The sequence below is a fragment of the Cyprinodon tularosa genome, unplaced genomic scaffold (genome assembly GCF_016077235.1).
Source record: "Cyprinodon tularosa strain WSP-4 unplaced genomic scaffold, ASM1607723v1 ctg779, whole genome shotgun sequence".
In the NCBI taxonomy this organism is placed as follows: Eukaryota; Metazoa; Chordata; class Actinopteri; order Cyprinodontiformes; family Cyprinodontidae; genus Cyprinodon; species Cyprinodon tularosa.
Window position 1 is genome coordinate 1 of NW_024039539.1, and position 72,089 is coordinate 72,089.

The 72,089-nt window shown below is 39.2% G+C and overlaps 3 protein-coding genes across 5 annotated transcripts; all 3 read left to right on the forward strand.

Moving 5' to 3' along the window:
• Positions 1-4,863: 4,863 nt before the first annotated feature.
• On the forward strand, positions 4,864-13,608 carry mob3c (MOB kinase activator 3C). Of its 3 annotated transcripts, none has more exons than XM_038270793.1 (4): positions 4,864-5,200; positions 7,720-8,324; positions 9,886-10,136; positions 11,741-12,479. In XM_038270793.1, the coding sequence occupies exons 2-4, from the start codon at positions 7,907-7,909 to the stop codon at positions 11,834-11,836; spliced, it is 765 nt and encodes a 254-aa protein (XP_038126721.1). In that variant the 5' UTR covers positions 4,864-5,200; positions 7,720-7,906; the 3' UTR covers positions 11,837-12,479. The 3 variants fall into 3 exon arrangements, with proteins under 3 accessions (XP_038126721.1, XP_038126723.1, XP_038126722.1); XM_038270794.1 differs by lacking the exon at positions 11,741-12,479 and adding an exon at positions 13,218-13,608 and having other exon boundaries at positions 4,872-5,200; positions 9,886-10,088; XM_038270795.1 differs by lacking the exon at positions 11,741-12,479 and having other exon boundaries at positions 4,866-5,200; positions 7,720-8,320; positions 9,886-10,078.
• Positions 13,609-18,461: 4,853 nt separating this feature from the next.
• Positions 18,462-25,784, forward strand: mknk1 (MAPK interacting serine/threonine kinase 1). The gene is made up of 14 exons (XM_038270811.1): positions 18,462-18,608; positions 19,169-19,228; positions 19,657-19,759; positions 19,866-19,964; positions 20,063-20,160; positions 20,272-20,351; positions 20,439-20,512; positions 21,755-21,859; positions 21,939-21,994; positions 22,079-22,174; positions 22,256-22,450; positions 23,273-23,437; positions 23,515-23,558; positions 23,650-25,784. The coding sequence occupies exons 2-14, from the start codon at positions 19,178-19,180 to the stop codon at positions 23,867-23,869; spliced, it is 1,386 nt and encodes a 461-aa protein (XP_038126739.1). The 5' UTR covers positions 18,462-18,608; positions 19,169-19,177; the 3' UTR covers positions 23,870-25,784.
• Positions 25,785-25,929: 145 nt separating this feature from the next.
• On the forward strand, positions 25,930-27,675 carry LOC119773693 (transmembrane protein 275-like). Its single transcript, XM_038270812.1, has 2 exons — positions 25,930-26,329; positions 26,712-27,675. The coding sequence occupies exon 2, from the start codon at positions 26,744-26,746 to the stop codon at positions 27,350-27,352; it is 609 nt and encodes a 202-aa protein (XP_038126740.1). The 5' UTR covers positions 25,930-26,329; positions 26,712-26,743; the 3' UTR covers positions 27,353-27,675.
• Positions 27,676-72,089: the final 44,414 nt, after the last annotated feature.

Consider the following 72,089-nt stretch of genomic DNA (forward strand, 5'->3'; position numbering starts at 1 on the left):
ATTACAATCACAATTACATTAAACTACTGGAAGATGTAGATATTAGTGGGATGCTTGAGCTCTTGCTGATTGGATGACGGCGACGTTTGGCTTTTAAACCTGAAGTCATTCTGCTTTTGCTCACTCATTTATAAAGAAAAGGCAGAATATGTTGTCCATTTTCTGAATATGTTTTTGTGGGTTTTTTTTATTTGTATTTTTTTTTCCCCAAGTTAATATAATTGTATGTTTTAAGCTGTTGCTGAGTTTTTGGATATGTTATTATAGTTTAAAAAATCTTTCTGTGTTTTTTAATTTGTAGGTTTGTTTAAAGATTTGTTGATGCGGTTTGCACTTCAGGGCGACTGTTACATATCTAACAGTATTTTCCAAACAATAAAAAATAATCTTGCCAAAACTCATGTTGCAAATGTATTATTCTAGTAGCCTGGCTGACATCTAGTGGGTATCTGATGTTACTACACACATATGACAACGATATCTGACATATGTGACACTGCCCACTACCCTGAGACTTCTGAAACTGATGTATAACCAGATGGGAGAGAAATGTACATTATTCCATTAGCAAATAAGGAGATTACAAATTTTCGAAAAATCTAACTTTAATAGAAACAAATTCGACTCCATTGTTTTTCTAAATCCATAGGGCTATTTAACCACTAAAAGTTACTTAAAGGGCTTAAAAAAACTCTTATTTGTAATCCACTGCCTTTTCTTTTTCTGTGTTATAACTACAATACGGAAGTCCATTCCTTAAAGTAAACTCTTTGGTTGGAAAGGGAAAAGCATTGAAACTGCAACCTCAGACAGACACATGATAAGCCCCTTATGACTCTATAGCAACCATAAGATTGCATCCTTTCACCTGATTGTTTAAGAATGATGCCAGGCAGATGCAAAAAAGTAAACAAGAATAATGAGAATAATAGATTTATGCATCAACTACTCCTTTAACTATAATCAAAGTTTAACCACGTGATCTCCAACTTAAGCATCAGATGCCAAATTTACAGACTAATAACTGCTCACATTGTCCACAGTGGGGAGTCTACTCCCTTGTAACTGATTATAAAAATGAGCAAAAATAAACATGATTGGGATATAACTATAGAAAACTTTATTTCTGTCAAGAATTTATGCTGCCCACTGATACACTGGTCCCCTGGGCAATATGCCACATTACCTGTATCGACAATCATAAACTGTCCCTCATATACCATTGTTATTTATTTTATTTGTATTTATTTTATATACTCTAATAATTCCAGAGGGAAATTACTTCTCTGCATTTAAACCATCCCCTTGGGGATTTTGCAGCGCCCGGGGGGTAGTGCGGGGTTAAGGGTCTTGCTCAGGGACCCAGAGTGGCAGTCTGTGGGAGTGGGGGATTGAACTCTCAACCTCAGGATTCAAAGCCTTATGCCCTAACCTCAATGGCCACCACTCCCCAAGTTAGTGTCACAAGCTACCCACGGCCATATTTTGCCTGAGCGTACCCACCAAAAGTGGGTACCTACTCTTTGACTGGATTCACAGGGCCTTTTTTATAAATATATATGAAAGCACAGGGCTGCACCAAAAGGGGAGTGCAGATAAAAATTTTAATTTATCATTCCCTTGCATCCTGAATTTTGTTTTTTGATTCATATATGTGTCTTCAACAGTATAAATAGACACACCTGCTTACTGTTAAAAATAATGAAACAAAATTATTGAATGTTATCACAATGCAAAATCTCTGCATTTTAATTAGTTGGGGTATAGCCCCGAACGACAAGTGCACTGCGGACAAGAAGAAAACAACAATAAAAAATAAATAACTCTAAGAAAAATACCTCACATGCTTTTATTCTGAAAGCGCAATGCAGCATCATGTCACTGGGCCACCCCCACCCTAAGCTACTCTAAGGCTGAATCCCAAACCGCGCCCTAACCACTAACCCTTAACTAATACGTTTCCCTCGCAATAAAGTCACGCTCACAGATGTGGAAGGTGCCCGGATTGTACGTGGGGGGTATAAACGTGAAAAGGACTGCCTCTTCCCTCCAATGGAAATGGAAAGCAGTCGTTTCTATGTCAACACAGAGACGCTGCATGTGTGTGGTTGTAGCTCAGTGGCGCAGGTTAGCATAACATCAAATATTTGCCATTTTCTCTAAAATTAATATATCCATTCAAATCAAACTATTTCAAAGATGACTTTCCATTTAGGGATTAATGTAATCTTTTTTTATTTTTCCTAAATTGTGATTTTCTGTCAGTGTGATGAAGATTCAGCAAACCAGCGGAACTTACATTTAAATGCACATTCACCAATTTGTCACTAGTTTGCCGTTACACCCACTGCCAAATTCCAGCGAGCCTGCACTGATGCAGACTCACTATTTAAGGCCTGAATGGTCCACTCACCCTAAACAATACGAGGTTTGGGATGGCCCTTAATGTGGCAGACCCTCCGCGAGATCCCGCAAACAGAGGGTTACTGCAAAAATGAAGATCTATAATTACAGTTATGACTAGTAGAAATGTACTTTTGACAAAGAACAATCCTATTTTAGCAATCTACAAAAGAACGACAGGAGAGCAGGCTTTGCCTAATACAGCCTGACATAGCCTGCGCTGTCAGAAACACTCTAGTTTAGAGATCTTTTTTTTTTTTTTGATTTTTGCTGCACTAGTGGCATGTTATTGTGCAGTAATCTGACAGGAAAGTGGATAAGGGAGAGGGAGAGGCATGTGACAAAGGAACACAGGCTGGATTCGAACCAAGCTGGGCCACGTTGAGGACTAATAGGCTTCCGTACATAGGTTGTGCACGCTAACCACTGTGCCTATGAGGTAAAACTGTCTGTTGGCAATGTTTTTATGAATATGGCTGGTTTAAAACAGCTTGTTGTTAGTTAACATTTGTATTTAGAAACCCCATTGTTTGAGCTCATCTTAATCCTGGGATGGACACTCGTCCATTATTGAGCTGCTAACAGAGAAATGCTTCCCGTATAATAAACTATGGATCACAAATGATCTGAAGCAATTACTCAACAAGAAAAAACAAGCCTTTAAGAGGAGTGACATGGAATTAAAAAGGAGAATACAGAAGCAACTTTAAGATAGAGATGAGAGAAAGCAAGGAGGCATACAGGAACAGGCTGGAAAACAAACTCCAGTAGAACAATATCAGAGATGTGTGGTCAGGGAAGAAGAAGATCACAGTGTTCAAACAGGAAGACAATCAGACAGATGGAAGTCTGGACAGAGTCACTGAACTGAATACATTCTTCAACAGGTTCAGTTAAGGAACTAGTTCAGCATCTTTCTCTCCTGCCCATAGTCACATGGACATCTCGCCCTCCTCTGCCATTGATTCTTCTGCTATTAGTTTGTAATCAGCCACATCAGAAGAGGGTGCTGCTCCCTCTAACTTTGACCTGTCTATCTCTAGAAGTCAAGCAAAGAGGCAACTGGAGACACTGAATCATAATAAGTCACCAGGTCCTGATGGTGTCAGCCCCAGAGTCCCGAAAGCCTGTGCAGAGCAGATCTGTGGGATTTTACAGCATCTCTTCAATCTTAATCTGACCCTGGAAGCAGTTCCAGTGACGTGGAAGACCTCCTGTCTTGTGAAGAAAATTATGAACAACAATGAGTTTGCTCTTCAGAAGATTTTTAAACAACAACAGAGTGTCTTCAGTTTGGCTGGCATCTTCAGATCGGGTGCAAGACAGACGGATACAGAAGATCCTTCCTGCCTACAGCTCTTAACACCTGTTAAAAAAAATGTATAAGTTACTGCAACATTTAATTTCCCTTTGGGATTAATAAAGTAATTTTTTTGTGTCATTTGTTGAAAATATTTTTGTATCAGAAAAGCCTGCTGCTTTTTATATATTTTGTCAGCCAAATCCCAATACTGTATATAAGCATAACGTCCTGTTGTGATATTATTCAGTAACATTGAGGGTTTGAGGCAAAGACAGGAGCTGACCAACAGGTAAGAAAGAGTAACACATATCAAGAGATAGGGTTGCAAAGAAAAGGTTCGTTATTAAAAAAGATTCTCCATGCCACTATTTAAGCTGATCCTGGATAGAAAGCAGTGTTGATATAAAAACATAATTTACAAATGTTGGACAGTTGGACATAAAATCTTCAAAGTATAAGTTTAGATTATTTGTTAAAGCTTGCTTCTAAGATGAAACTAATCAGGGAGCAGTCTTTGTCTACAAGTCGTTGGTTTCAAAAGTCGGCTGGGCCACCCAGGATCACTTGATGGTTTTGCAAACATAAAAAAAACACCGTCCATCTGGATGGATGGATGGAAAAAAACAAAACACTGAAACACTAGATGTTATCTCATCACATAGCCCACTAGTATACAAATTCTTTTATCCCTTCCAATCTTGAGGACAAGCGGCAACAATGAATCCAGACTTGGCTTCTTTTACAGGGTCGGATTTCACTAGAAACAGAAACTCTCCATAGTGATACTCAAACAGGAGGGTCAACTATCATAATCATAGAAGCAACTAAAGGATGTCTTAGAATTTGAATACTATGCATGGTGTTGTAAAGAGAGTTGTGCTGTACATTTAGCTCAAGTATATCTATAAGGAAAATAATTTTAATAGGAAGTTATTGAGACTTTAAAAACACAAAAAGGCGAGCAGACTGGAAGGCATCAGGAAAAGTTTGTGGGACCTCTGCCTCTGTCTTGTATTAGGATCTTCACAAGGGGGTTGTTGTTTTAGCACTTTAACCAGAGGGCTGGGCGTGGGTGAAGTCAGTTGGTTGGCTGCTCGTCTTACTGAATGTCAAAAAAAGGAAAACAAAAAAAAAAGGCTAAGAAAGGGGGCAGGGTTATGGGTTGAGAAACCTCTTCTTTTCAACTTAATACGTTCTCTACAAACACACCCGCATGTGGACACACAAAACAGATAACAGAGCCCAGCACACAAAGTCAGGATGTGACATCATTCACAGGAAGAGAAACCAAACACTATTTTAACTCTTTTCTACGTTGTCCACACTGCTGAGCAAAGTCAAAGCCCTTCTCGGACTGCTGATCGACCATCAGAGTGGAAAAGATTCAGAAGAGAGGGAACAGCTGACTCTGACTCTCACAGCAAGTTTAATCCTCTCTGAACCTTCAACAGCTTTCCACTACATTCCAGCCACCCGCTGTAGGATTTCAGTGAGGTACAGTACAAAGAGAGCTTGATTATAATATAATCTCAGACTGTCTACTAAATCTATTTTATATGTGAGTATTTGTCTTTTTTTCTGAGCACCTGTACTCCAGAAAGGTATGCATGAGTATCTGTTTTTCCCACAGCATGATCAGACATGCTTTCATTGTTTAGACATGCAGAGTGATCAAACTTCACGTCATTTCACTGTTCATCATGTTTGTGGTTGCTGATGTGTTTTGAAACTAGATTGGTGTGTTTCTTTTTTGTGCCTTTGGCTGAAAATGTGTCTCTCAGACTCAAAAAACTCTGGAAATGTGACCCCCCTCCACACATACACCCCTTTCTTTCTTTTATTAGCACATCAGCTGCTGCCCCATGATCATGTATACACTCTGACCCTATAGAAAACTAGGAGCAATCCCGGTTTATGTGCTGTTTCATATAGCAAACCGGTCTCTTTTTGCATGTTTATGTCTTTCAGTATCATATTACAGCTTTACAACTTTACTGAAATAAACTATTTCAACAAAAGGTCCCACATCTGGGTTTGCAATGTGTAGATGAATTATAGTGAGGTGACAGACGTTTCTGCTTTTCAAAAGTCATACTGGCTTCAGAGGGGAAAAAAGCAACAGGAAATGGTAAGGTCTGCAGTTAAACATGGGACTCGGGACACAAATGCGGATATACAGTAGTGTCGTATTGCAAGCTCACTCTTGAACGTGACTGGGTGTTTTATATGTGGCTACTACATGTGCGTTTGTTGCTCAAGAATCAAAGAAAATGTGTTTAATTAAACAAGATCAAATAGTCAAAACAGCTTTCTTTAACAATCTATATTTCTTTAAAAAATATGGTCCTTGTGACTAAAATTTAACTCATAGAAACTAACTTTGTTTTCCATTCACAGTGGATTTTGTATTACGTCTGTAGAGTTTGTTTACTAAAAGAAAAAGGCTTTCTGTCATAATGCCCCATTTGACCAATAAGATCACTGCACTGGGGACATTTAATCTACAGGGAGTCACAGTGTGGCATTTATTTTCTCAATTAGACTTGACTCGAGTGGCCTGACTCTTGTTCCAGAAAATTGCTGCTATTTTTATTCGCAAGCGCTGCAGAAAGCCAACTGAAAAGGTCATTTTACTCACAGACCTCAAAAGGATGATAAAACCAAAGCTTGGCTGCAGATAGAGGATATTATTCTATTAGTGATGGATTGTCTAGTTTCTAACCATAAGTAGTAAATTAGTTTAATTGCCTAAAAAATGTGGTCCATCGTTGGACAGTAAAGGGAAAATGTGTTTGTTTTTCTAAATTGTTTTACTACTAAAAAATATGAAAAGCAAGTTAATTTGTATTTAGGTAATGCTCTGCAGACCCTTTGCTACACTTGCCGCTCAATGAGTTGGGGTATGTGTCTAATAGCTTTGCTGTCTAGAGACAGACATTTCAGTTTATTTCTCTCACCTAATTACCTCAGGTGCAGTTGGACTAGAAGGAGAGCATCTTTGAATCTTCCCATAGATTCTGAAATCAGAGATGGCAAAAGTACTCACTTTCCGTACTTAAGTAAAAGTACAGATACTTGTGTTAAAAAATACTCTGGTAAAAGTGGAAATACTGATTAAACTTCTTTACTCAAGTAAAAGTAACAAAGTACAGGCTTGTAAATTTACTTAAAGTATAAAAGTAAAAGTAGAAACCACTTTTTTCATGCCGTTGCCTACATTTTAAATGGATGTCTGCCAATAGGACTAGATCTCCGTTGTGTTCATTTTCAATCATCTCGTCGTCCATACTACTATGCTAACGCCACCGCCACCAAGCTGCAATGATTTGCCGCCAATGAATACCGCCGAATCTGTCGATTCATCTTGTAGTGGTGCGTCAAATGCAACGTAGATTCCCATCCAATTAGATTGAATTTGGTATTGATGACGTCAAAAATAATAACGGTAACTCCATTGAAATGATTCAAAACTAAAGTAACGAGCCAATTTTTTAAAATGTAAGGAGTAGAAAGTACAGATATTTGTGTAAAAATGTAAAGAGTAGAAGTAAAAAGTCGCCATAAAAATAAGTAGTAAAGTAAAGTAAAAATATCAGAAAAATCTACTTGAGTCCAGTAACGAAGTATTTGTACTTCGTTACTTCCCATCTCTGTCTGAAATGAATCTAGGCATGGACTGTGAGACCTAAATAAGCCTCTTTATTTATTGAATGGATACTTTCTTTTGTAGCCTCTAACAACTTTCTGTCTAGCATTGCGTTTTATTTAGCTTATTCCAGTCAGCTGTGACCACCTTCCCTGTCACTGCTGATGAGAAGCATTTTCACAACATGATACTGCCACCACCATGTTTTACTGTGGTGGAAGATGATGTGCAATGTTAGCTTTCCATCCCAAAAAGCATTCTGCATGTAGACCATAATATTTTGTCTTGGCTGCAACAGAAGAAAAACCAGTTGATGGACAAGAAAGTGATACAGTACATCTAACACATCTGTTATTGCTCTTTACAGAAAAGTCACATCTGGAAACAAGGGCTCCCAGAAATCTTCACATGACAGACACTGAGACCTGCTGACCTGATTTCACCCAGGCTGTTCCCTCTAATTCGCTCAGGAAGCTCAGTTTTATCAAACTCCGACTTATTCTTCATTGTGGAGACCCTAATCTCCCCTTATCTTGGGGGAAGCGGCTGAGTCAATGGCGCTGTGTCTTGGACAAGTGTTCAGCAAAGCCAAAACATTCAGGCCAAGGAAGCACTTTGAGCCTGGCACTCAGCGCTTCGAACTCTACAAGAAGGCCCAGGCCTCTCTCAAGTCAGGCCTGGACCTGAAGAAGGTGGTCCAGCTGCCCGAGGGGGAGAACCTCAATGACTGGATTGCAGTTCACGTGGTGGATTTCTTTAACAGGATTAACCTGATCTACGGCACAGTCAGCGAATATTGCAGCGAGCGCACATGCCCTATCATGTCTGGGGGTCTGAAGTACGAGTACAGATGGCAGGATGGTGACGACTACAGGAAACCCACCAAGCTGCCTGCTATCAAGTATATGAACCTGCTGATGGACTGGATAGAGTCCCTTATCAACAATGAAGACATCTTCCCCACCAGAGTAGGTGTGTGTGAGAGCTTTAAAAATGAAGGCCATCATCATTGTTTAAACTGAATAAGGACGGTGTGCTTTGTGGAGTGATAAATTAGTGTTTGGTTGTCGGCCTGCTCTGCAGCCTCATTACGCTTTCATACAAGCACACACAGTTCAATATGAGGTTAATTAGAAAGTAATATTGGCATTTAGAAGAGAATAGATAATAGAGGCAATATTTTTTTTCACAAGACAAGTTAAATACTTTTCAAAATAATAACAGTGGAGGATTCCCTGCAAATATATTGAGTAGACAGATAGATAGCCCAGCAAACGGATCCTCTTTATAACAATCGGGGGACTTGTTTGATATTGTTCTGCAAAGAAAGTGTGAAAATAATGGAAAAAACTCTTTAAAAGCCAACATATATTATTAGTATGTGAACATCTTGTAGGTTTTCCATCACTCTGCTCCTCATTGACCAGAAGATAGAATCACTTGTAATTTTTATGAATAACAAGTTAATATTTGCACCATGACTTGTTTACACTTTTTGTGTTAATCTGGGTTAAGTACTCTTGTTAGGATATTTCTCATCAAGCCTAAGTTTTGTTTTAACTAGGGTGAAAATGAACATAAAATACAGGTGTGTAATCAGTGAAATTATTCTACTAGAACTTCTTTTTGTTGAAATAATGGACCTATATAATCCCAATGCATCTTGTTAAGTCCAACAGTTCATAATGTAAAAAAAAAGACACATTTGTCCTTGCAGTCAAAGCAGCACAAATATGTACGACACTCAGCATAGAACAAAAGCAGATCAGGATGCTGTGCTTCATCAAAACAGGTTTAAAGGAAGGTGGTCCTAGCTAACATCATTGAGACCTACCTGGTTAGAGTAAAAGCAACTATAACTTTCATATATATATATATATATATATATATATATATATATATATATATATATATATATATATATATATATATATATATATATATATATATATATATATATATATATATATATAGTTCAATAACCACTACGCTGATAAACCTGTGTGTTCAATCTTCAACTAATATATATATTTCAAGCAGAAAACACCATATCAAAGATGGCATCTGATTTAGAGCTTTTAGTTGTGTGGATAAATCAATGAACAAACTTCAAAATAAAATACGATGTAGCATGCTATTAAGAAACTGAGAAGACCATTTAAAAGTATGTTTATTTGAATAGTCATTTATTTCAATAGTCATTTATTTGAATAGTCATTTATTTTATTACTTTTGAATCAGCTAATTGTTGCTCAGAGGTTTTAGCGTATTCGCCTGACAGCATTGGAAAGTTGAGATAAAGTGGGTTTACATTCCTAATATGAGTCTTTCACACTCATCTTTAACACAACCAGTATAAATATAAGTAATTATATCTATATATGAATGTACTCCTACCCTTTTATTTCTAACCTATTTTAAGGAGTCAGAATTGTCGATTAGGGGTCGAACCATGATGGAAGTTAAAAGTAAAATGAGACCTACATGCTTTCAATAAAGTAATCATTTTTTGTTTCTTGCTTCTTCCATTTAGGTGTGCCTTTTCCAAAGAACTTCCAGCAGGTGTGCAAGAAGATCCTGAGCCGTCTCTTCAGAGTCTTTGTGCACGTTTACATCCATCACTTTGACAGCATCTGCAGCATGGGTGCCGAGGCCCACATCAATACCTGCTACAAACACTACTACTACTTCATCTCAGAGTTCAGTCTCATTGATAACTCGGAGCTGGAACCACTGGTGAGCCGCAGTTTTAACACCAGTCTGTGTATTGTCGGGTCGCCATCTTGTACAGGTGCTGGTCATAAAATTAGAATATCATGAAAAAGTAGATTGATTTCAGTAATTCCATTTAAAAAGTGAAACTTGTATATTATATTCATACATTACATACAAACTCATATATTTCAGATGTTTATTTTGTTTAATTTTGATGATTACAAATGACAACAAATGAAAATCTCAAATTCATCATATCAGAAAATTAGAATATTACTGAAGACCAATAAAAACAAAGGATTTATAGAAATGTTGGCCAACTGAAAAGTATGAACATGAAAAGTATGAGCATGTACAGCACTCAGTATTTAGTTGGGCCTCCTTTGGCCTGTATTACTGCAGCAATGCGGCGTGGCAGGGAGTCGATCAGTCTGTGGCACTGCTCAGGTGTTATGATAGCCCAGGTTGCTCTAATAGTGGCTTTTAGCTCTTCTGAATTGTTGGGTCTGGTGTATTGCATCTTCTTCTTCACAATACCCCATAGATTTTCTATGGGGTTAAGGTCAGGAGAGTTTGCTGGCCAATTAAGAACAGGGATACCATGGTCCTTCAACCAGGTACTGGTAGCTTTGGCACTGTGTGCAGGTGCCAAGTCCTGTTGGAAAATGAAATCTGCATCTCCAAAAAGTTGGTCAGCTGCAGGAAGCATGAAGTGCTCTAAAACTTCCTGGTATGTGGCTGCGTTGACCCTGGACCTCAGAAAACACAATGGACCAACACCAGCAGATGACATGGCACCCCAAACCATCACTGACTGTGGAAACTTTACACTGGACTTCAAGCAACGTGGATGAAGTGCCTCTCTTCTTTTCCTCCAGACTCTGGGACCTTGATTTCCAAAGGAAATGCAAAATTTACTTTCATCAGAGAACATGACTTTGGACCACTCACCAGCAGTCCAGTCTTGTTTCTCTTTAGACGCTTCTGACGCTGTCTGTGGTTCAAGAGTGGCTTGACACAAGGAATGCGACAGCAGAAACCCATGTCTTTCATACGTCTGTGTGTGGTGGTTCTTGAAGCACTCACTCCAGCTGCAGTCCACTCTTTGTGAATCTCCCCCACATTTTTGAAGGGGTTTTGTTTCACAATCCTCTCCAGGGTGCGGTTATCTCTCTTGCTTGTACACTTTTTTCGACCACATCTTTTCCTTCCCTTCGCCTCTCTATTAATGTGCTTGGACACTGAGCTCTGTGAACAGCCAGCCTCTTTAGCGATGACCTTTTGTGTCTTGCCCTCCTTGTGCAAGGTGTCGATGGTCGTCTTTTGGACAACTGTCAAGTCAGCAGTCTTCCCCATGATTGTGTAGCCTATAGAACTAGACTGAAAGACCATTTAAAGGCTTTTGCAGGTGGTTTGAGTTAATTAGCTGATTAGAGTGTGGCACCAGGGGCCATCAATTTTGAACCTTTTCACAATATTCTAATTTTCTGATATGATGAATTTGAGATTTTCATTTGTTGTCATTTGTAATCATCAAAATTAAACAAAATAAACATCTGAAATATATGAGTTTGTATGTAATGTATGAATATAATATACAAGTTTCACTTTTTAAATGGAATTACTGAAATCAATCTACTTTTTCATGATATTCTAATTTTATGACCAGCACCTGTAGCTGCCTATCATGTCTTTCGTGGATGCTAGGTGGAGTAAAAACAGAAAAGAATGAATATATGCCAGTAAAAACTCTGGATATGCTGCTGTGAGAGCAAATGCTGCACTCCACAAATCTATTTTCTATGGATGAGTGGAGAAAAAGAGGCATTTTGAAGGATAATAACTGGAAGTCAGGTCTGCACTTTGCTATTAGCCATATAGGGGATGGTCAGAAGGCCAGAATTTAATTATTTTAGATCTTGGTGTAAAATTTAGCAGATTACAAGTAATGGCACATACCATCCAAAAGGGGAAACATCACAGAGGAAGCTTTATGATGCAGGAATAGATTCTTCCATCCTAACAAGAAGACTGGTAAATACTTATTGTGGTAGAGGAAAGTACTTGATTCATGGTTGAAAAATTGTGATGAAATAACCAGTGCTTAAATCCAGACTTCGAATTTGTCAGGTTTGGTGGAAGTTAGTTGAGGACCCAAAGGCAGAGATGAGGAGGCAACGATGAGTTTTGGTGACAGAGGCAACATCCAAGAACCGAAATACAGGAAACCAAAAACAAGAAGACATCAGGGGAAAACACACATTGGGAGCCAAGTAACAACAAGACACCAGTAATGATTATCTGCAGAGGAGGTGTATATATGGGGGACAGAACAAAGAATGGGCTAATGAGCTGATATGGAGCAGGTGTGGACAGAAGTAACTAGAAGGGAGCTTGGGGAAAGGAGACAGGAACAAGGGGGCAACAGGGAGTAACTCAAAAAATGCAACACAAAATGGAAAAGAATCCAAAAATAAAAAAAAGAGAAGGACGTAGGTTACTGAAAACTCAAAACGATACTCAAGTAGAGGTCCAAAAGGGGAGAACCATCACAGATTTTTAGGATTAAGGGGTGGGAATACTAATGCAAGTCACTTTGACACATCAACTGTGTTTTCCCCTTGACAACAATTTTCCATCCAGTTATTGATGGTAACGGAATGAGTGCTCTTTCGATTTGAGTTTCCATCTCCAAAGGGGACTCTGAGCTTCTTTGAAGCAGTTAGTTTGAAATATTATACCAACCCTTTGCAGTCATGTAATGAGAAAAGAATGCATCAATTATTTGCTTTTTCCAACAGAGACTTCTATCACTTTGGAACAGATGGAGTATAATGCTCCCCTTGCCAATGAAAGGTTCCAATTAGCATTGTTATGATGCCTAAATGGTGAAAATATCTGGAAAAAAAAAGAAATAAAGAAAGATGAGATAATTATATCAGCTTAAGCAGAAACAATGAATCACCAGTGCTGATCTTTTTTTTTTCAGTACTTTTATGCTTCCTCTTTACTGGTCTTTGAGGAACAAAAGCATGATTTTTGACACAAAGAAATTAGTTTCCTTTTGACACTCCTGTTAATTACTCTCAGTCTCGTTCATATATTTTATGAGCTAACCTGTCCCTTTTTTCCTTTGATTTTTTTTTGCAGAGAGAGATGACTGAGAGAATTTGCACTTAATGAGAAAAACATGGATATAGAAGTTTACATTATGACGTAATCTGAGCCCCAGGAGAGAACACCATCTGTAAAACATTCCAGACTTTGGACATTATCATGGATTTCAAAGCATGCTGTTGGAGGTCATTCAACTTTCCACTATCCTCTGGATGGTGGCGCTGTATCTTCTAAACTGCACACTTTTTGTGGTGCTACATCTTTATACTTCTCTGTGTCGGCCTCTGTGAAAATGCTGCTTTTTTTCTTTTCTTTTCCACTTGTATTTTATATGATTTTGCTTCTTATCTGTTTTTATGTGCTGTGCCTAACATATAACGTTTTGGTTATAAATGGTTTTTCATTAAACTCATCACAAAATGTCTTTTTTTTGTTTTGTTTTTGCAATATTAAAAAAGCAATTATCTCATTGAAAATTGCAGAACAAGAGCAAAGACATAAAGTTTAAAAGTTCCTTTGATGGAAATAGATGGACATTGTATTTTACATTTATTTTTATGTTCATTTAATTTATGTAAGAGCAATTCACAACAAAACATTTAAAGAAGTTAATTCTATCATTTAGACAGGTTCCGATTGAGGTACACACATTCCATTATAAACATAAAAGTAGCAAAACAAAGCTGATACAGGAGCATTTACTGCATGTGAAAGAAAAATGAAGCTACTAGAATATTTAGTGGCTTAATCTAAAACAAAAATACAGCTGAGCATAAAATCTCTGAGCCAGTTTCAGACTATTAGATGAGAGAGAGAGTGCATAGTTAGTTGCAGTGAAAGCTCAGCCAAATGCAGTGTATAGGAAAAAGAAAGATTAGCAGTTTTTGAGCTTTTCTGTTTTGGAAGAAGTGATTTGTTCATTTTTTAATAATACATAAATACCCTAAATATGTGATTTTTACACTCAAAGTTATAATAGCATAAAATCTAATAACAGGCCATGCCTAAAAATAAACAGTCATTAAAATTAAAGAAAAGGGCAGAGAAATGTAAGTTGAAGTACTCCATGCATTATACTTAATATAGGTATTACTGATTTGTATGGAGGACTTCTCAATTTAACAATACTGAGGAATTTTAAGTATTTTTCTTAATTTAGGTGGTTTAGAAAAATTAAATTTTGCATTAAGGCAGTTTCTGTTTTTCTTCTATATAAACAGGCATGAAATAGCGGAAGACTCACAGTTCCATTGATCCACAAATAAAATTTATGACTTTAAATTAAAAAAATATATAAAAAATTTAGTAAGTTCACAAGAAATGCAAGTTTAAATAACACATATTTCTTTAATCTAAAGGAGAATACGAGTTTTTAACGTTAAAACTTGTTTGTTTTGGTCTTCATTTAAAACCTGATGGAAAGGCTGGATTTCTTTTTTATTTTTTGTTAAACATTGAAATGAAAACCTACAAAAGCTTGCTCCTTGCAAAAAGGGATTTTGGTCTTCCTCCTGTATTACCATCATTCAGGGAATTTGTGCTAACCTAGCCCAACATGCTATCACCACCCACTCCTGTTTGGGTTCCACCAAAAGAAATGATTTTAACAATCAGGTATTCACCTGCGGGTAGTTGTTGTTGCTGCAGGTGTATCTTTTACCTATTTTATCTATTGTGTAAAAGACTGTAAAACGATTGTAAACGAACCTGGCAAACCATATTATGAATGTTGGGGTTGCCATGTGTTGTGTCCCATATTGAACCAATAGACATGATTTGTTCCGTATTGTTATACAGTTTGGACACGCGCCTGTATCAGTAATAGAGCTAACAATAATTAACAAGATAAAACACCGTAAATATTAAATCCTGTAAAATTGTGGTGAAGCAATCTAAGCAGAACCTGATCAGCTCTGCCTAAGCTGCTGTCACTGTTGCCTAGAGATAGACCAACGCACCAGTGCTACGCTTTTTCACCCGAATTACACTGAAAAATCCCACACCCTCAGATGGAAACAACTGCAAAAATACAGACGTGAGCAGGAAGATGCAAGTCCTTAACTGAATGGCGTTAGTTTGATGAATATGAAGAAAATTATATGATGTGTTGGGCTGTCGGCAAGAGCTTACAGTGACACCCAGCAGTGGCACCCAGCAGGCTGTGCATGGCTCAGGACAGAAATGCTTAAAACACCTGCATCAGTCCTTTATCCTCCAACTGTTTCCTGAGACTAAAATAATGGGGAATATGATGATTATTGTGGTTCTACAAATTTGTACAATAATAACAATTAGACAATAACTAAGTTTTGTGCAAATGAAGGATTTTAATCCTTCATTGTGTTTTGTTTTGTTGATGTTGGCACTGAACAAACACATGAACAAAAAACAATGAGGTTATTCATCTTTTGAAATATTAAGAGATCTGCATAATCAAGGAGCCGATTGTGGCTACAGAGGAGAGTTAAAGCAGATAAAAAAAGTAGGCGTGCCATAATTCCCTTAATTTTAGGAGATCAGTAGGTCTAACAATAAGCTATTATTAGTGCTCCAAACTTTTCATTTATATTTGAGACCATTATCTAGTGCAGTTAAAACAAGTTTTCGATTGTTTCACATGGATTGCTGTTTTTTTCCAGTAAGATAAGATGGACTAGATGGAAACATAATGCTTTATTTTGATGGTTATAAAAAAAATATTGGTATGGGTCAAATTTGGAATTAGCATGTCAGGCTTTTTAAACATTGGTTACCCACCAAAAAAAGAAATTTGTGCAAACCTAAAATGAGGATCTGGTCTCAACATAACTGAAGCTAAAAGTGAAACACCTTAATTTTATGAGTGATTGCTGCAATAAATGTGTGAAGGTAAAAATATAAAACAGATTCGAGGAGCCTGGTGGATTCTGTCTAAATGCATATGTTAACAAGAAATTTATTTAATATTAAGTATTTAGTACAGGGACATTTACTGGGGCCAGAACCTACAGGGGCACTGGTGGATCCTGCTGGCCCCTTTAAATAACTGCCCATGTTTTGTCTGGAGTAGGAGCCCGAAACAGAAGCAGAAGCTGGAAGGGATCCAATAAAATCCTTTGAGCTGATTTCACAATCTGCTGGATGCATACCTGTTATAATACCTGTTGCTTGTTTTATTTATTTAGTGCAATGTGAGATTTCTAAGCCTCCATAGACAAGATGCAATAACATAGAATATTAATATTACCGGTAGAATTTTTTTTAATTACTATTAATTTCCGGCAATTACATGCATTGGAACACACAAGTCAATATCAGTTCATCAATTTAAACTTATGAGTCATAGTAACAAGTTACTCATTCATAGTTAACATATATATTTCTAGCTATTTTTGTTCTCTTTCTGTCTTTCTTTTTAAATGGCAACTAGAGCACAAAATTGTATGAGCAAAAGGAGTATGAAAAAAATTATAATAATTATGTTTTCGGTACTGAGAACAAATACCGGTAAGCAAAATCACAATTGTGTTACCCGAGCAGATGATTAACTTTATAGTATCTTTTTGTTTTCTATCATATCTGCAATAATTAATACCCAGAGTGGTAATAGTTTACACAATATCAAAAATAGCAAAGAAACACACCAACAATGGTAATAGACAAACACCAGTAATAGTAAAAAGAACTAGAAGCACACATTGACATACACTAATATACATTTTAGACCCTCTCTGAACATACTGTGACCAAATCAACTGTTTGAATAAGATTTTAAATCTGTGAATATTTTTGCATTTTTTATGTTGTGAATGCAGACTTCTGAGTTTCATTCCACATGAAACTCTGGAGACAACTCAACACAGAAAAACTTTTCTGAGTTGTTCGTACTCTGGGTCATGTGAACTCACCATTATGACAGGCCGTATTGACATTTGTTAGAAACTCTATCCTCCCTATTGTTCCATTTCTGGACCTCTAAAATAAGATTCTTGCTTGTCAAAACTACATTCCTACTAGCTAGAAATGTACATATATATGTCCTAAATTACATTTTTCCTGGCAAAAAGTTTATTTCATATAATTTAACAAATATAATTGTACTAGTAAGAATAAACTTTAAAATACCTAGAAATCTTTACAAATTTTAAGTGGCCCTTTTGACATTTATTAGCTTGAGTGAATATATATTTCAGATTTATTTTTGATATCTGAAATAATAATTTTGCCTAGTAGTTGCTCTATTATGCAGTTAATCCTAGTCACAATTCATTTTAGATAGGAAGAATGTTTATTTTAGATAGGAAGAATGTTACTGTAGATATCTGGAAGTAAAAGCCCAAAACACATGAATGGGAAACGTGAGGTCATTTGTACTAGTAAAAATTACATTTCAGATATCTGAAATGTAATTTTTAGATAGGAAGAATGTTATTTTAGATATCTGAAATGTTCATTTTGACTAGGAAGAAATGCATTTGAAACACCTGGAATCAAGCTAATAATAAAATAAAATAAAAAATAGCCTGCCATATCACCATGACCTCTCAAATTTTGAGCTCTCTCTCGAACTTCAAATTAGTTTTGTAAATTTGCTGGCAGCCATTTGTTAAATGCTATGTATGGGATACTAAGTATAATATTTGACAAGATTCAATTTCGAGCAACTTTGACTGAAGAATCGCTATCAGCAATAGTAAGCGATGTTATTTAAAAAGTAATGATCATGATAAGGACATAGGCATGGCTTGAGCCATTCTTCCACTTGGTGCTGAACTGTCAACGTAGTGAAAGGCCAACATTAGACTCTATGGCAAATATAAACCAACGTCAGGCACTAGAATTTCCCTCTACGTGGATTGAGGCGTGGAGCCACCCATTCACGTAACGCAAGCCACCTTATTCTTCACCAATAGAAAAGCTGAAATACCAATAGGGCGGGGTTAAGGCAGGTTAAGTATGGCAAGCCGTTTAAACGAAATTTCGGTTGTACTGCCTTTACAGTCAAGATTTCTCAAATTGTTTTATGACAAGACGTTTTTAGCGATTTAAGTTATGTCTAATTATATTTTGAATAGTCAAAATCCCTATTCGAGATATCTCTAATTACATTCTAGTCGAAATGACATGAGATTGACCATTAACTTGTATGGATACGTCAATTTAAGATATCTAGAATAAATTACTGACTATCTGAAATACACATTTCATATATCTACAATTAAACTACGACTAGTTATAAAGTATTTTCAAGATATATATAGTTTTGACTAGTCAAACTAAAATGGTCAGACCAAACTGAATTATTTTAAAACAGCTTGCCATTGTTACGTGTTTTCGCGCCCTTTACGTCACCGGCTGGGTGAATGATTTCAGTTAGCAATGGAGGCTTACATCAGCTGGTGGCGGAGCTTTTGACAGGAAGGATTTGGCTGCTCTGGGGTCCAGGTGAGACTGTTTATTTTATTGCATTTATGGCGTACTTCAATCCTTCTCTGGCCAGCGTCCGGATGCTATCGAACTAATAGGTATGAATAGCCAGAAGAAGTTAGCCTAGCCAGTTAGCAAGCTTTAGCTCCACTGGCTAGCTAGTAGTGATAAAAACAAAACAATGGGCTGGGTTCTTCAAACAGGACAGTGTATTCCCGCTTTCGATAGAAAATATTACATTTTTAAGGTAACCAGGTTGTCACTTGTAATAAAATACAACCATCACCACTTAAAAAGAAATATTGATTTATTTGTATTAACCTTAAGATGGTAAATATTTCTGCATATGTACTTCGCTAACTATCTGGGTCTTATGAACCTCTTATTGCTTAAAACAAAATTGAAAAAGACACTCAGGAATTTCTGTAGAAGCTACACGATTATATAATCCGTGGAATTTAGGTTTCTCTGTAATATTCTTCTAACTTCCTCCACATTCCTTACATGCACTAACCTGTTATTACATATTACTGGATCTGTGTCTGTGCGTCTGACTGAATGTGTTTGTAATTGTTCAGATAGCAGATATGGTGAGGCACAGCACCATGTCGGAACTGCAAACCATCCAGCACCCTCAGGTTTGAGCTGCTCTTATCTTTTATTATCTCTGATTGCACTTCCTGTAAATGTGTTTCATCATGTTGAGCTGACTGGAAGTAATTCTCACTCTGATTTGGTTTGTCTGATCCAGTAAAAAACGTATTAATTCGCTCTAAACGTTGGTGTGAATATTTTTGGTTTAAGATAAGACTATTTTTTTTCATCAGGCTAGAATTGTGTCCACAAATGGGTAGAAATACACTTGTAAATTTGTGTGTGTTTTTTAAGAATAGTTAATTACTGCTCATGCAAACAAGCAAAACATGTTTAAATTATTAAGCATGAGTGGAAATGTTTTTTGATTGTATTTTCCTGTTGATCACCACCTGATCTCTTTGTGGGCTCTCGGTCTTTCCTTTCCAACCCTCCCTGCCCGTCCTGTGTGGCCTGCTTCTCTCTGATACAGGGTAACCCCCTGGCCGCGAGCCAAGTAGGACAGAACTGTACGAGAATCCAGGACAATGGGAAAGACACAGAAGAACCCCAGGCCCTCTCGCTAGGTCCAGCAGGTATACGGCACTTATTATACCTGTAGCAAGGCTGTCCATATTAAAATGATTAAAATACTGTTTTGTTTTGTTTTTTTTCTTTGGTTTTTGCACACATATTCTTCAGAGATTGAAAAAAGTCAGCCAGTAAACATCCCAGATTTTGTTAAGAGGAAAAAGAAGAAACGGACCAGAGCAACAGACAGCTTCACAGGCACCTTCCATGGTAAGTAAGCTGGAATTTTAATGGAAAACAGTTGATATTTGCCAAACACAGGCAGTATCTTCCAACAATAGTTTCACGGCTCACTTTCTCTCACACAGATCTCTACAAGCTGACCGATGAGGTACTAGGCCAGGGGGCATATGCTAAAGTTCAAGGATGTATCAGCCTACAAAATGAAAAGGAGTTTGCTGTAAAAGTAAGTAATGCTTTTTCTTAGATTGGTGAGAAAACTTTTTTTTTTTTTTTTTTTTTTTTTTTTTTTTTTTTTTTTAGTACACTTAAGCATGTTTTATGTGATGTGTTGCAGATCATAGAAAAGGCTGCAGGGCACAGCCGCAGCAGAGTATTTAGAGAAGTGGAGACTTTATATCAGTGTCAAGGAAACAAGTGAGCGTCATCTGTTTATTGTATCATTAAAATGAAACCAGTTTTTAATGTGAATGGTTCTAATTTGCGTTAAATACATTTGTTTAGGAACATTCTGGAACTGATCCAGTTCTTTGAAGATAGCTCCTACTTCTATCTGGTGTTTGAAAAGCTGCGCGGAGGTGAGTATACATACTTTATAAAAGTACTTTATAAAACTATTTATACCCTGATTACAACTAGAAAATGCATTGTGTTGTATTAAAGCGTTACATGTTGAGCCAGAAACAACACAGCTGAAACTTACGAAGACTTGACAAACGGCACAAACAGCACGCAGAAACATTGTCCAGCTCGTGAAGTAAAACACTGAAAAAAGAGAGCACAGGTTGCGGTGCAGAAGTTTTCAGAGTTGAGCGCGAGCCACAGAAATCCAAACGTCCCCATAACCGTTCTGAATATGAGAAGAATGCGAAACGGAACAGGAAAATGACAGAACATGCCCACTCCGTGTTTGAAAAGGCAAAAAGGTTTCCTGGTATTTCTGCTAAAGTAAAGGGCATAACCAAAAGATGTCAGTGGTAAATAAATATTATAGTACTTTTGTTATTGAATAATTTATTAAACTGCCTCGAGTGGAAAAAAAAAAGTGTTTATTTATTTATTTTTTATTAATAGGCTTAGTACACATCATAGCCAAAATGCTATGACTTTAATATTTCACATGATATTTTGTTTCAGTTTTCAGCCTTGGTTTCCTGATTTAATGCTTTCGGTTTCGGCCAAGAATTTTCGATTCAGTGCGTCCCTACTTTTAATGCCTTTAATAGGTTTTCTTCCACAACTGGCTCCACTTGACTTGACATGCTCTAAACTGCAAAAAAAAAAAAAAAAAAAATTAAACATTGTCTTTTTTCTTAAAAAAAGTGCATTTTTTTATTGAATTGAGGAGGCAAGTGAGATACTTTGCCAATGGAACAAGACAAATTACATTTAAAATAAGAAAAAACAAATGCATTGTCTTATTTCATGTGCATTTTATCTAATTATTTTCATTTCAGAGGAAAAAATACTAATTCGACGGGCAAATAATCGTATTTACCTGCTCAAGTCAAGGCTAAATATACTTAATTTAAGAAATTTTACTTATTTCTAGATCGTTTTTGCTGTGTAATCTAACATGCTCCCAAAACCTCTTTTCAGAACAGCTGTATTTATACTGAGAACATAGGTAGACTCTATAATCCATTACTTTCCTTTAGGGGTTTAAGGGTAAAAGGAACTTAATATGAAAATGTTACATACTTCTCCGATTTTTGAATTTGTAAACGATGTAAAAAAATTGATCCTGTTAAAAATGAGAGTAAATACTTTTACAAGGTGCTTTAAACAGAGATGCAAGTAATCCTGATGTGTTCCTGCAGGCTCCATTCTTACACACATCCAGAGCCAAAAGCACTTTAATGAACTGGAGGCCAGCAAGGTAGTCAGGGACATCGCCATAGCTTTGGACTTTCTACACACAAAGGGTACGCTTATTTCCAACTATCATACCAAAGTCTAATATTAAAAAGGTGAGAATATTTTTTGGCTGATGTTGTTTCTTAGGCATTGCCCATAGAGACCTCAAGCTGGAAAACATCCTCTGTGAATACACCGACCGGGTGAGTTTATTTTGATTTTAAAAAGACAGTTATCCCTGTAGATGTCTGTTACGGCAGTATTAAATGCGTCCTGTTGTCTCTCAGGTGTCGCCAGTAAAAATCTGCGACTTTGATCTGGGGAGTGGAGTGAAGCTCAGCAGTGCCTGCACTCCCATAACTACGCCAGAGCTCACCACACCAGTGCGGCTCCATAATATTTTTACTCTAAACTCTGATTAAAACACCAGTGAGACTTTTAACATGTACCTTTCTCATTGTTAGTGTGGCTCGGCTGAGTATATGGCTCCAGAAGTAGTGGAGGCGTTCACGGATGAAGACTCCTTCTACGACAAGCGCTGTGACCTTTGGAGCCTTGGGGTCATCCTCTACATCCTGCTGAGTGGAAGCCCCCCCTTCACGGGTCACTGTGGCACTGACTGTGGCTGGGACCGTGGAGAAGCATGCAGAGCGTGCCAGGTATGCTTCCCTTTACACATCCCGTCTGTGCATTCTTACTTCAGTGTTCCAGCTCCATACATGGTAATTCATTTCCCTTTGATACCACTCTGAACTTCCTACAGTGAATAGGTGGTTTATTTTATTTAATACCCACTGTATTTCATTAGGAGTGAAAGACCAACACAATGTACATTGTAACTAATAATGGAAAAGAAAAGGACATAAATATCTGGAGAGGTGAAAAATCAAAAGGCTACAACTGTAAAGCGACCACCATTGGTGTAAAGTAAAAGGACTTTATAGAAGAATAAGAAGAAGCTATCATTGAACAAAGAGCTCCCATTTTTAGACGTGCATTAGATACACAGCCAGAGCTGATGGACCAGTTTAAGTTAAAGCTTACTCTTTTGTTAGAATAGCCCAGCTAAAGCCCACAGATAAATCTGCTTGGGAATCCTTTGAAACACTAAGTGCTTTTGTCAGATGCTATCCTTTCTGATTGGTGAGCTATAAGAAGAAATGAAAACAATTCTTTTTTGTTCTTCCCTTTTTTCTATTCAACACAATTAACTGTTATTTAAATGCTGAAAAAGAAAAGATGTATAAAAAAATGCAAGGTTTAATTTTTAACTCATCATTTTCCAAACATTTTCTCCTAGTGGTGATGAATTTCAGTAACTAAAATGGGAGAAATTGTATAGATATTAGATCAAATTATTTCAGCTTTAACTGTTTCAACTCCCCTTTACTATCAAAACTTGAAATTGAAGGTGGTACGTGTATGACTAAAATGTCATCTGATTCTCTTAAAATGAGCACTTATTGTTCTGTTTTCCTCAGAGCTGTCTGTTTGAGAGCATCCAGGAGGGCAAGTACGAGTTTCCAGACAAGGACTGGGCACACATCACAGAAGAAGCCAAGGATCTCATATCCAAGCTGCTGGTTCGGGACTCCACTCTGCGCCTCAGTGCTGCTCAGGTGTTACAGCATCCTTGGGTCCAAGGGGTCAGTATTATTTGTTTATGTACCTTTAGCACGTTTTGATTGAATGTCAGTAAATTTCTCTCTTCTTTCTATAACAGAATGCACCAGAGAGAGGTCTTCCAACTCCTCGTGTTCTACAGAGGTTTGCTTTACAAGTCATTTGTTACTAGTTTACCACGATTTCAAACAAAGCTATTGCATTTTTATTTATGTATAATTTTTTTTTTATTTAGAAACAGCAGCACTAAAGACCTAACCCAGTTTGCAGCAGAAGCCATTGCCTTTAACCGGCAGCTGTCCCAGCATGATGAGCAGCAGGAGGATTCAGGGGCCATCGTCTGCTCCATGAGGCTGTCCCCTCCTTCCAAGTCAAGACTGGCCCGCAGACGAGCCCAGTCCAATGCTATGCGCAGAGGGGACTTCGCTCCTGGTTCTGATGACCTCGCAGCCTGAAACACCAGCATGAACATCCTCCTTGTTCACCTTTCTAACCTATTTGAGTTTTTTTGGCTCTTTTTTTTAACAGGAATCTTATAGAAATGCTGACCTGGCATTAGGTGGAAACTTGTGTGGGCTTAGTTTTACCTTTTCAAAAAAATTTTTTTTTTTTACTTTACAGATTTATTTATTGGTAATTATTAGCTGAAACGTATAAAACAAACCTCTAATAGTGCCAGCAGGTAATATTCTAGTACATATCAAGAACAGAATTTTAGATGTGCACTTTTTTTAATGTCTTCATCCAAAACAATTTTATTTTGGGAGATTTTATTATTTCTTGTTGTTTTGTTGTTGTTGTTAATTTTTAAAAGCTGCCATAATTGGATGATGTTTTTCTAGGCACACACAGACGGATGTTTTTGGATGTTGATGGGTGTTTGTATTTAAATATGAAGGATCTAGATGGATGATTGTTGGAGTTTACAGCACCTTTCCTTTATATTACCTGCTAAAGTCATAATGTGTTATTGTATTACAGCATGGGTGCTAAATTCAGGTGCAAAAATTAAGAGGCTTTTCTCTGCAACACAAGCTACCTGGAGCACTTTACGTACTTTAAAATCAGCCAGTTTTAAATAAATGGAAAAGAAGCCCATCTGTGCCATTTTAAAGAAAAAAACATCCCGAGAATCTATGAGTTAAAGTTGTTATGAAGAGGTAACATTTTATTTTTAATGGATAGTTATTAGATAAGAAGTTCTGCTTATAATTAATCACATTATTTATAAATTTACAGTTGGGATTAGATATATCTTAAGTCAAATATGAATTGAATTTGAGTAATTTGGCTCTTTTAATGCTGTCCTATTTTTACTTCAATTATCTTCATTAGTATTAAATTTATTATTTTTATTATTACTACAACCCAAGATGCAATGTACAGTTATGTATGAAACACCCTACCTCATAACTCTTTATCATAACTTATTCCATTAACCACTTTATTACTAACTTTAGAAAAAAGCCTCACTTTTCATAAATGTGAAATCCATCATTTTTATTCCAGAATTCATACATGCAGGTGAACAAGACATCTTCTGTGATATCTTTTTTCTTTAAGCTTGTAGAAATGGGCTTCCATGGTGTAATGGAAATATACATAAAGCATTTATTTAAAATATTCAAGGAATGACAAAATACTTCCATTATTATTTATTTCTTTTCAAGTGTAACTCCATAACAGAGAATGATCCTTATCATTTTCTCCTTGTCTTATAGTGTTTTCATTTTGTTAACGTCAGCTGTGATCTTTGCTTTTAAAATAGTCAAAGGGATTTATTTTCATGTTACATTTAATATTATAAAAGAATAATCTATAATGAAACAAAGCGATTTATTTTTATGAGTATTTTAAGATTTCTATCTGAGTTAATGTGAACATTGAAAATGGGATGGAGAAAGTTGAGGTTTGTTTCTTAAATCTATCGTTATTTTTGCTTAACTTGTTTTTTATTTCACAAGAGCATATCTGATTTTCAGTGTCCAGCAAAACTTCTTTTAACCCCTTGAGTTGATGTGGTACCTCGCACTGTTGCCATGGTCACCTCATCTCTTTAGCAACTGAGAGATTTCATTGTCAAGCTGAAATTGAGAGAGATTTGCTCAGAGGCAACATCAGGAAACGATTAGTTGCCATGTTAAAACCCTCGCTCTTTTTTTTTTTTTTTTTATGAATCATAAAAAGAACCTGTCCCCCCCACCCCACCCCACATATCGACTTGTAAAGGCATCAAATGAGATGTGGTAATGGGTACACAATTAAGAAGCCCTGCAGAGCTTTAAAGTGGAACCTGATTTACAAAGCTCTCGTGCTCTGAGTACATTTCCATTGGGATGCTGTGTTCTCAATAAAAATGTTGAAATATTATCTTCTAATTGGTGTTGGCTCATTTTGTACATTTGTCTCAGCTGCTCTGATTTGAAACACTTCATCAATAATATTTTATTTTCAAAGACTCTTTTGTTCTAAGTGAAGGCCAGAATGAGTAGGAGGGAATAAAAGAAGTGTTTACTTTGTGCAAAACAGAAACATTGTTTGGATTTATACCAAAGCTGCTAAAGAAAATCACAATTTAAGTTTGTATACAGCAACCCTTATCTTTTCATTGCAAAAACCACCATCTTACAATGATAAAATTTAATATTTGATAAAGCGGTGATATCAAAGACCTGCCATCCTTTAATGATTCATGTTTTATAAAAGCATTTTTTCTCATTAAAAGGGAAAAAGATGTTTGCATATTGGACAGGTTGTTCTACTCGCTCTGCAGCGCCCCTAGCGGTGATGGTTAAACATTGCAGCAGCTCAACCTGCTGGAGGGAAACATCACTTTCATCCTGCAGCTGCTGTGCAACAGGATGCAGAGACAAAGCGCTGCGAGACTCACAGCAGGATTACTGGTTTTATCAGAGGTAACAAAGAATATTTTGTTATAATGCTTCTACTATCAAATGTTAGGTGTTTGATTTATTATTATTATATTTTTTTCCTGCAGAATCAGACCTGTGTGCCTTTAAATTCATTTCAAACATTCTTTAAAAATGCCAAAGCTAATTAAATGTTTTTAAGAGTTGGTTTTGATGCTGATAAGGATCTTCTGTAACTGTCTGTCTTATACTGGGTCTCAGGAAGCCTCTGACACTGCTGTTGTATGATGCTTACTGTTTTTTTTAATGTTTTTTTTTCTTCAAGCTGTTTAAACTTGATGGCAAATTGAGCAAAAAAAAAAAAAAGTAATATTAGAAATGCCTAAAAGTTTCCTGAAGCTTCTCTAATAAAATTCTCTATCTGTAGTGATGGAGTGTCCCATCTGATCCAATCAAGACATGGTGTTATCAGATAAAAACTTAGGATCATCTGCTCCCAGCAAGATCCCAGAGCGGTGCAGCCTGCGGCATCAGAGCCTACCCTCCCCGGCCATGTGCTGCGCCTGCGGCCTGTGCATCATGCTGGCTGGCATCAACATCACCCTTGTGGGAGCTTTTGCTTTTGGCACCTTCAGCCTTACAGCCAACCCTCCCATCATCATCGGGCCTCTCTTCTTACTGTTGGCTGTGGCTTTCTTCACAGCCTGCTGCGTGGTCAGCAGGAGGCCACCATCCCACGTGGCTCGAAGGGCCCACCGAGGGGAGAATTGGGGGCTGATTAGGATGGGAACTGCAACTTTCGAGATGGAGATGAGTGAACATACCCTCCAGGACACCACCGCCATCCAGCTCAGCCCTACAAACTCCCCCAGCTCTTCTCACAAGTCCATGTCGAACCAGGGGGACTGCACTGGGATGAGCTTATGTCAGGATGAGACCAGGGAGCTGCAGATCTCAGAGATGAGTGACATGAGGGCTGCTGGAGATAAAACAAGTCTGACCACTGAAAGCAAAGGGATCTCTTCCACACAGGCGTTACCTGTTCAGGACACATCCTCCTCCACGTAGCATGTACCTGTATCTACCCGACTGATGGATGCAACTAACAGGACACAGTTGGATCATCTACAGTATCTGCAAAACAAAGGAAAAAAAGACACTGGATAGTGTATTAGTCCCAGGCCCAAATCAGAAATAGGAAAACCCAATAGATACTCAAATTAAAGTCCATCCTAGTCAAAGCAGTTTCAGATTTCTTTAAAATCACAGTAGCTGAATTTAACACTGACAAATTCTGCTTTTGAAATTCAGCCTCCATCATATAGTAGTTTTGAATCCAAAGGAGGGATTAAAGAGATATCATTGTTAATGCAGCAACATATTTGTTTCTAACCTTCATAATTTTTTTCTAAATAAGTGAATGTATAGACTGAAAATAGTAAATTCTTTTTTTCACGTATTCTATTAACATATGGAAAACATTTTTCTCAGGCTTTAAATTTGTGATTCCTGGTCAGAGCCAACGAAGCATTCCTGATGTATGTTTGAGTTTCTTAAATGCTTACGTGTTTTCTTCTCTTTCATGTCATGCTATTGTGTGTTTTTGTTCAAGGCTACCACACTGTAGCCTGAAACACAGTGCAGCTCCTGTGATTGCTTATTCTATTACAGGATATTGTCACGTTTATTGCTGTGCTTTAAGATACACCTTATCACTCTTCCAACAGAAAGAGAATCTTAACCTTTGCTTTGCTTTTGTTTTTCCTGCCTGGTTTAAATGTGCTTCAATACTTCTTATTTGTGTCCAGTAGGTTTACTGCTGTTTGTGATGCTGCACTGTATATAAGGATGGAGAATAATGTGTGACCATCTGAGCGCCATTGAGATAAACGTTGCTCTGTAATCCTCACTGATACCGTTAACTAAAACTTCACATGATAATACAGAGTTTCTCTTACCGTTCCACATTACATCTTGTATAAGGTGATATAACCTTCAAACTGTGTAAGCCTGATAATAGTCCATTTATACTATTTATATGTCATGTGAATATGAAAAATAAAAAAGAACATATTCTCAGTGTCTGTTTGGAACCTTAATAAGATCCCTGCTGTGGGTGCATCAATGTTTTTTATAGACATGAAGCCATAAAAATGGTCAGTTTACATAAAACTGCAGGTTGTGTGGATAAACTCATTTGTTATCTGAGAAACACCAGCAGCAACCGTGCAAACATTTCCCTCTTAACATGTTGCCCATCACTTGGCATCGAGCCCGACAGCTGCGGGCAACAACAGGAGCGCCATGTTTACTCATCATTATACACATGCTGTCCCCAAACACAGGAGGCCAAACTCTGTGATCCCTTAAGACAGGGCTGCCTGCTGTTTTTTGAGTCTTTTAGTTTCCTTGTGAATGAGGACTCAGAAATAAAGTTTCTAGTGTTTGCAGGGAGAGGATGACATGTCTTGGCAACCTGAGGTGAGACATGAGGTCGTGCTGCTCTGAGAGGTGGCACATTGGGGCTTATTTAAGGGAGGAATTACTTTGAATTACGCTGATTATCCAGCTGACTTCAAGCTAAATACCCAGGTGTATTTCAGTAAATATGAATATTAGACAAAATGCATATATTTTAGGACTTCAGTTTTTTTTTTCCAAGACAAAAAAAAGATTTATTTTTTTTGCAGAAGTTTGTGTCATGGAGGTGATCAGCCTCTCACTGCTGAGGAGTTAAAAAAGCTCATAATGCTTTGATAGCAGCTTACACTGTACTTGTACTTTAATTCAACAATAATGATAAATAAATAATTGAACTTTATCGATTTAACAGTGGAGAAATTTACCTCTGCATTTAACCCATTCCCTTGGGAAGCAGCGGGCTGCCATCGTGGGGCTCCAGGGAGCAGTGTGGGGTTAAGGGTCTTACTCAGGGACCCAGTGTTGCACCCCTGAGTGGATTTCAAGCTCTATGCCCTAACCAGAAGGCTGTTACTCCCCCTTTAGAACATTTAGTTCTGATGTCTGTCATGTTCCTCTTAACAATATTGTATAGATTCCCATTGTTTAGGTGGGGCCCTGCCATTCAGAGTAATACCATGATCATAGAATTAAACTAAATCAAACATCTTTGTTTGAAATTCTTCCTAAAACATTTAATTTGCAGTCAATAACACATGAAGCTCCACAATACTTCAATTTGACCTGCTTTTCCTTCCACCAAACTTTCCATCTTTTTCCTGAGATGTAGCAACATGTAAACTGCCAACTTCTCTAGCAGTGACCTTACCTTAAAGGGTGTGCAAAAATCAAAATCGCATTTGAAGAAAGCTCTTTTTAAAAGTGAGACTTATAGTTTGTTGACTGTTCTTATAATGTTTGAGAGGTTTAAACAACATGAGAGTGTAAATTGGTATGCATCATCAGCTGATGATGCTCACTTTTATGTCATTAGTGCTAATGTATTGAGGAAAGTACTCTTCTCAGTATCAATAATATTTTTTTAACAAATCAGAAAAGTGATTTTACATTAAAAAATTAACAAAAACAAATGTATATATTCTATTTCAGGTTAAAAAAAGATATTTAAAAACATTCCCAGTAGTGTCCTGCTGATATATGAACAACATATAAAACTGTTGTGATTTAACTAACTCTTTTGTTTTAAGTGATCCTTTTCCATAAAGTGAATACGTGTGCATGTAACAGTAATCAGGCTGTTGCAAAGCTGAATAGACATATGCAACAGGAGCCTGGTAATTCAAAGATGCTGTCACAGAGGTTATTTTTTCTATTATAGCAGCCTCCATTAGAGAGAGAAAGTTATTAAGCAAGCAAAAATGAACTATAACCACATGCATCAGATAAAAAAGGACCGTTATCAGATTATCCATAGACAAAATGTCCTGAAAGATTTAGTTTCACTGGTATTATGTGCATAATTTGAACTGGAATGACTGGCTAAAAAGCTTAAACACTTAATTTATCTTATTATTCGTTTTTTTTTTAAATACATATTTGTGGACATAGGAAGTTCTTTATCTGTATACTTAAAAGCGCTGCTTTGATTCTTTGGTTGCAATACTTTGTGTCGACACTAGAGAGCAGTGTCATTCTTCAGGTTTTAATAGGAGTAACGTTGGTTTTGCTTTTTTCTACGTTTGTTAAACGTGTGAAACAAATAAATGCCCAGAAAATAAAAAAACAAAACAAAACAAAACAAAAAAAAACTGGGTAAATCTTTCAGGATGAAATGCAAATAAAATTTTAGAACGTGCTCAGCTAAAATATGGTTGAGACGCCCAGTTTGATGATTTAACTTTAAGGTTTAATTTCTTTTTTTAAATTATTTTTATTATTTCAAAGATTCATAAAAGTTAACACAAATATAGTAATCCACCAACAATAAAAATAAGAAGATAATACAATGCAATTAAAGGACAGAAGAAAAAAATATATAAATCCATATATATATATATATATATATATATATATATATATATATATATATATATATATATATATATGTATATATATCTATATATACATATATATATATGTATATATATCTATATATATATGTATATATATATATATATGTATAGCTATATATATATATCTATATATATATAGATATATGTATAGCTACATATATATACATATATATATATATATATATATATATATATATATATATATATATATATATATATATATATATATATATATATATATATATATGTATAGCTATATATATATATCTATATATATATAGATATATGTATAGCTACATATATATATGTATATATAATACAATATATGTAAGACACAACAAAGAGGGAGTAGGAAGAAGTAAAACTTATTTAAGGGTGAAAAAAGAAAGCAAACACAAATCATCAATATTCAGATGTTTTTTTATTAGTTTCTTTTTTTGTCTTACCTAGGAATTTGCTAAAAGAAGAATTTGTCTGTTATTGATTTATAAAATCTGTTCAACTTCATCATGAATTGACAATGCTTTTATTGAGATGTTGCCTTATCTCACAATCTCCTTTACGTTTTTGCCACTATCCTTCCGTCCACACATTGACCCCAGAAACCATGGAGAAGACCATCTCTAAATGAAATCTGTCATCAAAGTGCAAAAAGTAAACCACAGAACAACCTGGTTTTTATTCCTTAATCTAAGGCGACAAGTAGACTGCGTTTAGTTCCCCCTAATTTGTCTGATCTGTCAGCTGTTTATACATGTAGGGTTTAAGGCTTGATCAGATTGTTTTGGTTCTCATGATACAGAACAGATAATACATTTTGCTCCATCTCAGTTTAAGTAAATGTTTGTTTAATAAACATAAGTTAGAGCAATGGCAATATGGAGGTTGCTGCATCCACTTTACAACTCTTAATAGGAAAGTTGTTCTTTATTAAGTACACGGACCCAAAAGCTTTTCACACCTCATTCAATTTTATTAATAATAATAAATTAAAAGTAATATCTCTATGTTTAAAAATATCTTTGAATAAAGCCACATAGATCTGAATTTTATCGCTACCATTTAGTTCTTCTTAACCTTTGAACTGCCAACACAATATTAACCAAATTCAATTAGTGCTGAAAAATATGCTGACAAAGGGACAATATTTTGCTGTGTTTTATTGTTGTATTCTTTTTTAAGTTTTCCTGTTGTGTTGATTTATAAATGTCTATATTCAGGCAATTGTAACATCATGTGATGTTTTACAACAAAGATAAAATTATCTCAAGGCTGATGTCATGCCAACATTTCCAAATCTGCCATGATTTAAAAGCAAAAAAAAAAAAAAAACTTGAAAGCTTAGAGGAAAAACGACCAACTCTAATGTATTCTGTTGAGCCTTCCTGTTATCTAAGAAAGGTTTGTTCTCTCCCTCTCTTTATATGGCATTAATAATACAGTTTAAATTTTTATCTACATCTATTTTTATCTCTGGTGCTAAAAGCCCAGTGAGTCTCCTTCACTCAGCAACAATATTCACTTTTAAAGAGTGTGAACTAGTAGCCTGTATGATGGTGTTCTCTCTAATTAGTTGAACTTTTTAGACTAACTAGTGGAGTTGTTAATTCTTAAGTACATACAAGGAAAGTAACAACTAACTAAACCTAAAGCTGAAACTTAATGCACCCAAAGTGCATGTGCTACACATAATTGTAGATGCTGCTTTAGTGCAGAGGAGAATCATCAGAGTGGAGACTAAAAGTGACAATGATAAATAAATATGTATAAAGCTAAATTTGTTAAAGCTCACTTTTAAAAGGACAGTATCTACTCTGAATTTGTTTTGAATATAATGGGACACTAAGCTGCCAACACTGCAGCTAATCATTGGTAAAGGCCACCTTGCTAAAAATCAATTAATATAAATTTCTCTGAGCATCTCTGCTGTTAATTTTTCAAAACTACTTCATGTTTCAAAATCCACACATGAATCTGTTATCTCATTCCTATGTTATTGTCTCCCAACAAAAGGTTCAAATACGATGCTTACTCATTGCTGTCAGAGGACATCTGCTTTCTCTTAAAGTTTAAAACCATGCTTCCCTTGGTTATACTTAGGTGAGACTGTGTAGATGCATAGTAGCCTGTGTTTATGTTGCCCCTTGATAGAGTGACAACCTGTCCAAGGTGCACAATACTTCTCACCCACTAACATCTGGATTAAGTGGGTCTGGTAAATAGACCCACTTAAGATAAAAATACATTACCTAGAGCTACACAACATTCTCAGATAACCAGGAAACAGAACAATAACAAGGATGCAGTGTCTTTAATAGGGATGCAACAATATATTGATCTACATCAATTAAATGATAAAAAATCATTAACATTGATCAAAGTAGTAATTTTTAGGATGAATTATGTTGAAATTCACAGGCAATGGATTACACTGAACTATTGATCTGTTACTATGATAACTGTTTTTTAATTTAAATGCCCAATGCTTGTTTTTAGCTCAGTAATAAAATGGTCAGATCATATTTATTAATTTTTTGAGTTGATATCAATGTAAATAACTGTTAGATGGGCAAATATTATCACACCATAATGATCGCAGGCGTGTAAATTAAATTGAAATTAAATTATGAAATACTTTTTTTAAGATATTAGCAAACATTGTATTATTATCCAAGCAAATCAATATAACAATGCATTATGATAAAGCTGGTGATTTTATCTCCAGTCTTTTACCTTCTCTCTCCTATCACTGCACAATTCTCCCCTGCTTGGTGACCCAGTGTGTTTTGTACACTGAAGTTTTTGGCACAAAAATGTGTCATCTTGTGCAGTCATTTGTCTTTCTGTTTCTCCTCTATTGCCAAGTACAGCAAGCATTTTGATAACCCTGAACTGAAAATGAAGTCCTATTAATTTTATCCCTTTGATCGCTTGGTAAAGTGTCCCTCCAAACAGCAGCTAGCTCCATCTAATTCCTAATGACTGCTGTGTGAGTGCTGACTCTGCTCTTGTAAAACAAATGATATCTCTGTCCTTTTAGAATAATCCCAATATATTTGTATAGAAAGGGATGAATTATTTTGACAGAAGGGGGGGATATTTCCACCTCATGATAAATGTGCAAATGTCCACCAAAGCTGAATCAGACAGCCCGTTTTAATAGCCTGATTGCCCGTTCATTTCTCGGCTCATTCTCTAGCAGTCCCGCTCGCTCCCTTTTAATGCTGAGCCGGTCATATTTTGTCCCAGATTAGTATAGACGGCGCCTGACAGTTGCTTCTGCTCAAGGTATTTAGAAGACATAATTCATTCATGGATCTAGAAGTGCTCCCATTTGTCATCCGCGCTCACTCTCGTCTCACCCGCCTGTTCCTCTGGGTGGTGGAGACGAGGGCCGGGGCAAGTTTCGGCTGATGTATTAGCAGGCATATGCAAGCAATGAATTATCAAGGAGGAAAAGGAGTCAATTATCCACTCCTAAAGAGGGTCTTGGCTCGCCTAGTGGCCTAAGGGCCACTTTCCATATTTACCACATCATTTTACAGAAAGGTACGCTGGGACACCTGGAGGGGAGACGGTGAGCAGACAGCAGACCTGCACAAACCCTCACACCATTCAACTTCAACCTTCCTAACCGTATCACCGCTCTGCACATCCTGCGCAGTTAACAAGAACAGACCAGGATGTTTTTGATCCATATGTTAATAATCCATTTTACACACACACCAACTCCTCAAACTGATTTCAGTTGAGCTGGAATAGCCACGCCGTGACTGTCTGCCATTTCCCTGTGTCCCAGTTCTCCCCCTCTGACTTCTGTCGAATCAAAATGGGGGCCCTGATTGACTGTGCCGCTCTGACTAATAGAGTGGATATGGTGAATGAAATAGCCGGCAGTCTCATTCCAAAGTCTCTTACCCCCTGTGTCCCCAGTCACTTTTTCCTTGACATATTTTCAGAGATTGAGCGTTCTATCCTGTTTCTGACGAGGACGCCGTGGTGGCAGAGGTGGAGGTGGTGTTCCCTCAGAGCGGCCGGCACCCTCGGACAGGAGCTGACAGGTCCTACGATGACTGCTTGGACTGACACTTAGGGAAATTAGGTTGTTAGGCAGCATTATGAGCGAGCTGATAGCTTCGTAATGGGTTTTAAGTTTGGAATTTAACACAGAAGTCTACTGGGAATGGCCTTGATGTGTGTGGGTGGAAAGGTGTTTTTTTTTTTTTTTTTTTAGATTCCCAAAGGCAATTCCTAGAGACAGGGGGTAAAGCAATAAAGGAGAATACATACGAGAAAAAAGACTATAGGAAATCTTCTAAAAATAAACATCTTTCCCATTTTCATCTTTGCTAAGGACTGCGTTTGGAAATCCGTGCCTCCAAGCTGGCGAAAAAGAGAATTGCAGTATTTCATCCATCCAGATGATTGCTTCTTAAATCCTTTATGGCTCAATCTCACCAAACTCTAAAACAATGACAATTTTCTGCTCCTTTGTTATGTTTAAAGGTTTACAGTTTTGCATGCCGTCTCTACTCACTTTCCAAGTCTTAAGTAAGGACGTCTAAATTTAGTGCGTAACGATAAACTCTTAAGTTTTAAGACATAGGCTAATGCGTGAGGGTGTTAAAACCAGAAGGGTAGTTTAGTGGAGATTAGGGGACATATCAAAGACTCGAGTAAAGCTCCATCAAGAGCAGTGCGGCTGTTTAGTGGGCATCTCCACATGCTTTCCTTCTTTTTCTCTTTTTTTAATGTGCAGGAGTGACTCATAAAGCTTTGGCACCCAGTGAGTGACTGATAATGTCTCCACATTACTTCTATTACTCCTTTTGCCCAGCCTTTGAAAACGAATGGGCCACTTTATTGCTGCCATGGACCCCTCAAGTTCTGTTCAGGAGGAAGATTTAGAGCGACGTTATGGCCGTCCAGCGGAGGTCGAGACGACTCACAGGAGAGGATGAAATGGATGAGTTGGGTCAGAGTGATGTGGGCAGTTTTCATTCACTCCCACTCACTTTCAGATAAATTGTGTTGCTGGGGAGGGTCGAGGCGGTTTCTGTGGCAAGATTTTTTCAGCAGAGCAGATGAGCAAAGTTCGCAATACAAATCAAGCCATAAAGTTTCTACAGTGTGTTTCGGCTCCGTGCCCTGCGGGCATCTCTTTCTCAGCGCTCCAGAGAATACATAGTGAATTCAACCCCATCAGAAGAGTTCGACTGGTCCATAAGTCATTTCTGGTTTATTAGAAGAAAACTCTTGTGTGTTTGTGTGTGCGCCTAAATGGAAATCTCTTTTCCATTGCTTTCTGAAGTATTCCAAACAAATCTGTTATAAGGTTAGAAGGTTATAAGTGTAAATTGAATAACATAGCCATAAACCTCAAGGTAATTAAATTCAGATTTTGATGTAATAGATGAACTCAAATTTGCATGTAATTGTAAAAGCAGGAGAAAAAACTGACTTTTTTTAAACAAAAACCACAAATTATTTTGAGTGGTTGCATTCTTTCCCCTTTATCTATTATGGTAAGTATCTACCAGCTTCGAACAACTAAAACAATGTGTTTAGGGTTGTGTGAATGCCTTTTTGGGTGCAGTGTTTCTTGCATGCCTAAAAATTGCAGTTTGGTCTAATCTTACTAGACGAAGTCCTTCAGAACAGAGATGGCAAAAGTACTGACTTTCCGTACTTGAGTAAAAGTACAGATACTTGTGTTAAAAAATACTCTGGTAAAAGTGGAAGTACTGATTAAACTTCTTTACTCAAGTAAATGTAACAAAGTACAGGCTTGTAAATTTACTTAAAGTATAAAAGTAAAAGTAGAAACCACTTTTTTCATGCCGTTGCCTACATTTTAAATGGATGTCTGCCAATAGGACTAGATCTCCGTTGTGCTCATTTTCAATCATCTCGTCGTCCATGCTACTATGCTAACGCCACCGCCACCAAGCTGCAATGATGTGCTGCCAATGAATACCGCCGAATCTGTCGATTCATCTTGTAGTGGTGCATCAAATGCAACGTAGATTCCCATCCAATTAGATTGAATTTGGTATTGATGACGTGAAAAATAATAACGGTAACTCCATTGAAATGATTCAAAACTAAAGTAACGATCCAATTTTTTAAAATGTAAGGAGTAGAAAGTACAGATATTTGTGTAAAAATGTAAGGAGTAGAAGTAAAAAGTCTCCATAAAAATAAGTAGTAAAGTAAAGTAAAAATATCTAAAAAATCTACTTGAGTACAGTAACGAAGTATTTGAACTTTGTTACTGATTCAAGCTCGGTCCGAACTCGGCATGGATCGGTTTTCAGGGGGTAGTGTAAATGGTGCTATTTTTTCCCAAAGGGGCTAAGTTCTCCAGTGGGAAACAACCACTGATGGGAGAACGTATTTGATAAGGCTGTTCTTTTCTTCCTTTCACACTTTCACTCTCACACACATGCACACAGTGGTTTATATGTATATGTTTTTTTATTTTCACCTTCAGCGAAATGAAAAAATCAACAGTTATTATGGCAACTCTGGCTTCATATGATTATCTTGAGTCAGACTTTTTTAGGTCAAACTTTTCTGTGCATGCACCACCTTTGACTCTATGCGGACGTGGCCTGAAATTACATTCTAAATGAGATCTGCTTCCCAAAATCACACTTGTTCACCATTGGGTATCTGTTGCAGGTAAATTGTGATTTCCTTATGATGTTTTAACAACTTTCTTTCATACATTCTGAACTATCCTTTTTGTTTCTCCTAAAGTTAAGGCCCCCCCAAAAAAACATACACACACCAACACACACACACACACACACACACACTGGAGCAAGGAAAATAATGGCTCCTTTCACTTCAGAGAAGTGGATGAGTTTTGCAGCAGGCTTAAGTGACAGGTAAATTGCAGGTTAAGTGGAGAACACAATCTTTTAACAAGAGACTCCAGGCGGCTGCAAATCCTCCTTAGTCTTTAATCTGAATACAAAAGGCTGGGGCGGAGAATTAAATCTGACCCCTCAATGTTCTGTTTGTTCCACACTCAACTGAAGGGCCTGCTGTAGTTTGCGGGATACTCTGAGATTTGCAGCTTCCTTTGTGAGATTTAAAAGGTCCCTGAAGCCACTTCTTTAGTTGGTAACTTCTCTGATACAAAAGAAGGTTTGGATCATAGAGGCTCACTCGTATCTCACTAAAAATTATTTTAAATGGGACTGTTTATTTAATTGTGGATGAAACGACGAAGCAAAGCATCATTATCACAAGCCTGCAACAGAGAGAAAACAAATCCGTCTTTATTTAGCAGCTGTGATGGTTGGAAAGAGGAGATGGTGCCGGGGTGAGGCAGGCGGTTAGGGCTTGCTGAGAAAAAGGCGCTTTGGGTTGTCAACGTTTTAGAGGCTTAGAGTCAAACCTATCCGGGCTCAGGAGAGAGGAGTCTGGGTGTTAGGCAGGCAGAATGACTCCTGATAGAAGGAGTTTGCGGCTCAAGTCGAGAGGAATCGTCTTGGCTCCCGGATGAGGCGAGGACTAATTGATTCTCTGAAGTTTTCTGTCGCAGAGCACGATTACAGGTATGACCGGATTAAAAAAGGAGAGAGGAAAAAAAAAAAACAAGGGATCTGGAGGAGGGAAATGTAAAATAAAATAAAAAATCAAAGATGAAAGACGAGAGCTTCCATAGAAGGATCAGCATCGCTTATGCACATTGATGTGTCTGCTTGTGTAAATGTGTGTGTGTGTGTTTTGTTTGTGTGGAAGTTGTGTATCTTTACACACGCACAGGTACAGCCCCGGTGCTTGATCTCAATGCTCAGTGGCAATCATCAGGTCACACTGCAAGGCCCCTTTCTCCGGTGTGTTGCACAGGAGCATATTATGCTTTAGCAGCGTGCTTCCCCTAATCACTCACTTCTGGTTAACACGTCTCAAAGCCAGAGGCATGTGTCTCGCTTGCCCATAACAGTCCATGACAAGATTGAGTACTGAGGCATGTGGGAGCCATAGAGAGGCGGGCTCCGAGAGAGAAGCCTTCAGGAGAAGGAGAGTTAGGACGCATATCTAGACCTAAGCTGTCATGCGTGCAGCTGTAATGGCTTGTTTAGTGGCAAAGTCCAATCTAAGGCCCCAGAGAGCCATTATTCCTGGACTATCGATCGGCCCCTACGGCCACCACTGCTCGGGCCCCTGTCCCTGATCCTGTTCAGTAATAAGCGTACTCATGTCATGATGGTAATTATCATTGATCTGTAGGCCCTGTGACAAGGCAGCGGTCTCTTGCCGTGATTCATACCTAGCATGGGACTACTGGACTTGAGGCACCAAATCACCAATTTGATATTGGTACGCAACTTTTACTGGCAATGCGGGGGAACATGCAGGAAACAGAGTTTGGAGATGGATCTCAGTCATTTTGATACTCTGTTGCTTTGCAGCTTTGTATCAACTATTCATCTGTGTTCAGTGTTGTAAAAATAAAACCCTTTCAAACACAAGCCTATTTCCCACTGTTAAAGTAGATTAAAAGATGTTCTTAGTCCAGTGCATCTAAACGCTCTGAACTTCCTAGTCCAGCTATAATCTAGATCTATAGTGTAATTCCTCTATTTGTCCATTCTATACCAGAAGGATCTTACTTACAGCATTTTCAGATTCCTGAACAATTACAGCACCAACTAGCTGTGGTTTAGATAGTTGGGGTATAAACCCTTTACTGTGTTTATAGCAAGGAATAATGTTATATAGATTAGTGTAGAACAAAGGTAGTGACTCACCTTGATGGAAATGAGTCCCCACATAGAAACATGATCTATGCGCAGCAGCCTGAATAGGCCACAGACGCACACACATAAAAGCACACCAGTCATCATGCTCTTTACATTAACAATGTCTACAACTCCTTTCTCCATTTCTACATCTCTATTTCTCCTTCTACTAATCATGGAACAGTTTAAAGAAGCTAGAGGGAAATGTGTCCTTAAGTCAAAATCAGCCTGGAAACAAAACCACTCTGGAATAGGAAGGAGATTTTAGATTTTTCTCCTTCTAAGAAACACTAAAACTATTTCTAAATGTGATTCAGTTGTCGAACTGACATTGTTTGGATAGCAAATGACAGTTAAAGGTATGGTAGAGGATGTTCTTTTTCCAGGTGGATCATCAAAATTAGTGGTCCTCCTAACTGTCAATCATTCTGGTAATATGTTTACTTAAGGCGGTCCTACGTGCTCATCCCTAGGTAGCTATCTTTTTCTGCTACACTTAACGGTGGTAGTCTGACATAGTGAAAAATTGCAACTCTTATTTCGGAAACTATGCGTGTTTAACCGATGCAAAAAGCAAATTTTAAACAGAGCCTGCACGAGAAGAAATGGGCTCATGCATGCACAGCAACTGCAACTGCAAAAACATACAACACCTTACAAAAACATAGCAATGCAAAGAATTATAATCAAAACTATTGCAACTAATACCAACGCAACATATCTTCCTAAAAGTTGCAAGTAAAATTAAAGAATGAACATGTAATTAAAAGGAACATACTCAATTTAAAACATTAAAAATAACAATTTTTCCACCAAGCAAGCAAAAGCAATCAAGATTTAACAAGCGGAGAAAATGAGGTCAGTGGAAAGGATACCTTAAAACACGTTTTTGCAACCAGCTGCTCTAGCATTTACGGTACTTGATGGTAGGAGTTCCTATTTAGATAACAGCAAGTCAGATGCAGGGTCCTTTTTAGAATGCATACTAAGTAAACCAAACAAAACTTCCATGCCATATCTAATGTTGCTACCAAGAACAGCATTATAAAAAACCTGTATGATACTAGGGTTGAACTCTAAACAACCTAAGTGCAGTCTTATGGCTAGGGTGAAGAACAGTTAATCAAATGTGGTCTACAGCTTAAAGAGTTCCACTTAATAATACAGAAGTATTTAAATGTGTGCACCTTGTCAATATTATTTTTGTAAATGACAACAAGGTCATAGTCTTTCACTTCCCATAAGATCAAGGGAACCCCCATTAGTCTTACAGGTACAGTATGTAAGATTAAATGGTGACTGTCACACCAGGTTTGATACGTTTTAATCTCCCTGTGATACACAGAAAAGCAGTCATCTAAATATAAAAGACTTAAAATAATAGTTTTGTCTAAAAATCAGATAACTGGCTGGATGGCTCTACAATCATTGGTGTAAAAAGTGAAAAGCTCAGGAGAGCTGACACAGTGTGACACACGTGTGCCATCACCACTATATTCTACATCAGACAATTAATTATTTACCATCACCTATCAATATCTGTTACTTAGAACTGACCGAAATACTTGATAGTAAGTTGCCACACAAATTAATATATTTTTGACGAGAACATAAGGCTTGACAGTAAGCTTAAATAGAGTATGCCAAAAAAGATGTGCATAGGCATTTAGAAACCTCTAAGTACTTATTAATTAAGTTTGTTACACTAATAAATCACATTCTTTACTATGACCACTCCTATAACAGAAAGAAATAGCTGAAGAATATTAACAAAAACTGTTTTAAAGTATTTCTTGACAACCAAGGATAGGGCCAACATTCTCACATCATTGTTAACTAAAAATCAACGTCTGTTGGGGATAATAATGGACTTTTTCAGAGAATGGGTACAGTATGACTATAGAGTTTGATGGACACCAATGATAACACCAACTATTATTTTTACTTGTATGACTGTCTTTTTGTTTATCTAAGATTAGAAGCACCCTCTGCTCCTCTTTTTGTAACTTTTTGTAGCTTATTTGGAGGTTTGTGTGACATCACTGCTGAAATGCTGAAAAACTGATTTAGCTGATCAAAGGAAAAACACTTTGTTGCACTTTTACTGCACTTGATGGAATAATTTAGTATTTTTATTGAGATTTTCCCTTTCATTCAGATGATTCTCTGATTGGTTTAGAGAGAAAATATTTGAATCCCATCTAATCACACCAATTTCAATTTAATTGGTTTGCTCTTCTCTGTGTTTAAGCACTACTTTTAATCATTCACATTTCATAACGTTGTTTAGATTTGTCTACCTTTCTTCAGAAAATGAAATTCTACTGGCTATGATTTTGAGCTTGCTATAACAAATTTGGGGGCTAATCCGTGATGTATTGTCATTTGTAATAAAATAGATTTATAGTATGTTTTTAAGGGTTGAAAAAAAAACTTTTGCATAAACCTGTCTTGTTTGACCTTTTTAATTAGCCCTTCACATTCTATCGAGATACTTACCCAACTTTTACAGGCCGTCTAGTTTTTGATATAATTGTACCTCATATTGCAATACACTCATAGAGTCCGATAGACAGCAGAGAGACAAACAGAGAAACAGAGAGATGGCGGGGGACTTCAGGACAGGCAATCAGTTTTCTTTTTGTGAGTGCTGAAGCGGGACTTGTGTCACCTGCAGACCAAACCCCATTTCCTCTGATTAAGTCCTTTGAAATATTCCATTTGTCAGTGTCACAGCCCAAGCCAGCGCGCAGCCAGCCGTGTCTGTTGACTGTGTCATTCCCCAATTTACATCAGACGCTGACAACATCATCATGTTCCTAATGTCCCCTGGCTTGCTATTGCTCAACCTTATGCCGAGGCTCTTCATTTCAATATTTCTCTCTCAGATGCACCACCATGCTTCCCCGCATCCTTCCCGTCACAACAACAAACTTTGGTTGCAATCCAGGTCCACATGTGACTTACTATGCAGAGGAAAATCCACTCAGTTTGGATGCTCAAATCTTGATAGGGTTGTCCTTTCTAAATGGTTCCTATAGTTTTTATTTTTTTCCTTGGGAATCTGTTTCTCGAGTATCAGCATCACTCAGCCTTCAAACTCTCATGCGTGTGATCTAACCCCATTAACAGCCAATGTCTTTCCAGGAGCAGAGCTGGCATGGTTCAGAGAGGATGGAAATTTCAATCTTCCCTCTATCATTTTCTCTATCATTACTCCATCCACAGCTATTTCTCTCCTTCCCGAGTCCCAAGAGGGAGCGAAGCGGCTGAAAAGGAGGGCACCGTGCACCCTCTACCCAACTTTAATATGAGTAGAGCAAAAGAGAAAAGGGGGTGTTTATACATTATTAGGGGTCTATTATAACAGGGCTATCACATCCTGCCTCGCCTTTTCTCTCCATCTTCCCTTCATTCCCTCACTCTCCTGACAGGTAACGGCGGGCCGTCTTGATGACTAGACTCAATCACCTGTGACAGTTTTGATTTGATGTCACTCTTCGGGTCGCTCTATTTGTTTGAGCAGTTAAGAGGTAATTGTGTGACATTGTCGGTGGAAGACGTGCTTTGGCAGCGCACCCGCTGAACCGAGGGGACAAGTCGAGGGAGTGTGGCAATAATAAATGAGGGCTATTTTCCTCAGCATTCCCAGACTCTATGTATGCGTGGGTCCCTAGGAGTGTCTGTGTTGTGGAGATGTGTGTGTTTTATGTGGAGAAGTAGAAGGGGTGATGAGCCCCTCTACCCTCAGGGAATTCAACTGTGAGATGCACATTGAGGTCGCTGGCACCCCCTCTTATCACTTTGCTCGTGTGAATTGTTTCTGTCACATTTCTTTCTTTTAAAAATAAGTTTTGGTTGGTACACAGAGAAACTTCTGAGCTCTGATAAAACTAACCAGTAAATGAGGTTTAAGAGTTCCTGCAGAGTATTAAGGGATATCTAATATGATACTAGCTGTTTTCCAAGTTTCAACAAGTTTGAGAAAAATATTACTAGAACTTCAATGCTTTTCCCTGTTTTATTTAAAAATACATTAGAATCTGAAATTTAAAAAAGGAAAATTCTAATCTTAAATTAAGATTACACATATTACATATGACACATATTATAATATGTGTCATATGTAAAATTCAATTCAAGAGGATGATATTTAAAAGTGTTTTTTTTATCCCAAAGGAATTTTTTTATTATTTTTCTTTTTGTGTGTAGCATAAATTATAGGGGTTTTCCTCAAAGACTTGTTGTTAATGCTCATGGCTGTTGGGAGCTGGAGAAAATCCCATCTTTCTCCAGCAGAGTCCGCCGTGGATCCTCTGAGGGAGCCTCCTGCACAGGTGCAGCTCATACTCCACAGGTTACCTGTGGAGTACCACAGGGATCAGTGCTAGGACCAATTCTCTTTACTTTATACATGCTCCCAATTGGTAGAATTATTAGACAGCATGGGATTAATTTCCACTGTTATGCTGATGATACCCAGCTATATCTGTCTATAAATCCAGATGAAGCTAACCCATTACATAGATTACAGGCATGTCTTGAAGACATAAAAACCTGGATGACTCTTAACTTTCTGCTTCTGAATGCAGACAAAACAGAAGTTATAGTCTTTGGACCAGAGTCTCTGAAAAAGAAACTGATTAGCCAGTCACTTCATTTGGATGGGATTAAACTGATTTCAGATAATAAAGTAAAAAATCTTGGTGTTATTTTTGATCAGGACCTGTCATTTAAATCCCATATCAAAGAGGTTTCTAGAATTTCCTTCTTTCATCTGAGGAACATTGCAAAAATTAGAAATATCCTTTCCAGGGGTGATGCTGAGAAACTAGTCAATGCATTTGTTACTTCAAGGCTGGACTATTGTAATTCTTTACTATCAGGAAGTCCACAAACTGTAGTTAAAAGCCTTCAGCTGATCCAAAATGCTGCAGTCAGAGTTCTAATGAAAATTAAAAAGAGAGATCATATCTCTCCTATCCTGGCTTCTCTTCATTGGCTTCCTGTTAAATCAAGAATAGAATTTAAAATCCTCCCTCTCACAAATAAAGCCTTAAATGGCCAAGCTCCATCTTATATCAGAGATCTGATTGTTCCTTATGTTCCTAACAGAGCACTTCGCTCTCAATCTGCAGGTTTACTAGTGGTTCCTAGAATTTCTAAAAGTAGAATGGGAGGCAGATCTTTTAGTTATCAGGCTCCTCTCCTGTGGAACCAACTACCAGTTTTAGTCCGTGAGGCAGACACCCTGTCTACTTTTAAGGCTAGGCTTAAAACTTTCATTTTTGATAAAGCTTATAGTTAGGGTGGCTCAGGTTATCCTGAGCTATCTCTATAGTTATGCTGCTATAGGCTTAGACTTTTGGAGGACATAGGGACCCCCATTTCATCATTCTGCTTCATTCTCTCTCTGTTCTCCTATTCTGCAGAATCTGTTAGTTCAATCTCTAACCTTCTGCTCTCTCTGCTTTTCCTCAGAGTAGCTTTGCCTCGTCTGTTCCTGTTTGGCTGTGACGTCATCCTGGAAAAAAACATCAGCTGTGCTGCTTCTATCAACACCCTTGTTAATAGATGTTGGAGATCGGCCTGTTTTCCAGTGTGGTCCTGTTTCTCTGACCGTGACTGAGTGGATGTGCTCTCTTCGTCCTCTGGCATGGGAGCTGCCTTGGAGCTCGTCTGCCTGGCTGTGTGTTTCCTGGACGGGGCCGCCTTTTACAGCTGCTTTTTGTATCTCTGCTTCTGTCTCCTTGAACCCCAGTCGGCCTCGGCAGATGGCCGCTCACACTGAGCCTGGTTCTGCTGGAGGTTTCTTCCTGTTAAAAGGGAGTTTTTCCTCTCCACTGTCGCTACAAGCATGCTTAGTGTGGGGGATTGTATTTGAGTCAATGAGTCAATGCAATCAACTGGTTTTCCTTAGATAGAAAACTTTGTATCAATTTGACTGTATGATCTGGTTGAACTGTAAAGTGCCTTGAGATGACATGTGTTGTGAATTTGGCGCTATATAAATAAACTGAATTGAATTGAATTGAATTGAATCAAGACCATCAGAGGATCCACTACATAAGCTGCCTTCAGACCTTGCCTCAACGCCGCAGTGTTGTTCCAGTTGGTCAGCGCTAAAGCCTTGCTCCTTGTGAATCTCCATGACTTTGAATCCAGATTGGATTCTAACTTCTCTCTCTGTGTTCCCAGGTAACCCGAGTCTCCTCCGTGAAAGCTCTAGGAGAGCTAACCTGCCGAGCCGACCCTCTGAGCCAAACCCTGAAGACTTTCTGAGAACCCCCAAGCAGCTCAGGACTAGAGCTGGAAAAACCAAACCAAGGTCTGTTCGAGTTAGATGTGAGACGCTGAAGCAGCTACGGACTCTGCTGATAAACTCTTCTCCAGAACCAACAGAAACTCCCCCAAGGAGAATAACTCAAGAACCCTCAAGGTACTATCTGAGCTCACTTGAAAACCAAACCCTGCCAGCAGTACATAACAGCTCTGTCTCTCACGCAGACTCCAGTGAAACCAGGATCCAGGCCGAACCAGATTCCAGTACACTCTGTGTTTGTGCTTAAATAAACTGTTAAACTTTTATCCTCGTGTCCGCCTTGTGGTGTTCTGCATAACTGGGTCTCCATTTGAGAACCCATCATGACAGAACACTGCGGTCAAACTCAAGGCCCAGCAGAACATCTCCGTCAACTACTAGAGGAGCGGGATGCCCAAATCCGCAGACAGGTTCAAACTCTGAGTGAGTTAAATTCTCAAATTGATTTCCAGGATCATCTTGTCTGTAATTTCTCTAGTAGATTGAACAATGCTAACGCTACCCCTTCTCCACAACCATTTCCGGGTCCTGTTCCCCCTCCGAGGTCACCAGCAGTGACGTCATCAGAGTTCCGCCCCAGTCTACCAGAAAAGTTCTCTGGCAAAATGAAAGATTGCAGGGGATTTTTATTTCAATGTCGTTTGATTTTTATGAACTCCCCTGGTTGTTTTCCCACGGACCACAAGAAGATAACATTTATTCTTTCTCAGTTAACAGGAAGAGCCTTGGAATGGGCTCAGGCCAGATTTGCATCCGACGACAGCTTAAACTGTTATTTTTCAGACTTCATCTCAGAATTTAACCAGGTATTCAATCAGGAAACTGACCAAGCTATGGATTCCAGAGCTCTTTTCAGCCTCAAACAGGGAAATTCATCGGTGGCAGACTTTTCGATTAACTTCCGGGTTAAGGCGGCAGCTTCCGGTTGGAACCAAAGCTCTTTAAAGGGAGCATTCTTCATGGCATTAAATGAACAGATTAAAGATGAACTAGCAACCCTCGACGAACCTGCTTCCCTCGAAGATTTAATCCGCCTCTCCATTAGACTTGATAATAGGATTCGAGCCAGAAACAGTTCTAAGAAGCTGAGTAATTTCTCTCCTGCCTCTCTTAACGTGACTGTATGTTCTCCCTCTACAGAGCAGATGCCCACTCAGAGGTCTAAGCCCCAGTCTCTTCCATTGCCGGTTCAGACCTCTCACTCGGGAGGAGGGGACTCCGAACCCATGCAGGTGGGACACACTAGGCTTACTCCTGAGGAGAGACAGAGGCGATTCCTAAGTAAACTATGTATCTACTGCGGCGAGAGTGGACATTTTATCGCCTCCTGCCCGGCAAGATCAAAAGCCGGGGCCCGCCAGTGGATCTGAGGAGTCTGGCGGGCCAAATTAACACAACAAAATCTCCTTGTTTGTTGCTTCCAGCCACCCTCTTCTGTGATAACCAGAGTCTCTCTTTTTCCGCCTTCATCGACTCAGGCTGTGAGTGTAATTTAATAGACTCTAACCTCGTCCAGCAACTTTACATAAAGACCGTTCCTCTCTCTCAGCCTCTCTGTGTGTCAGCCATCGACGGAAAGAGACTCCACCGTGTTACCCACCAAACCCAGCCCCTCGAGCTACTTCTATCAGGTAACCACCGAGAGACAATAACCTTCTTTGTTTTTCCATCTGCATGTTCCCCGCTGGTCCTCGGGTTTGAGTGGTTGGAGAAGCATAACCCTCACATTAACTGGACTAAACGTCTCCTGGAATCATGGTCCACTACATGCCACAAAACATGCCTTCGTTCTGCTGCCCCTATGGTGGGGCCTCCTAGTGGTGGGGGGGAGATGGACTCTCCTGACCTTTCTTCAGTTCCCTCTGAGTACCATGACTTAGCCCCTGTCTTCAGTAAGGTCAGTGCTACGTCCCTACCTCCACACAGACCATACGATTGCGCCATTGAACTTTTACCTGGTGCTCCTCTTCCAAGCAGCAGACTGTATAACATTTCCAAGCCTGAAAGAGAAACTATGGAGAAATACATCAACAAATCATTAGCTGCTGGAATTATTCGTCCTTCATCCTCTCCGTTGGGTGCAGGTTTCTTCTTCGTGGGCAAGAAGGATGGTTCCCTGAGGCCATGCATTGATTATCGGGGTTTGAACCAGATCACAATTAAAAATAAATACCCATTGCCTCTTCTTGCTTCTGCTTTTGAACCTGTACAGGGTGCTACAGTGTTTACTAAGTTGGACTTAAGAAACGCCTATCATCTTCTGAGGATACGAGAGGGCGATGAGTGGAAAACTGTCTTTAAGACTCCTTTGGGCCAATTCGAATATCTGGTAATGCCCTTTGGTTTAACCAACGCTCCTGCCTGTTTCCAGGCCCTAGTAAACGATGTTCTCAGAGATTTCCTCAACGTGTTTGTTTTTGTGTACATTGATGACATTCTCATTTATTCCAAGGACCTCAATGAACACAAGAGAGATGTTCGCCTTGTCTTACAGAGACTACTGGAGAATAAGCTGTTCGTGAAAGCCGAGAAGTGCGAATTCCATCAACCGTCAGTCACCTTTTTGGGGTTTGTGCTCGAGGGCGGCCAGGTAAAACCTTCTGAGGATAAGATCAAAGCTGTTTTAGACTGGCCAATCCCTGAGAACCGAAAACAGCTACAGAGGTTTTTTAGGATTCGCTAACTTCTATCGTCGATTCATAAGAAACTACAGTCAAACCGCCCTTCCATTAACCTCTCTTACCTCCATCAAACGAACCTTTCAGTGGACCCCCGAGGCTCAAGCAGCATTTGAAAAACTAAAATCCTTGTTTTCCAGAGCTCCTGTTCTAATTCAACCTGATCCAGCTAAACAGTTCATCCTAGAGGTGGATGCTTCTGATTCCGGAGTTGGAGCGGTTCTCTCCCAAAGGCTCGACTCTGATCAAAAGATACACCCCTGTGCTTTCTTCTCCCGTAGGCTTTCTTCAGCTGAACAGAACTATGACGTGGGCGACCGTGAGCTCCTGGCTATTAAATTGGCGTTGGAAGAATGGAGGCATTGGCTGGAGGGAGCTGAGCATCCAGTTCTCGTGTGGACAGACCACAAGAATCTGGCTCACATCCAGTCAACTAAACAGGCAAATCCTCGCCAATCAAGGTGGTCAATCTTCTTCTCACGTTTCAACCTTATCATTTCCTACAGACCCGGATCCAAGAACGTGAAGCCCAATTCTCTCTCTCGTCTCTACTCCGTCGATCATCCTGAGACACCTGAATCCATCCTCCCAGCTTCGTGTACCATAGGAGTGGTCAACTGGGAGATATCGGACCTCATCAATTCTGCCCTAGCCACAGAACCAGACCCAGGTACCGGTCCGCCTAACCGTACATATGTCCCATCTTCAGTCAGGTCCCGTCTCATCCAGTGGATGCACGCCGCCAAATTCACCGCTCATCCAGGAGTGAGTAGGACTATAGCTCTCATCTCCTGGCGCTTCTGGTGGCCCAAACTCCACAGAGAAGTTAAGGAGTATGTGTTGGCTTGCCCCACCTGTGCCCGCAACAAAGCCTCACACCAACCTCCTTCTGGCCTGCTTCAACCACTTCCTGTTCCCTCGCGTCCATGGTCCCATATAGCTATAGATTTTGTCACCGGCCTCCCTGTCTCCCGAGGTATGTCCACTATTCTAACCATTGTTGATCGTTTCTCGAAGTCCTGCCATCTGGTTCCCCTTAGGAAACTTCCCACGGCCTTCCAGACAGCCCAGCTGTTAATAAAACATGTTTTCCGGCTTCATGGCATTCCCCAGGAGATTCTTTCGGACAGAGGTCCACAATTCATCTCGCAGGTATGGAAGGCTTTCTGTTCTGCTCTCGGCTGCAAACCATCTCTCACTTCGGGTTACCATCCTCAATCAAACGGCCAGACAGAACGCATGAACCAGCAACTGGAATCCACCCTCCGCTGTCTCACTTCCAACAACCCCGTGGATTGGAGTCAATACCTCCCTTGGATAGAATACGCCCACAACTCTCTCCGTTCTGCATCCACTGGACAGTCCCCGTTCCAGGTCAGTCTCGGATACCAACCACCTCTTTTTCCTGCAGATGAGAGAGAGATATCGGTGCTGTCCGTTAACCATCACATCCGTCGCTGCCAGAGGATTTGGAGGGAGACAATCGCCACACTCAACCAGTCAACCGAGTCCGTCAAGCGTTTCGCTGACGCTAAGAGACGCCCCGCCCCTGAGTATTCTGTGGGCCAAGAAGTTTGGCTCTCCACTCGAGACATCCCCCTCAAGGGGATGTCTCGAAAACTCTCCCCGAGATTCATTGGGCCTTTCAAGGTTTCTCGCATCATCAACCCCTCCTCTGTCCGTCTGCAACTTCCCCAGTCCCTCCGTATCCATCCCACTTTCCATGTTTCCCAGATCAAACCTGTTTCCTCGAGCCCCCTGTGCCCTCCGTCCGACTCCCCACCACCCGCCCTGGAGGTCGATGGCCATCCGGCCTTCACGGTGCGCCGCATCGTGGACTCCCGTCGACGAGGTCGCGGATGGCAGTACCTCGTCGACTGGGAGGGCTACGGACCTGAAGATCGTCAGTGGGTCCCAGGCTCGTACATCCTCGACCCTGCACTCATAGAGGAGTACGAGCGTTCCTGTCCGTCCACTTCCTCCGGACCGCCAAGGGGCGGTCTTTCTCCAGCAGAGTCCGCCGTGGATCCTCTGAGGGAGCCTCCTGCACAGGTGCAGCTCATCAAGACCATCAGAGGATCCACTACATAAGCTGCCTTCAGACCTTGCCTCAACGCCGCAGTGTTGTTCCAGTTGGTCAGCGCTAAAGCCTTGCTCCTTGTGAATCTCCATGACTTTGAATCCAGATTGGATTCTAACTTCTCTCTCTGTGTTCCCAGGTAACCCGAGTCTCCTCCGTGAAAGCTCTAGGAGAGCTAACCTGCCGAGCCGACCCTCTGAGCCAAACCCTGAAGACTTTCTGAGAAGCAGCTCAGGACTAGAGCTGGAAAAACCAAACCAAGGTCTGTTCGAGCTAGACGTGAGACGCTGAAGCAGCTACGGACTCTGCTGATAAACTCTTCTCCAGAACCAACAGAAACTCCCCCAAGGAGAATAACTCAAGAACCCTCAAGGTACTATCTGAGCTCACTTGAAAACCAAACCCTGCCAGCAGTACATAACAGCTCTGTCTCTCACGCAGACTCCAGTGAAACCAGGATCCAGGCCCGGACCAGATTCCAGTACACTCTGTGTTTGTGCTTAAATAAACTGTTAAACTTTTATCCTCGTGTCCGCCTTGTGGTGTTCTGCATAACTGGGTCTCCATTTGAGAACCCATCATGACAATGGCTGTAGGCAGGGGGGATTTCCTGTAGAGGTCTGTCTAACAGCAGATCCAGAGAAGCCTCTGACTGAAAGCAATCACTGTTGAAAGACAGTCTGATGAAGAGGATTGACAGAAAATATTCTTCATTTTAGAAAGAATACTTGTGGCACAATCAATCTCCAAAGGTTCTAGAATAGTCTAGACCAATAGTCTAGAACAAGCCTAAACTTCTGCATTTGCTTGTTGAGCTTCTTTAAGTCAGTTGCTTTGATTGTGCTACCCCAGCAGATGATGTCAGAGATCACACTCTGCACAACAGACCTATAGAAGATATAGTGCATCTTGCTGAAAACACTGGAGGACCTAAGCTTCCTAAACAAGTTTAGCCAGCTTGGTCCCTTTGAAAAAGGAACTGAGAATTTACAGCGTTTACATTTGGTTGAAAGTGAATTAACCAAGCGACACAAAGTATAAAGTCGTCATGCCAGTCGTCCATATTACATAATCATACATGGCTGTAATAAACAGTAAGTAAAGACTGAAATCCAAGACTGCAGTTCAGTAATGGAGAAACGTTTTAATGAATGTGTTGCTATCGGGCAATTTGTTCTTACATTAACATGTCATTAGCATATACATTAGCATCCGAAACATCCCAGAATATCCGGGAAGACACCAACAGTGGAAACAGCTGATCAGTCATGTTAGGAAAAAAAATTGCTACATCAGAGTTGATTCAAGTATTTCCATCCCCTCTTTTGCGCATGAACCGTTTTCCACAAAAGCCAAAAAACTTTTTTGTGAATTCAAGGTTTTTTTTATTTTATTTTGCCATTTCAATCCAGCTTTTCTGATGTGATAATTCAAAATTGTAATTAGAAAAAGCCATTGGAATTGCACCTATTTTCTACACGATGAAACAACGTCGTTCACCAGCTGCTTGCACTCAATTTCTTATTTGTCTCTGATCCCAAGGCTGCACATTCATCTGGGTTTTTCTGTAGATTACATGTCAGTCTTGACCTGAAATTTAGAGGTATACACAATAAAAAAGAATGGTGGGACTAGCATCCTCTGTGGTGCTGCTTGGCTGCTGTAGTCAGAACCCTTCAGCCTTTTTGTCAGAAATTGGAAGTTATCAGATTGTTGAGTCCTCTGCCTAAGTTTTCTAGAGTTTCTGACTAAGCAAATCAGGATGAATTGTTTTTAAATGCAATGAAACAAAAATCAAAGAACATGATCTTCACGATTTCGTCTGCTTTGTTCAAATGAAATTTGCTGGTTAAGAGAGGTGTTTCACTGTATCTTTAAGTGCAACTCAAATTTGATAAGCTGCAAGCAGGGATATTTGGTTGTTTGCTTAGGTGGGCCAACAGGCAAAGGCAGAGACACCATTTTCTGATTTGGTTAAGAAAAAACACAAAGCAGAATTGTCTGTTGCCAAGGTGAAAGATACAACACTCTGTCTCTTGACTTTAACCTGTCAACTTCACCTGCTTAAAACCTGTGATTGCTTCCAAGTAACAATAAATCTAGTCATTTTGTGAAAAACTAGGTTTGGATAACAGTTGACTGATTACACAAGACTCCTATGGCAGGTCTGGAGCACTAAAATGTGTTCCTGCTTAAGAGAAGATTAGAATTAGGAGAGAAATGGTGACTGTGTCAAAGTTTGACTCAGTTCCTATGGCAATTGACCTGGTGATTTCAGCCTGATTAAGATCAGGTTTACAGCAGACTAAATTCAACTATGGAGTTTTTGATTCCAACACCAGGGGGCACAGTAAGTGACAGAAAGTGCATTAGCAATATTATTTGGCTCAAATATATAGAGCTATTATAAATTGGCAACACCTTATAAGGTACATACTACAAAATATATTTCATGCCTTAAAACATTACTTCAGGAGTTGGTTTTTGGTTGGTTCTTGTGCTTCCTCCAATAGGTTATTGAGGGGCATCCTTAGGCCATATTTGGGCTGGCTGCTGCCCTAACCTGTGTTAGGCTTGGTTTATGCTTGACCCAAAAGGTCAATGCAGCCAAATTGCGTCATTTTGGGCTTCCACATAATTTTGTGTCCCGTCAGAGCACCTACGAAAATGTTTAACATGGACAGATCTGCACGGAAAACCTGCCGAACAAGCTCTTGTTGGCGAGGGTTTGTAAGTGTAAACATCTCCAGACATCCCATGTTTAAGCTCATATATATCACCACTGTCAACACATTTTGGAAAAAGTCTAGGAAAAAAAATTGCTGTCGTTCTCGAACGGAATGAAGAGGCTTTGATAAAGTTGTAAATGGCTGTGTTTTCTATTTCCTCATGTACTGTTGTGTTTTCAGTTTGCTCTTTGTGCTCCACATTTAACTTACTTAACATTGCCTACATGGCTATGCAATATATCAGTCATGTATTAAAATATCAAAATAATTTGCTTTTTCTACTTGGAAAAACAAAGACCTTTGTCCTAGGAATCCCCACACTCATGTGTGTGTCAGAAATGGCCTGTTCATTAAGATTGGGTTGCACAGCACCCCATTTGTTTATGGATCAAAAATAACCTTTCGTCTTCCTTAACACACATCTGCATCAAAGTTACAGATTTAATAGAGAATGGTTGATTACTTGGCTGCTGTAGTTGAACCTCAGCTCTCTCACAACACAGCTTGAACAATGCCCTCTGTTCCACAGACGCTTCCCGTAGGCCTGCACTTTGTTGCAAGTAGTGTAAAGTTGTAGTAAATAATGTGTAAAGTAAACCCTAACCCCTAGTCTTTGTTACGTTGCTTCTTTTTTTATTCTTGCTGCTGTTATATGAAAAGGTATTTGAACATGAAAATCTGGCCCAGATTTCACATGCCCTCAATGTATTTGTTGCCTTGTGGAATCAAAGACATAAATTTTATTTAAAGCGCTTATCAAAACATGGGCACTATACAAAAAAAAAAAAAAAAAAAACAAAACATAATCAACAATGCAAAATATTAACAACTGCACAGGAAGAACAGTGGAGGTATGCAGTGTTGATGGGTTTAGCCTGGATTTAGGGAGAGGTAAATAATCAGTATTAGGAATATCAGAAGTGAGTTTGCGAGCAAAATGGAAGAAACCTCTGCGCCCCATGGTGATGAGGCAGAAAGGAGGCTCAAAAAGGTGGATGGAAGTGGAAGACCTGAGGATTCAAGATTGGATATCAATCTGAAGAAAATCTGAGTTATATGGGGAAAAAGATTGATGATTACTTTGAATATAAACAGAGGGATTTTGAGCTTAATTCTGAAGTTGACAGGGAACCAGTGAAGCTCCTTTAAGGCTTGGGTGGTGTGATAAAATAAAGGGGTGAGGTTAAGGGGGTGGTGGTTTCTATTTAAATGAGCTGCAGAATTCTGGACCATCTGAGGCTTATTATCAAAATTTATTAAAAAAAGACTCTATAAATCCCAAAGATAAGCTAAATGTTACAGTTATAGGTTGTTTTTTTTCTTTTCAACCAGATGTTGTGGGTGTTAATAGCTGTAGGCAGGAAGGATCTCTGTAGAGGTCTGTCCTGCACTGGATCTGGAAAAGCCTCTTACTAAACACACTGTGTTGTTATTTTAAAATCTTAGGAAGAGGATGCTCACCGTTATCCATGATTTTCTTCACTTTATGAAGAATTCTTCTTTTTGAAATAATCTCCAGAGGTTCTAGATCAAATTCCTAGAACAGAGCCGACATTCTTTATTTGCTTGTTGAGATCTTTAAGTAATTTGCTCTGATGCCGTTGCCGAATCCGATGATGAAGGAAGAGATCACACTCGTCAACCCACTTATAGAATATAAGTAGAAAATACGCCTCCTTAGGAAGATCTGCTCTGTCCCTTCTTGTAGACAGCATCACAGTTGCGTCTCCAGTTGAGTTTGTTGACCAGTTGAATAACACTGTATTAATAAAGAGAACCAACTCTTTATCAAAGCTAAGAAGTGTGAGCTTCATGCTGCATCAATCACCTTTTTGGGACACATTCTCAAGAGTAGGCAGGTGAAGACAGATCCAGAGAAGGTTGAAGCCATTCTCAATCGGCCTACTCCCTTAACTCACAAGCAGCTGAAATGTTTTTTTTTTTAGGAATCGCCAACTTCTACCGCAGATACATTTAAAACTACAGGGAAGCTGCTCAACCCCTCACTAGCCTTACCTCCTCCAAAAGACCGTTCATTTGGTCACCTGAAGCCTAAAGGGCTTTTTTGTTGCTCAAGAGAAGGTATGCCAATGCACAAGTTCTAGCCTGTCCAGTGTGTCCCAACAAAGATAGTCACAACCCTCCCAAGGGGCTTCTTTAACCATTGCCTATCCCTAAACTTCAATGAGTTCTTTTTTCTTGATGTAGCAGTCACTTGGTATTGCTATGTCAACCACAACGGCTTTCCTCTTTTTGTCCACCACCACAATGTCCGTTTGGTTTGCAATTACTATTCGGTCCGTCTGTATCTGGAAGTGCCACAGGATCTTGGCTCGGTCACTCTCTACCATCTTTGGAGGTGTTTCCCATTTTGACCTTTGGGTTTCCAGCCCATACTCTGCACAGATGTTCCTGTACACAATATTTTAGCCACTTGGTTATGGTGCTCCATGTAAACTTTCCCTGCCATCATCTTACACGCTACAGTTATGTGCTGGATTATCTCAGTGGGCTCTTTGCATAGTCTACACCTGGGGTCTTGTCCGGTGTGGTAGATCTGAGCAAGAGGATTATGTGAGCATAAATGAGGCAACTCCTTCAAGCTATTTAAATTTTCACATACCCAGAAGTTCTGGGCGAGGAGGAGGAGTAGCAACAATCTTCCAGTCTGACTTACTGATTACTCCCAAAACAATTAATACCTACAACTCTTTTGAACATTTAACCCTTAATTTCCCTGATCCAAATTTCAAGGCAAGAAAACCTCTTCTTTTTGTAACTTTGTATCGTCCACCAGGTCCTTACTCTGAATTTTTAGATGAGTTCAGAGTTCCTTTCTGATTTGGTATTAAATACTGACAGGGTCATCATAGTGGGAGATTTTAACATCCATGCTGACATTGAAGGCGATAGCTTAAGAGCAGCCTTTAATGCTATCTTAGACACTATTGGCTTTGTTCAAAATGTGAATAGTCCCACACATTCTTATCTTCATACTTTGGATCTTTTGCTGACATACGGCATAGAATGTGAAGAAATAACAGTATTTCCTCACAACCCTGTCCTCTCTGACCACTTTCTAATAACCTTCAGGATTACTTTAACAGAGTTCTCCTCCCCCAAAAGAAGAATACATTTTAGTAGATCTTTATCAGATAGTGCAGTTATAAATTTTAAAGAATCTGCTTCACTTTCTCTCTCCTCTGTGTCGCTGAGCAGTGCTGCAGAGTGCAAAAGCATAGCTTATTCCCCTTCACAGGTTGATGATTTTGTTGATGGGGTTGCTAGTTCTCTGCGTATTGCCTTAGACAACGCAGCTCCTTTGAAAATGAAAACCGTTAAAAATAGAAAGCTTGCTCCTTGGTTTAATGCAGAGCTGCGTACTTTGAAGCAAAATGCTAGGAAACTGGAGAGAAAATATCGCTCCACAGGCCTGCGGGAGTCCTTCCTAGTCTGGAAAAATGGTTTACTGCTGTATAAGAGGACCCTTTGTAAAGCAAGAGCAGCATACTTCTCCTAATTAATAGAGGAGAATAAGAATAATCCTAGATTTCTTTTTAATACAGTTGCCAAACTCACCCAGAGCCATAGCTCTGTTGAACCGTCCATTCCACCTGCTCTTAGCAGCAATGATTTTATGGGATTCTTTATAAATAAGATTGATCTTATTAAAAATAAGATCATAAGCACTCCTCTATCCGCGATTGTACCTGAGGTAGTCATGGAATCTGAACCGGGTTTAGACTGCTTTGATCCAGTTGAACTTTCTGAATTAGCAAAATTATTGTCTTCATCTAAGCCTTCAACTTGTATGTTAGATCCAGTTCCAACCAGGTTATTTAAGGAGGTATTCCCTTTGATCTCCTCCTCCATTTTAGATGTGATTAATCTATCTCTGTTACAGGGATATGTACCTAAAGCTTTTAAGGTTGCTGTAATTAAACCTCTGCTTAAGAAACCGTCTCTTGACCCAGATGACTTGGTCAATTATAGACCTATATCCAATCTTCCTTTCTTATCCAAGGTTCTTGAGAAAGTAGTTGCCAAACAAGTTTGCGATCACTTACACCATAATGAACTTTTTGAAGAGTTTCAGTCTGGCTTTAGAGCTCATCATAGCACTGAAACAGCTCTGGTGAAAGTCACTAATGATATTCTCATGGCCTCAGATAATGGACTTGTATCTGTGCTCGTCCTGTTGGATCTCAGTGCTGCATTTGATACAGTTGACCATAATATTCTTTTAGAAAGACTTGAATATTTTGTTGGAATTAAAGGAACAGCACTAGACTGGTTTAAATCTTATCTATCTGATCGAATTCAGTTTGTTCATGTTAATGATAGATCTTCAACACGCTCAAAGGTTACCTGTGGAGTACCACAGGCATCAGTGCTAGGACCAATTCTCTTTACTTTATACATGCTCCCAATCGGTAGAGTTATTAGACAGCATGGGATTAATTTCCACTGTTATGCTGATGATACCCAGCTATATCTGTCTATAAATCCAGATGAAGCTAACCCATTACATAGATTACAGGCATGTCTTGAAGACATAAAAACCTGGATGACTCTTAACTTTCTGCTTCTGAATGCAGACAAAACAGAAGTTATAGTCTTTGGACCAGAGTCTCTGAAAAAGAAACTGATTAGCCAGTCACTTCATTTGGATGGGATTAAACTGATTTCATATAATAAAGTAAAAAATCTTGGTGTTATTTTTGATCAGGACCTGTCATTTAAATCCCATATCAAAGAGGTTTCTAGAATTTCCTTCTTTCATCTGAGGAACATTGCAAAAATTAGAAATATCCTTTCCAGGGGTGATGCTGAGAAACTAGTCAATGCATTTGTTACTTCAAGGCTGGACTATTGTAATTCTTTACTATCAGGAAGTCCACAAACTGTAGTTAAAAGCCTTCAGCTGATCCAAAATGCTGCAGTCAGAGTTCTAATGAAAATTAAAAAGAGAGATCATATCTCTCCTATCCTGGCTTCTCTTCATTGGCTTCCTGTTAAATCAAGACTAGAATTTAAAATCCTCCTCCTCACATATAAAGCCTTAAATGGCCAAGCTCCATCTTATATCAGAGATCTGATTGTTCCTTATGTTCCTAACAGAGCACTTCGCTCTCAATCTGCAGGTTTACTAGTGGTTCCTAGAATTTCTAAAAGTAGAATGGGAGGCACATCTTTTAGTTATCAGGCTCCTCTCCTGTGGAACCAACTACCAGTTTTAGTCCGTGAGGCAGACACCCTGTCTACTTTTAAGGCTAGGCTTAAAACTTTCATTTTTGATAAAGCTTATAGTTAGGGTGGCTCAGGTTATCCTGAGCTATCTCTATAGTTATGCTGCTATAGGCTTAGACTTTTGGAGGACATAGGGACCCCCATTTCATCATTCTGCTTCATTCTCTCTCTGTTCTCCTATTCTGCAGAATCTGTTAGTTCAATCTCTAACCCTCTGCTCTCTCTGCTTTTCCTCAGAGTAGCTTTGCCTCGTCTGTTCCTGTTTGGCTGTGACGTCATCCTGGAAAGAAACATCAGCTGTGCTGCTTCCATCAACACCTTTGTTTCTAGATGTTGGAGATCGGCCTGTTTTCCAGTGTGGTCCTGTTTCTCTGACCGTGACTGAGTGGATGTGCTCTCTTCGTCCTCTGGCATGGGAGCTGCCTTGGAGCTTGTCTGCCTGGCTGTGTGTTTCCTGGACGGGGCCGCCTTTTACAGCTACTTTTTGTATCTCTGCTTCTGTCTCCTTGAACCCCAGTCGGCCTCAGCAGATGGCCGCTCACACTGAGCCTGGTTCTGCTGGAGGTTTCTTCCTGTTAAAAGGGAGTTTTTCCTCTCCACTGTCGCTACAAGCATGCTTAGTGTGAGGGATTGTATTTGAGTCAATGCAATCAACTGGTTTTTCTTAGATAGAAAACTTTGTATCAATTTGACTGTATGACCTGGTTGAACTGTAAAGTGCCTTGAGATGACATGTGTTGTGAATTTTGGCGCTATATAAATAAACTGAATTGAAATTGAATTGAATCTGGGCGTCTATTGCTCTGGTGCTCAGGGCCTGCTCCTTGGTAATACAAAGGGTTTGTTCCATATTTGGGTGTCAAGGAGTTAATATCACCACTTTCACATTTTACGAAAAGAAACCACCAGTAGTATTCAAATATGAAATGAAACAAGCATAGATATAACTGAGAGGAAGATTAGTTTAAGGGTGAATTCAGAGATCAATTAAGCAAGTAGCCAAGTTAAGACAATGGAAAACATCTACCCTATAACCACAGCTCTGCCATATTTACACTATCAGTAGCCATTCATATTCAATACGCATATAATTACCAGATAAAATAGAGCATAAACCATGAAAAAAAAATACAAAAGTCGCCACCAATAAAAAAGGTCACTCACTCTAATACTTTGTTGGACCACCTTTAGCTTTGATTACGGCACGCATTCGCTGTAGCATTGTTTCGATAAGCTTCTGCAATGTCAAAAGATTTATTTCCATCCAGTGTTGCATTAATTTTTCACCAAGATCTTGCATTGATGATGGTATAGTCTGACCATTGCCCAAAGCCCTCTCTAGCACATCCCAAAGATTCTCAATGGGGTTGAGGTCTGGACTTCATGTGTGAAAATGATGTGTCATGCTCCCTGAACCAGTCTTTCACAATTTGAGCCCGATGAATCCTGGCATTGTCATTTTGGAATATGCCTCCGCCATCAGGGAAGAAAAAGTCCATTGATGGAATAACCTGGTCATTCAGTATATTCAGGTAGTCAGTTGACCTCATTCTTTGAGCACATACTGTTGCTGAACCTAGACCTGACCAATTGCAGCAACCCCAGATCATAACACAGCCCCCACAGGCTTGTACAGTAGGCACTAGGCATGGTGGGTGCATCACTTCACCTGCCTCTCTTCTTACCCTGATTTGCCCATCACTCTGGAACAGGGTAAATCTGGACTCATCAGACCACATGACGTTCTTCCATTGCTCCACAGTCAAATCTTTATGCTCCCAAGCAAACTGAAGCCTTTTTTTCCGGTTAGCCTCACAGATTAGAGGTTTTCTTACGGCTACACAGCTGTTCAGTCCCAATCCCTTGAGTTTCCGTTGCATTGTGCGTGTGGAAATGCTCTTACTTTCAGCATTAAACATAGCCCTGAGTTCTACTGTTCTTTTTCTTCGATTTGATCTCACCACACATTTAAAGGTACACTATGCAACCGGTGTTGATTTTCCAGTGAGGCTCCCTCCAGAGGGCGAAAGTAAAAGTGCACTGTCGTAAATATGCTCAGCTGTTCTCCTGGTTTCTCCGTCAAGCCAGGCGCGGTTGTTTTGAGCTTAGCAGCGAATGACTAACGCTGCGTTCACACTGGATGTAGCTGGCGTGACAGAAGCAGCGAGTTTACATGCAAAGGTCCCGCGGCGCGTTTTGAGCTGCAGGCGCAGCACGTCTGAGCGGCTACAGCAGCGCGTCGGGTGCGTTTAACGCAGGGAGAGAGACACAGCGCTGATGATCACTGCTCTTAAACAGTTTATTGACGCCTAAATTAACTTAAAATGCAGAAATCTGCCGGCAGAATATGCAGTTTGGATTATTTAGATGAAAAACACCTACCAGCTGCCGCGGTGAACCGCTGCTGAAGAAGGGATCCATACTGTCGGTGCATCCCTGGTATGTGGGGGTCTGAGCGGCTCCGACAGAAAAAATATTGAAGGCAGGATAATAATCTGAATGAACTGACTGCACTGATTACGTTTTCAGGTGTATTTTCTCACTTAAAAACATATTAAAACTACTTTATTCCCACTGATCACAGCAAATATAGCTGCAAGGCAGAGAAAGGATAGTGAAGCTCCGCCCAACGCGCCTCAGACACACTTTTGCAGCCAGAGCAGCAAAGCTGCTTCAGCCGCGCGTCAGTACTAACTGGTACAAGCAGCAAAAATGAAGCAGCAGATGCGATTTTGCTGCTTTTGCTGCGTGAACGTAGCATAACTGCACAAAGATTGCCACTGTGCTAGCAACGAGAATGCTTTTAACTGGGGGGTGTAGCAGTTCTCGCCGTAAAGCAAGACTGACTCTCACGAGACTTCTGAGCCTGTTGGTGCGGGTCGGTGCTCCTGCAGTTGCAAGTGCAGTATTTCCCCCACAGACCACCAGGGCGGCCGAGAATACCTTTGTTCAACCTGAAATGACTCATTTAGTCATCCATAACGTTATGGAACACATTAATTAACTGAAAAATGTTGCATAGTGTCCCTTTAAGTGATCGCCGTTCATGATCATTCAGGATTTTTTTCCGGACCACATTTCTTCCTTAAAGATGAATGGTCCCCACTTTCCTTCCAGGTTTTAATATTGCGTTGGACAGTTCTTAACCCAATTTTAGTAGTTTCTGCAACCTCTTTAGATGTTTTCTCTGCTAGATGCATGCCAATGATTTGACCCTTCTCAAACAAACTAACATCTTTTCCACGACCACGTGCTGTGTCTTTCGACATGGTTGTTTAGGAAATGAGAAGCAAGTCATTGCAACCCAAATTTTTTTTTGGCCAGGGAGTGTATATATCACACTCACCAGAGATGCCGATTATTTATAAACAAAATCCATCCTTTACTCTTTGTGCAGGAAGCCTTGGTATCACCAATTAGTATCAGCTATTGAGGCCAGAAAAACCTTTAACAAAAGCAAATCTAAAACGCAGATTGTCGCTGGCTTTGTTTGGCTTAGCTTAATATACTTTAACTAATATCACTGTAGTCTCAAGTTTGACCATTAGATGTCGCTGTAAATAACACTGTAGCTTTAAGTCTGTTACTGATTGATAAAAAAAAAAAACATTTGCTAAATAAATTTTTCCCTTTAAAAGGAAACACAAAAGTGGTGCATCAGGCAGCTGCGGCTTATCCAGGGTACAATATTCCTGAGAGCATCAGGAAGATGTTTTGTTTAAAATATGATCTGTAAAATTTGAGCCACGTATGCCCCTTAACTCATTAGCTGTCATACTTTGTTTTCCCAGGCCTGGTTTTGAACAAAGTGAGAAAACATTAATTTCTATTATCCTTATTTCAAAAAAAAAAAAAAAAAAAAAAAAAAATATATATATATATATATATATATATATATATATATATATATATATATATATATATATAAACTTGGGTATTGCTCTTGCAACTGAAGCATAGTATGTATATACTTAGAGACCTATAGGTAACATCGATACATAATATGTGGATATTTTACCACCATACTGGCAGCAAAGTCGTCCATGCATTCATGGGGTATCAACTTTCACTGTCTCTGAATGGCAGAGATAATCTGGAATCCTTCTTTTCTTATGTAGAAGAAGCAGAGAGAAATGTGGCTGAAGATTGCAAATCTGTGAGCCCAGGCTTTACCCCCCTTTCCCTCTCCCTCTCAAGTCCATTTCTGCACAGCAGTACAATGTTGTACTGGACAGACTTTTGGAAAGAAATGGGGGTTGTCTAAGTCCAAAAATCAAAACAATCTACCACAAGTTAAGTTTTGTCTGACCTGACCACAGTGCAGCAGCAGGATACTCTTCAGTAGCAGAAAGTGCCAGCAAAAAGGCTTTCTTACTTCCCTATGTTGAGCTCATCCATTTGTTTGTTATCTCAATCCAGGATTTGGAGAGATACAAAGCTGATTAGGCAACAAAAGCATAGGGGAAGATAAAGAACACTTAGGTAATAGGTTTAGCCTCCCTGTTTAGCACGCCAGATTCATCCCCCTTTTCTCTCAAAATGCGTCTGCTATTCTTTCTTCAGTCTTGATCCATATGGGAAAAAGAGAACAAGAAAAAGAGGTTAAACGGGAAAGAGAGAAAAGAGCAAGGAAAAGAAGGAAGGTTAAAAAAAAAACCAATGCTTTTGGTTGCAATATTTAGAAAAAAGTCTATTGGAGCAGGATTAAAAAAGAGACTTTTCTCAACCCTGTTGTTTCTCTGCAAATTGTTAAACAATGTAGTAGAAAAGAAGTTGTCAAAATACGACTTAAAGAGTAGCCAAAAAAAAACATTTAATAGTAGATTGCATTAAGGTTGTTTTCTATTCTGCTCCATGTATTGGAATTTCTGAAAAACAAAAAATCTGTTAAATTAATAATTTAAATCAGAAAAAAAAAAAAATTTAAATAGAAGCAATACCAATTCATTTTGAAAACAAAAAAACTAAGATTAATTTTACCGTTTAAGATTATGCAACTACATTTAACAATAATGAGCCCAGTATTTCTCTTTTCATTCTAGGCTTGTAAACCAATACAGAGCCATTAAATCCAAGTTTATTCTCCCATTGGTGAACTTGTGTTAAAGCAATCTCAGGGTTTAGCTGTCACTCTGATAATAACACCTCACATAGGTTAGTAAGCAATGGGGAGGGATGGAGGGAAAACATATTTATGCTCTTCCTGCTGTTTTCCCCCCTCATGGAAAGAAGCCATGAGAAAGGTGCTTATTTAGACGAGATAAAGAGCAAGATGAGAGGCAGCAGAGTTGGATTAGGGAAAGGAGACGATCATGGCCAGTAAAGGCAGGAAAAAAAGAGGAGGGGGGTGGAGGACAGCGAGGCCGGGAGCCGGTGTCTGGGCCGGTTGGATATGGGGGAAATATTAATCTGGGTTTAGTGTGAGCAGGACCCCACAAACGGCTTAAGCAAACCCAGCTTAGACGAGGCCAAGCCTCTGAGAAAGTCCTAAATCTTCACATTAGCTCCCCGCGTTTCTTCTGCTGAACCCATAAGCTCTTTTTCTAAAGGACAGCACAAACAAACCCCCCTTTCCCTTCACCCCCATAGTACCTCTTGCCAGTCTTTATACTTTCTCACTCACTGGCTCACTAAAAGACACACACATTCAAAATAACAAAGTCTTTGACCATCAAGATTGCAAGAAATTTAGAAGCCAGGGCATGAGTGGATGAGGGAGATCAGATGGGTTCCCTTCATACTACGGCAGGAAGACTCCCAGTCTGTTGCTTATTTGGTGTACTTCCTGTCAGCACATAAAACCAGAGCAAGGACAAACATTTTAAAGGTACGGATTTTTTAGATAGGATTCTAAGGAATTGTTTTAAACAGTTCAAATCTTACCTGGTATAGTTAACTGTCTTGTTGTATTTTCTTTGCATTAATCCAAAGAAGGCCGAAGACCCCACCCTCCAACTTAAAACAACTTACTGTATTCACCGTACTATAAGTCGCTACCTTTTCCCATGGTTTGAACCATGCAGTTTATAAGAAGGTTCGGCTTTTCTGTTGATTTTTCCAAACCACCAGATGGGGAAGTCAAATTGGAAATGAAAAAATAATGGGCTAATTTTCATTTAGCACAAAAAATGCTAGGGGAATGCATGACGGAGAACAAATGTCCCCAATCTCCACATATTTATAGTAAACTAGCGCTACCCGCCAGCGGCCAAAATAATTTTTGCCTGCGTGTGTTCTGCATGTAACAATGTCTTTATGGCTCCAGGCCGTCTGGGTTCAGCACAGGACCTGTTCTAGATTCTAGATTTTGTTTTTACTGCTGACTGTGCGATAGATGAAGTTATAGAAGCTAGGAACAGGAGATAGGAGCTACAAACACTTTGCTGGACCAATTCATAGTGCCTGCATGCTTTAAAGGAATAGTACACCCAAAACATGATTAGCCTTCATTTTCTACTCACCCCCATGCTGAACAAAACTATGGAGTACTTTTTTGATATCTCAAATGCATCTGGAGGTCTGGGAGGCTTCTTGCTGTCTGCTGACATTCAAATAATGGAGGTCTATGGTGACCGAGACAGAAAGGGCCCGAGACAGAAAGCATTCATGACGCTACGGAAGCCGGCAGACCAAACCAGATGAAAGTGCGCATTCAGCGTCTGCTCTGCCGATAATGCAAGCGTAGAAGAAGAAATGTGCTGTTTACCTGTGCAAAGAAAGAAACAACGAAAGAAAAATGTCTGAGGACTTCAGTGTTGAGGAAGAGCATGAGTTCTTTGCCGAGCTGAATGCGCACTTTCATCTGGTTTGGTCTGCCGCGGTTTCCGTAGCGTCATGAACTCGCCGGCGCGCGCTTTCAGGAAATCCTATACACTACTGTTTATGCTCTAAAAACATTCTAAATGACTTCGTTTCGAGTAAATTCTGGATGCTACCCACTCAGGATACTTGGAATACATTGGACGAGCAGTATGGAGGAATATTGACACGTTTTTTGTGGACTTTTATGGACCTTTCTGTCTTGGTCACCATAGACCTCCATTATTTGAATGTCAGCAGACAGCAAGAAGCCTCCCAGATCTCCAGATGCATTTGAGATATCAAAAAAGTACTCCAGAGTGTTGTTCAGCATGGGGGTGAGTAGAAAATGAAGGCTAATCATGTTTTGGGTGTACTATTCCTTTAAGTCTGCCACCATCAATCTGGTACCAAAGAAGCCTCAGGTCACCTTGTTTAATGACTAGAGCCTGTTGCACTGACTACCATCGTGATGAAGTACTTTGAAAGGCTGGTTAAAGAAAACATTGTCTCCCCCATTAGACCTGTTCCAGTTTGTCTACCGACGGAACCGCTCAACTGAGGACACCATCTCCACCGCCCTTCACCTTAGCCCAGCACACTTAGAGGGGAAGAACACCCACGTGCAGATGCTGTTCCTGGACCCAGTTCAGCTTTCAACACCATCCTCCCAAAGCATGATAGGTAAACTGGAACAGCTGGGATTCAATACACCCCTCCGCTATTGGCTGCTAGACTTTCTTTAAAAACACTCCTCTATCAGTCTGGGTTTGACAGAACACCTCTGATGTCATCGTCGTAAGGACAGGCTTCCCTCAGGGCTGCGTCCTGAGCCCCCTGCTGTTCACTCTGATGACACACGACTGCGTCCCCAGGTTTACCACCAATCACATCGTGAAGTTTGCGACAACGACCTGGACTACAGAGAGACGGTGGAGCAGCTGGTGGACTGGTGCAGAGGCAACAGGCTGATCCTGAACATGGAGAAGACGAGGGGGATCATTGTCAACTTCAGGAGGAACCAGCCTAACCACGCTCCACTGCTCATCAACAGCTCATCTGTAGAGGTTGGTAGCAGCACCAAATTCCTGGTATGCACATCACAGACAATCTCACCTGGACTGTAAACACCACCTCACTGGTCAAAAGTGCTTGAACTTCCTGCAGAGAATGAGGAGAGCCCACCTGCTCAAGCCCATCTTCCCGACTTTTTACAGAAGCACAATGGAGATCATTCAGACCAGCTGTCTCAGTGTGTGGTGTGGAGGCTGCAGTGCTTCAAACTGGAAGAATGTGAGAAGAGTGTGAGAACAACAGAGAGGATCATCAGGGCTCCTCTTCTCTCTATGAAAGACATTTCATCCAAACACTGCGTGTCCTGAGCCTGTGACATCATCAGTGACCCCTCACACCCCCACCATGGACTGTTCTTCTTGCTGCCCTCTGGGATGAGGCTTGGCAGCATTCCATGCAGGACCAGCAGGTTCTGCAACTGCTTTTTCCCCACAGCCATCGGATGGTTAAACTGATGAAAAAAAAACTCTAAATCAAGGCACAGACTTTGCATCACACTGATAACACCAAACCAAAAAAGAACTCAATTCAAAAAATGTTTTTCTACTGCATTTTTGCACAATTTATTTGGATTTTCTTTGCACTGCTCTGAACCTCCATATCAATGTGTTTTGCACCATGTTTCTTTGTTCTTTCCCAAGCTGTTAATATTTGATCACTGCTGAACTTTATGAAATGGAGATGTTCATTTCACTGCAAAGCTGCTGCTCATTTAGTGTCTGAAAGCTGTACAAATGGAAATTTGTTTTGTATACACTCTGTGTATACTAAGTCTGATTAAATGTATTCAGATGTAGTCAACTAACATCCAGATGTTTCTCTAAGGGAAAGAGACAAATCAGATATCTGTTGAGAGCCTGTGATTTAAAGCAACAAAAGGACAGCAAGTCAGACCAAACAGTTAAAATATATTCTGACATTAAAGTTATTTTAAGACAGCTAAAGTCTGAATTGGTCTTGGCTCCTCTTGCAACTGCTGTTAGTATTAGCCTCCAGAATTGACCTAATCTGGATATAGGATGAAGGAACTATGAGTTCATATATATATATATATATATATATATATATATATATATATATATATATATATATATATATATATATATATATATATATATATATATATATATATATATATATATATATATATATATATATTCTATTTGGCACTACATAGATTAACTGATTTGAAATTAATTGAATTCAGTTTGTTTTTAAGAGGTTGTAAAAGCTAGTGCATATGAACAATGTAACTGCATCCATTTTTTGAAAGGCTTTCCTGATTTGAAATTCAGGATTTAACTTCTCAAATGTTGGATGTTATTAGTTGGATTGAATTCAATATTTTCCTGATAAAACACTACATTACAAATTTCTTCTCCTCTGAAAAAGGCTGAAAAGGTTATCCAATTAGTAAAGTACTAATCACATTGATGAAGATGTGACGGGGAGATGTGTTGGCAGAGGAGTTATTTATCGCAACAGATTTGGCACGCAAAGAGGGTATCAGACTGTCCCGTCTAATGCAAGCATGTCCCATGGAGGCAGAGAGGGGACAAGCCACTGAACCTCATCCCGTCACCCACAGCTTCCTGGCAGGGAGGGTACCAGGAAAGAGTGCATCCTTACTGAGTTTCATTAACCTGACCACATGTGTCAAAAGCCCTGCTTTTGGAGTTAATCAAACTGACACACTTGCTGCAGACTTCTCAGTCACCTGGGAAGCTCAGCCCAGCCCACGCTGCTTCTAATGTCGAAGATGCTCCAATAAAGTCTGCATGCATGCCACTCCACGACCATGACCACATAAAATGTCATTTATAAAGTTCCAATTAACTGTGGAGAAGTGCATCCCACACTGTAAGCATCACAGCCTAAACATAACCAATGCAAGAATGTGATTTAAACATCAAATGGGACCTTGAAGGGTTTAAAGGCCACATTTAAAACCACGTTTCAAATCATTAGGGCCAGGGGAATATTTCTGCCTCTGGGATATGTAAGAAGTTGACCTAAAATGAAAAAAAAAAAATGAAATCTTCACACTTGAGGAATTGTTTAATCTGTTTTGTTATTATCTTTTTTTAATATAAATTTCAAATAAAAAAGTTTTAAAAATGGAAGTATAATTTATTGTCCTGCAGTTGGGAAGTTCAAGTGAGCTGGCAGCAAAATGAAAAGCGAGTGTAGCATCAGATACCCATAGAGGTAGAACATTTTCTTTTTTAAGGTTTACAGTGTGTACAATACCACACATCACAAAAACTATAACCCTACAAACAACAATGTTGTTTGAATAAGCATTTAGCGCAATAAGAGGGCAAAAAATAGAATTAATTTTATACTTGTCAATGTACATGATAAGACAGTATTGAAGAATTTATGGGTTTGATGTTGTCATCTGATTTCAATAAACCTCACCATCACTTCCTTATATCCTCTACTTTTTCTTTTTTAAAGATCTGTATTGAAGTGCATCGTAGTACTTGCTGTAGAATCTGACCATTCAATGAAAGTTAATTGGAACGAAGAAGCTAAACTGAAAAAAATCTCATATATTTTATATATATATATGAACTTGATCTTTTTTTACTTTGAAATGTCTTTGAATTACTGCTATGTAAATAAAGTAGGTCACACTGATATGAAAGGAAATGGCCTCTTTGTAATCATCCTGGTGTGTAAAATGATAAACGAATACATCTAGCAGTCATTTTGACCTTTATTCCTACTTCTAGTAAGAATATGAACAACTTAAAAACAAGGTGTTGTACGGAGTGGCTGCCTTGAAAAATATTTTTTAAGACAAGCATAGGAAGATGAGAATTTTACCATGATTAGCTTAATGCTCTGAATAGAGGAAAAGTATCAGTTGAAACTTGACAGTGAGTTAAAATCCATTTGGACAAGAATTATTAATGGAAAGGAGTAAAATGGGGTTTTAGATATGTACAGTAGGAGGACTGGTTGTATTTAAGCTCCCTGCAAAGTCTCCCACTGGCAGCATTATCCGGCCTATGCACCTGTCAGACAACAGAACATGACGAAAAATGTACCTTGATGAAAGAAGCTCCGAAGGAATTAGACAATCTCCAAAACATTAGACACGTCACAGCTGTATCCCGTCATTTGCAAGCATTTATGAAAGGAATTTGGAAAATTACTGCCTCATTTGGACCTGGATACAGATTTTAAAGAACACATTTTAAGACTTTCTAGATGTTTAAACACATGACAGGTTGCTCTGCAATCTTTAGATGAGGCCCTTGGGGAGGCAGGGGGGTTTCAGAGTATGACCAGGTGTCCGCTGGGGCACCCAGGCGTTAGAACAACCTTCATCAAACCCACGCCCTCAACAGATCAATCTTCCTCTGACACTTCATTTAGACTGCATTAATGTGGAATTAAGGCCCCATTATGGCTATTGGCAGGACCTGACAGTGCCACAGCACAGTGATCCTCGCTTCCCAGGAGAGACCGCTGCTGAATTGAGCAGATAATGCTTTCTCAGCCGTGCCGCAAAGCTAAAAGAGCCTGCCTTTTATTCATTCTCTGTCATCAGTACTGCTAATCAACTAAAGGAATGCGTAAGGGTTGGCTTTTCACTTTTGCTCTACAGTTTCTTTAAAATGAAAACAAATCTAAAGTATTTTGGAAGTCAGAACCTTGCAAAAGATAGAACAACACAAAGTGCAAAAATTACGAAGTGGCAGAAATAAACAACCCATTCAGAGCACCTAACTGCCTTGAAAACTTCCCTTATTAATAAGCTGAATCCAACTGTTCTTAAATCTCATATTGGAAAGCTATTTTGTGAATTATTTCATACACTCTTGTTAAGATATATAAAATCTAAAACTTAAAAGAAAACCTAAACTTGCAGCTTGCATGCTAAGCATAAGCATAGTTAGTCAGAGACCGGGACTCCGAAGGGAAAATAATTACTCATGCATATTAAAATTTGAAGTGTGGCAGGAGGAAAGCTGTTGTAAGAGAAAGCAAGAAGAAGTCTTTTTTTCCCAGTTTGCCATAAGCCACAAACAGAACATGACAAACACAATAAAGATGCCTTGAACAGATGAGACCACGGTTAAACTTTATAGTGTTGCAAAACCAGCACTTAACCTTTCATAATTCCCATCTGGAAAAGGGTGGTGGCAGCATCATGTGTTTTTTAATTTTATTTCTCTAGTTAGGGCATTGAAGCTCAAAGATCAGAGGAGGAATTCTTGTTGCACCACTTAAGGAAAACTTGCATAAAAGATCTTTACTGTAAATTATGTAGATGGTACGCTGTTACTTTATTTTGTTGAACTGAGTTGTGTATTGTACTTTAGTTTACTTGAATAGAATTTTCTCCCTGTGTGATCACTCAAAACTGCAATAATTGAGTTTAACAAGAGGCTAAGTGCCTAGATGCACTTGGACCATAACCGTGCAGAATATGATAGAATTGGCAATATGTGCACTGTCCGAAAATCTACGGATTTAGGCAAAATTTAAAAATTGATTGTCAATGAGAGTCTCTGTCTAATCCCACCAAGCTGGAAATTGTTTGCAAAGAAAAGTTGTAAAAACATCAGTCTCTAGATATGAAATTTATGTCTTATTTAGAAATATCTCAAGGAAGATTGTTATTTGATCCTGTGCTTTATCTTACCCTGATGGCCATACTTCCAACCTCAGTGAAATATAGCCTTAAAGTTTAATTCTGCTATCCTGCTGAGTGACTCGGACAAACAACCCACAGCTTTTGTACCATTGAATATTTTCTACTTCTAATAACTGAGAAGCTGCTAATCAGGTTCAGGGTTGAGTGGTGTTATTCCGGTTGGCCTTCATCGTTACCCTCCGCCCCCCTTTACTGTCCCAGAGGAGTTCATGGTGAGCCCCCCCAACACCCTTTACTGACCAGGCGGCTGTGAGGCACACAGATACCCCCTTAAGGAGCTTTGCTCTCTGGAGGAAACTTAATCTCCTTTTTAAACACCATCCCAAGGCTCCTCACACACCGTGAATAGAGCGGGGGAGGAGCCCACTGCAGAATATCTTCGAACCCACATGGCAGCCAGACCCAAATCTGAATATCTTAGCCACAACGGAGCTCAAGAGCTCCAACACCAGCACACGAATTAGTCCTCCAACAGGCCACATTAAATCCTCTTGCTCCTCACAGCTCCACTGGCTTTCACCTCCTGTTCTCTACTGCAACAGCCTCCTCTACATTCACCATCATTGGCTGGACTGACAGGCACTAGATACAGAAACTGACTGAGAAGAGATTAAGGTTTATCTATAAGACGTCAACTTCTGAAAATAGATGCACATGTTTTAAAATAATGTGTTTTACTTCATTTAGTAAAATTTTACTAAATTTGGTTGAAAATGTTTAAGTTGGGCAAGACTTTTTATCTGCATTTCCTATTGATGGCGGTCAAAGGCTGAGTGGCAGCCATGCTCCTGTCCGTGTGCCCCAGGCTAGCTGTGGTTGCTAGCCACCATAGTGTGTGAACTTTACTGACCAACTCCAATCTTAATACGTGGTCTCCCGGGTAACCTCTTGCCTGGTGCATTATGGGCAATGTAGTATATTTAAGCAACACATAACAACACACAAGTCAG

Coding starts and splice junctions, on each gene's coding strand:
- LOC119773693 (XM_038270812.1), top strand. CDS start 26,744: ATGGTGTTATCAGATAAAAACTTAGGATCATCTGCTCCCAGCAAGATC.
- mob3c (XM_038270793.1), top strand. CDS start 7,907: ATGGCGCTGTGTCTTGGACAAGTGTTCAGCAAAGCCAAAACATTCAGG. Junction 8,325..9,885: donor CATCTTCCCCACCAGAGTAG/GTGTGTGTGAGA, acceptor TCTTCCATTTAG/GTGTGCCTTTTCCAAAGAAC. Junction 10,137..11,740: donor GTATTGTCGGGTCGCCATCT/TGTACAGGTGCT, acceptor ATGACCAGCACC/TGTAGCTGCCTATCATGTCT.
- mknk1 (XM_038270811.1), top strand. CDS start 19,178: ATGGTGAGGCACAGCACCATGTCGGAACTGCAAACCATCCAGCACCCT. Junction 19,965..20,062: donor CTTCACAGGCACCTTCCATG/GTAAGTAAGCTG, acceptor TCTCTCACACAG/ATCTCTACAAGCTGACCGAT. Junction 22,451..23,272: donor AAGCATGCAGAGCGTGCCAG/GTATGCTTCCCT, acceptor TGTTTTCCTCAG/AGCTGTCTGTTTGAGAGCAT.